Genomic DNA, 72,089 nt, shown 5'->3' with positions numbered 1-72,089 from the left:
TGAGTAGCAACGCCGACTACTTGGATCAGCCCCGATCATGCCGTCCTGGAGTCTAGTTTACTTTACTGTTCATCATCATTTTTAGGTCAGTACGACAAAACTATAAATATTTCGAATTTGGACAACCGCATTTACTGACATTCGCTCCCGATGAGAGTCAGTCGAAAAGCTTGGGGTGAAATAAATTTGGCAATATCAATATATTATTCATTGCAAAGGGAAATTACAAAACATTTATTGCACATAACATCTTAAAATTTGATGACGACTTAATTACCTTCTAGTAACCTGAAAAGCATATATTAATCTGCAAAAATTGGTGTCATCGAATCATTGCTATGCATCACTAAAGACGAGATGCTTCATGAAGATTGTAGCATTCAACCAAGGCACCATGGAGATGTTTCTTCATAACCAATGCACTTGTTCCGGATGCTTTTCGGCTAGCAGTAATGACAAACGTAATTTTGTCATTGTTAATTCTGTAGAACACCCCATATCCATCATCACGGAAGGGTAGAACTCCCCCAATCGCCTGAAACCGTGACGAGATAAAAATATGATGAACATGAAAATCTAATGTTGGCCCGACGCAGGAAAATAACATCATTCGGTGGATACAAAATACATATGTTGCAAGAGAATCCTACTACTAGAGTCAATATACTCGAGTATCATGTCTGATCACTAGGGCAACTTTTACAACTCCCGGCAGCTTCCTAAATACTCAGATGTTATGTAGTGTGGTGTTTTAAGCTGTTTGAAGGAATCTTCTATTGCAACTTTTCTTCATTTTTTTCATGCAACATTTTGCAACTTTTTCGATTTTTCATACAATTTTTTGCTACTCTTCGATTTTTCATGCAACTTTTTGCAAGTCTTTTCGATATTTTATGCAACTAACTTTTTACAGGAAATATTTGGCACTATGTAAAAATATCGATTGATTATTTAACTGTCGTTTAAATTTGAGGTAGTTCTGATTTGACGTACATTCACGCTAGACCGCTGAAAATTATATTTTCACTGGGTCAATTTTTCCAGGCTATTGATGTTGTTGAAGTCGCCAACATTGAGTTCTGCTACAGAGCCTTGGATACGGAATGATTCGAGTATCTCGTACCCTGATAATTTCAAGGAACTTGTCCGTAAATGCAACTTTTCACTGCATGTTTGTGAAAAAAAGTGGCACTTTTCAGGATTTCGCTACAACATAAACTTGCCCTACTGATCACATAACCCCGGTCATTGCATCTAGTTGAAGGCTTATTTCTATAACTTCAAGCATTGATTCGAATAGCTTTACATTCATTGCCATGGTAATGGACATGACGTAAACTAGAGAGGCTGCATCTGTAAGCAATATTTTTTTACCTCTAAAGGCAGATACCGTTGTTGATTTCAAAGTGTGATACCGACTTGAAATTTATGAAGAACCGACAACCTCATGTATACCCAAACGAAGAGTCAAACATACCGTTGCGTAGCCAAGGAAACTTGTCGAAAGTAGAAAGTTTCCCCCTCCACCGGATTTCACAAATGCGGGATCGGTAAAAATACCCGGGGTCTCCTCGCCATTTTTCTACAGAAAGAATAGCGAATGTCAAGCATAGAGACATCATTCCATTACTGAAAAAATTTTATAAACAATGAATCCCTCACCATTGCAACTACAGACAAACCCAACAGGTGTCTGTCACAACCTCTTGCAAGTCTGCATTCGTCCATTTGTGCCAAGTACTTTTGACAGGCTGCCGTGAATAATTCTTTCTTTCCGGGGTCATCTGCCAAGAAACAGAAGGGGATATGCTCGAAAAGTGTGAAACAATCAACATAGAGCAGTGCCCAGAGGCGGTCAAGTAGTCAGCGTTGCTACTCAATTACATGTGGTTGGAATTTCCAGGAAATATCAAAACTACTTCAAGCGGTAGTAGAAAATGAAAAGTACTCAACATGGTAGTTTCAAAACATAGATTTGGTCGTTTGGCATTTAGTCGAAGGTGGCTAAATTTGAAATCGAAAGACGAATCTTTGCGCCCAATGCAAAATGACTACCTGTAATGTCACTACAAATAGGCATTATCTTTTAGAAGATATTCAGTTACCATGATACAGGGGACACAGACGTTATGAAAATTTCAATCACCAAAGCGTTGCATATTTATCGCAAAACTACTTCCTACTTTTCCAAATACAAATTGTAAAAAGTCGGATGCAGAAGTACCGGACCGGTAGTCTAAAAACATTACTAAATGACTAACTGGCACAAGCAGGTAAAACCTTTATGCGTACTCCAAGAGCGTAGAGCTATTTCGTTACTGACCATCAGTGGGTATTCCTAGAATACTAACCGGCTATCATGGCATTGCAGAACTGAACAGATTCCACAGTGCAGGTTCTGTTTGTTTCTGTTCGACCTTTATAGAATCTAGAACAGAGTGTCATAGTCAGAAAAGCGAATTCTAGAAAATGTATATTGGTATGACAAGTAAAGGAGATGGCGCTAGATTCGGAACAAGCATACTGATCAAAAGAAATAAAGACTTACATTCTCGTAGTAGCAGTTTCATAGGTAGAGGCCGGCCTTCCGTGCATTTTCATATAAGCGTACTGCAGGCAGACTTGAACAAAGGCGCACGGATGAATCTATAGGAATTCCATTTTTTAAACTAGCAAGCAATTGTCACATTTAATTAGCAAAGCCAGAATAACGGATGTCCGTACTAATTGAAACAGATCAGCAAAGGTTCAGGCGAAGTCTACCAGACACTTTTCAACCCAGCAGTTTCAGATTATACTTTCAGGAAATACCAAGTTAGGTAGGATCGAAGAAAGACGTCTTCAAAGCAGTATTGTTATGCAGCGCGAGCACATACTAGAACGTACTTTTGTCAATTTCCTCAGACCTTTCTTCCCGAATTCCGTGAAGTGAAGATACTCTACTTCTGACGAGTCGTCTATTTCGTTCACAACTCGACCACCATCAGAAATCCACTTCCGAATTCCATCGTCAATTTCGAACGACAGCTCGGTCGCTTTTCCCTCAGGTGCCAGATCTACGCGAGATACACATAGTCACCGAGACACCATCAGAAGAAGCCATATACAAGTATGATCAGTTTTTGTCATCCCATTCAGTAATTTTTCCATAACCAATACATTGACTGTAAGGAGCTAAATGTACATTGACAAATATATGGATGGAATTTATGGCAATATATACCTACACAAGACACAAGTCTAGCTATGGATTTTGTAACGTGATCACATCGGCTTTGTTAACTGTGGCTATTCCATTCAAACCGAATAACCAAAAACTATTTTAAATTCGGGACAATCTGAGGCCTCATAATGAAGTTGGCTTCTCGCCAGAGGTGGTCAGCAACATAGTACTTCTACTATGAAGTACTCAAGTACATTTTGCCAACTTGCTCTACTTACTCAGGTGGTTATGTTTTAGATTACTTTCATCTCTACTTGAAGACTTTGTTAGGCAGAACGACACATTTTTACATTTTGGATTTAAAAAAGTAGATTTGGGTTAGGTTTGCATCACTTTTACCCATGAAATTGTCATACGACTTGTGTGATTAATGTGTGAAATATTCGAGTATTACAGTACCTGAATATATTCTCTAAGATTCTAAGTCATTTCCTGTTAGGCACGCAGATACATCATTCAAGTACTAAACTAACCACCTCTGAGTAACTGCTACTATGCGACCCCTTAACCAAATGTACTTTTTTCGATACTACTCAGTACTTACTAGAGTACTTTTCAACCATTTATTTTCTATTTCCACTTGAAGTATGTTTTGCCATGTCTTGGGAATAGCTACTTGTACTTGAGTAGTAATTTTGGCATTACTTCTACTTGAGCAGCAACCAGGGTTTTGGAGTAATACATATCACCGGAGCTGGAGCCGGAGCATTACGTGTATTTAATGTGGAGCAGGAGCTGGAGCCTGCTGGATTTCATAAGATGCTATTCTACTACTATTGACTGAACTCACATAATTCAACAGCTACCAGTTATAAAATTAATAATTTTTTGCTCGTTGGGTAATTCATTCTATCTAACCACATTGCTGGGGATTTGACAGAACAGTCACATGTTCATAGCTGCAACCGATAAAACTAACTACTGACTGCTTCATTTTCAAAATGCCTAAGCGTTCTTCCAAAATCTCAAATCAGTACATCAGTACATCGTTTAATTGTCAATTATCAGAGAGGATGAGATCTAGTTGGTATTATTAGTATTTTATTATTTAAATATACCAACTGCAACAGATAATGATGACATTAAAGGATAGGGCTCAGGTATTGAAATGACATGAATATATCTAGAAAGGGTTTGTGTTGAATCCAGTCCAACCCGGCGAAGTATTGGCTGCTGAATAGAGAAAATAATAATGATAGAACCTTTGCAGTTGGTGAGGATAGAGTCATAATTTCAGCACTTCCATCATGAGGACAAGACGCCAAGAAATAGCATTATTTTCGTCGGATAACAGCTATTTAATATCCATACGGATGATTTATATGGATATGGATACTTTCACCATCCTCGTTGTACGTCAAGACACGAAATCAGGTCCATGTTTAGCCCAGTCCCATAATAGAGCATATAGCAACAAAACAGATTTGGGTCGAGTTATCTTTATCGCCACCACGTGTCCAAAATGAAGTGGAACCCCCCTGGATTTCATAAGATGCTATTCTACTACTATTGACGGAATTCACATAATTTACCAGCTACCAGTTACAAAATTAATAATTTTTTGCTTGTTGGGTAATCTTTTCTATCTAACCACATTGCTGGGGATTTGACAGCAAAACAGTCACATGTTCATAGCTGCAACTGATAAAACTAACTACTGACTGCTTCATTTTCAAAATGCCTTACTAAGCGTTCTTCCAAAATCTCAAATCAGTTTGCGGGCCGCAAAATTTGACTTGCGGGCTGCGTGTTGGTGACCCCTGATATAAGCTATTCTAGATTGCAGTATGAAATATTTGATTGCTCACCGTCTCCCCAAATGCTTCCCAGTCCTGTGCTTTTTAGCATCTGCAAGTAAGCATCACAATACGACATCAAGGTCACGACGACCATACCGTCGAGAGGAGTGTGATCAGAATGGATAATGAAGTCGTTCTCTTTGTTGCAGATAATATTAAACTTATCCGCCCAGCGGAGGCCCGCAGTCTCGAACATCCCGTGCTGCATTTTATCACGATATCCCTGCACAGATATATGAAGAGTCAAAACGACAGCAAGGATAAATTATCTGAATCACTGACACGTTGCATATTATACTCTAATATCGTTCACATCAGCAGTTCTTAACCAGGGTTTACACGAGCCCCAGTGGTTTCGATGAGGTCAAGACACACACCCAACTCATAGAGCAGAAGTCACACTGATTTGCAGAGTATATTCATTATAATTTTTTTGTTTTGTGTGAAAATCATGCTTCAATGGCTTTGTTCTTCTAACACTGCTGTTGATGCACAGTTCATGTGCACCAGTATGCTATAGTGATGTACTAGATGTGCAATGTAGATTTTTGTTTTTTGTGACTCGGCAAAAATTTGGTATTTGCCAAAAGCAGATTAACGTCAGGGTTCGCCAAGTTAGCAATGGTTAAGGACCACTGCTTCACAATCACAACGATATTGGGTTGATTTGAAATTTCAGTAGCAAGGATAGCTTATTTAAGCAACAAAATTGATTGAAATCGCAAGATTTTTCATCCCACGCACGGTTTCGATATCACACCAATATTTGATTGGATCAGTCCGAGTTGAGTAAGACACAAACATAGGTTTACTACACCGGAGTACTCTTGTCCGTGATGCAGGCACAGAACGCAGCAGTTTCGATTTCTTTCAGTAACTCTCGGTTTCGAGGAGAGATATTTAACAAGTGTGCCCGTGCCGTAGCCCACTCGTCACGAGGCAGCTCCGTTAAGCAAGCAACTCCGGGTCCAGGGTTATTGTTTTTCGTAATCTCCAAAAGCAACTTGTGGAATTGGCCGGGAGACAGAATTTGACCTGAGAAACGAGTAAATGAGGAGACCAAGGCAAGTGCGCATAATCATTTCAGCAACTCATCGACCTGTGACCTACGTACGAATGAATTTTTGGATTTTAGGATTTAGAATACTGCTGAGTTAAAAGACAGAGGTGGCCACCGGTCTGTAACAATGTACTCGCTGCTGCTGCACTATTTACTAAATGGTTATGATTTTACACCGATCCCACTTGTACTTGGACGGTTTTTATCAGCTGAAGCTACTTACTTTATACACTGTGGGTTTTATAAAGTAGAAAGTAGCTTTGACATATGTTTATATCACTTTTGTGCGCGAAAAAATTCGGCGGAACAGTTCCGTGGATCACAACAACTGAATATTCGTTCGAAAACTGCACCAATTTGTGATGTCATTAGTCATTTTGTGTTAGTCGCAAAGATGCACCCAGCAACGTCAAAATTCTGCACCTCTATTCCATTGCCAAAGGCATGCGACTCCTCGACGAAATCTCTTTTTTAAACTACTTACTTGAGACTTTTCATAACTAATTTTCTACTTGAATTTCAGGAACTTTTAACATGTCTTGCAAATCGTTACTTGTACTTGCAATTGAGTAGAAATTTACGATATTACTTCTACTTGAGTATAAACTCTACTTAGACCACCTCCTAGGAAGCTGAAATATTTTCTCCGATAATGATGAGAATTACTTCATAATTGTAGACTCTTTTTAAGGTAAGTGCAACACTAATACGACATAAACCGAGTGAATACATTATGTATTAATACTTGAACAGTCAAGTATACAAATGAGCGAAACACAGAATTTTCAATTCACCTTAAACAATAGGCATACATCCAATTTATCATAGCAAGTGACATCTGCTTACAAGCATAAATCTTCACCTGTTTTCTGGGAGAGTCCAGGTATTTTGTACAAGTTCCTTTTATAGATTATTATGATGTGGCTGGGGCAATGACCTTCATATTTCGTTTTGAAGCCTGCAGACAGATTGTCTTTTTCCAGTAGTGGAATTCGACATGTATTGAAGAGGAATCTATTGAGATATAAATCTAAAATGAATTGCATAGCAAATTTAGCCATCGCTGGATCCCATATTGAGGTGTCTCATAAATATTTAATACCGCAATTTCACAAATGAGGGCAACGTTTATTCCATAATTTAGGTCAATTTACCATTTGACATGGGTTAATACCGCTACCATTGTATGTTTGTACTATGTTTGATTAGGCTGCCAAATCTTACTTGTATTGAAACATTGAAAATTTATTTCCTTTGGCATCCATCTGCTGGCGCAATCTCTCTTCTCTCAGAATCTGCCAAAACCTCATCATTAAGTGAAGTTGCAGAGCTGAGCTTTTTACCTGAAAAATAATCCACGTTAGCTCCTGTTCAAATATACCTCGGAGACTAATGGGTCACCTGGTCAATAGGGGGCCAATAAGCAAAGTCTGAGAATCCGGTGAAGTTCAGGGCAGCCGCTGGTCCGCGATAATATAAATAACCGTCCAACCACCAATCATCCAACCAGTTCTTGTGTTCTTAACGAATATTCACACATATGCATGAAAATTATGTCAGATTGTACGAATATAGATTGATGAGTATCACTTGACCTTTCATCAACAAGTCTGATCAGAGAGAGGTGGAGGGAACATAATGTATTAGGGATACTGCAGAAACGTATCGTACATTCTTTCACCCAATCCCATTCAGATAGTTAAACGGAGAAATGGGAAACATGTTATTATTACACACGCACTTGTCAACAAATTGGGAAAATCTGGTATTTACTGCTTCTGCAAGTCTATACCTTTACTCCTCTGCAGTAGCTGTTCATGAAGTCTATTTCCATCGTTCAAGAGGAAGCTTTGAACAATGCTGTCAGTTCTTTTATATTCCGCTTCATTGAGAACTGTATATGGAAAATATTGAATTTCATTGAAATGATACCATCATTTGTACTATCATTTCAAAGAAGATTATATTCAGATGTATAATCATTGAATCAAACTCCCACTTTTAAGGAATGCAACAATATGCATTTGAAATAGCAGTCTGCCCCTGGTTGGGTTTTCATGGCGATAAACATTATATTTAGTTTACCTGGTCTGCAGGAGTCAAGATATTTTGCCAAGGTATGTTCCAAGTAAGGTAGTGGTAATGCAGGAAGAAGTTCATCATGGTAGAATGTCCCTTGTTCCTGTATGCTTTCATCCTTGACAATGAACATTGAATCCATGACAGCGTCAGAAATGCTTGCACAATATGCTTTTTTTATCGATGATGACAAAAATCTGACAATCGCTGACATAATGAAATTTGTAATTATATCAACCCCACCAGCGATGTACCGTCAAACAAACTCTCTATTAAAACAGCTATTAAATTCTACAGAAATGCAGATATGAACAAGTACAACGAGATATCGCCACTGACGATGCACGGCAATGTTTGCGCATACCAGACCACTGGCCAGCATCTCGGAAGCGAGGACACATATTTTGCAGCATTCCATATCTGCAGTTCCAATTGACTGCACAGCAGAGATGAGCGGATTTGGAATTTCTATGTCCTAATCCAATCTAAATCCGAAACATCAAATCCAAATCCAAAACCTAATCCATAACTTTTTCATATTAAAGTTCATGTCCAATCCTAATCCGATTCCAACTTGAAATTCAGAAAAAATGCTAATTTATGCAAGGGAGGGACTGGAAAATTTACTCTCACAACCAACGATTCTCTTGATTTAAAATAACAATTGGCATAGGGCTGCACCTCTCATGTTCATTTGTACCGAGCGAACCATAGTGAAGTGTACAAAAGTACATCAATAACTGATCTGAATAAAGTTTATCGCCATTCGCCACACGACATATTAATCTCCCAGAAAATCGGTAAATCCAATCCAAAACCTAATCCGTTCAGAAAAAAACTCTTATCCTAATCCAATCCAAATCCGACAAAATTTCACAAATCCTGTTTTTTCAAAACCTAATCCTAATCCATGCTCACCTCTGCTCTGCTGCACAGCTCATTCGGGCCAAAGTCACTCAACATAGTTGAGTGACTTGGATTCGGGCATACCTACCAGCCACTGAGCTCTATAAATTGCTCCAGCGCAGCTCAGAGATGAGCGAATTTCTAGATTTCAGAAGCCGAATCCTACCCGCTCAGGTTTGCAATTTGAAATTCAGAGTCGGAAAAATTTCGGCTGTGGAATTTTCAGAGTCCTGGAAAATCCACTGCTATTTTCAATATTTATGGAAATTTTTCATATTGCCGTGGAAAATAGGGTTACCATAATTTGGAAATCTGAAAAGAGGACACTTTTTTAAATTTTCAGACTTGCAATACCGTAAAAAAATCCTGAAAAAATGGTAAATATAAAATAAAAAAGGTCAACCTATATTTAACCAAAATTCTCAAAAAAGAGAACATTAAAATGGGCGTACACCGAGGACACTTTCAAAAAAGTAAAAAAGAGGACAAATCCTCTTAAAAGGGAACGTATGGTAACTCTAGCGTAAAAACTCTTTCGACGTGGATTCACCGAGCGAGTGAGCGAGCGAGCGAGATAGTGTAATTATAGAGTACTCTCTAGTGCAGACCTGGGCAAAGTGCGGCCCCGCGAAGCGATTCTGTGCGGCCCGCGAAAGGTTGCTGGGAATTCAAGACATAAAACATGCTTTTTGAATAACTAAAACCATAGGCTGTACTGTATCAACTTAACAAGAAATTCGTTAACTTTGAAGCCAGTTCATTAATATGCCACGATTACGCTGCCTACGTACCTCGCATGCGTAATCCAAATTCCAAATAAAGGCAATATGGCAAAATACGAGTAGCAATTGAAGTTACAAAGTTACAATAAATCACTCTTTCCTTGTAGTTTGATCCAAACCTTCTTTGTAGCCATTGTCACATGACGTATTATACGGTATGTGTTTCAAATTGGTACGTGATATGTTTCCAAATCCCTAATTCGTAAAACAAGTCAATCAGTGCTCGCGATTACTATATGACTCATTATATCTATCGCCCATAATGGATTAACGAGCATACCAAAAAAGAAAGCCGCAAACTGAAATTCAAAGAAGGTTTAGACTTCAAAGCATTAAATATTTGTTTGTTGGAGTCAGGGGTAAGACCTTCCTTCTAGTGTTTACTGTTTGCAAAGCGTGTCACCGAGATTAAGGATTTTAATTAATGTCGGTCTTATGACAAAAAAAAAACACGAAACACTCGGTCAATGGAGGGCAGATTTCCGAAAAACTGCAAACTTCGCTCAACATCAAGGCTTCTTAAGCTGTATAGTGCACAGTGCACACTGCCAGGAAGGCAGCGACCAAGAAAATGAGCTTCGTACTCTATTGCATATACAATTCAGCGAAGGGGTTCTCGAACTAGGGGGCGTGAAAGCATCAGTATTGGGCGCGAAGCCGAAGTTTATTGAATTTTTTTTCGCGCGCGGCGCGATTTACACAGAGCTTACAGTTATATTGCTCTGTGTAATTGTCAGACTTTGATATTTCAGAATTAACTCATCAACAGCCATAAACTTCCATGTCATCAAACTATCCGTTGGGATTGCTAGCATTCTGATTGCACTTTTTAAAATTTTATGATATCATGATAAGGGACATGAAATTTTTCACTATCATAAAGGGAGGCGTTCCTAAAAAAAGTTTGAGAACCTCTGTTTTAGAATCTTAATAGGAGAACCTGGATAGGGGTTTAAAGAGAGTAAAAATGTATCATGTTTAACATTATTTCGAATAATGACGGCAAATGTATATTTTTTAATTAACCGTCCCTTTCTCGTTACCTGACCTGAACAGATTCCCTGAGCAGCATATATTAACAATGTAATTTAGAAATGAAATTAAAATACGCTGGTGAATATAGTTAAAATTTTTCACTCGGCCCGCCAACGTATTTTCTACTTCACATTTGGCCCGCGAAGGAAAATAATTGCCCACCCCTGCTATAGTGTAATGGTGAGGCGGCCGGCTTTTTGATCGGTAAGTCGTGGGGTCAATCTGGCCGGGTCAAGCCAAAGACTCGAAAACTGGTATATGCAGCTATCCTGCCAGGCGCTTAGCATCCACGTATAGCATGAAGGAGGAAAAAGGATATCAACTTTCTTAAAGCAAATGAAAATCCGGATCCTACTATAGCACCGGCTCCGGAACAGGATTATAACCAGTGGGCCCGCTCAGTGACGATTTTTTTTTATCTAAAAAGAAGTAAAAATTTTGACCTAAAAAAATCAAAATTTTGACATTTTTTTACCTTAAAAACTTAATTTTAACCAAATTTTGACCTCATGTATGTAAATTAGGTGTTTTCGTACATGTTAGAATTGTACTACTTATCTTAATTTCTGGTTAGAACTGTCTGTCCCTACGAAGTAGTTTGGCCTGAAAAAAACTCTTTTGACTTGAAAACTGACAAGTTTTTACATTAACAGAAAAATATTTAACGAAATCTAGAACTATGAAGAATTCCAGTAGGAGTTACATCACGCATTACAGTAGAAATAATTAAAATTTGTTCTAGTGCAACGAAAGATACTATCCTACATTCTCGGGTAGAAAGTGTCTGTCCTCACTAAGTAGCTTGCCAAGAATGGAGAAAGAACGTCCAACAGCAGCAGCTGTTGGCTTGCGACACTGGAGCTGTGCATGTTCTCTGCATCACAATTTTTCATCATGCGCTTCTTGATATAAAAACCAATACCCACGCTGTCTTGCTTCTGTTAGGATATTGCGGTACGTTGAGCATAACACCATGTCAACCTATTTGTTTCATTTGACCATGTATGATTCACTATGAGCAGACAATGGGTCGTCTACAACGGTAGGCTAATAAAGTAGAGGCTACAAGCTGTAAAATGTCGAATGATAAGTTCACTGACGGTGCAAACATTCATGACACAAACAAATGTAGGTTGCCAAAAAATGTTTGATTTTGTAAACAATTTTGACAATTTTTTGACCGAACGATACAATTTGGACAAGATTTTGACTTATTTTGACATATAAAAAAATCGCCCAAGTGATCAGTAACGAAGTACTTCTACTTTTCGAGGTACTTCAAGTAAATACTGCCTACTTGCACTACTTCTTCAACATTTATAACTATTTCTCCTTCTACGTGACAGTTTTCAGTTTTTATGCAAAACTAGCACTTAATACTTTTTTACTTACTTGTAAGTTGCTACTTCTACTTCTACTTGAGTACCAACGATGACTACTTTGACGACCTCTTTCCTCAGTCCTCAACTCACTCTTCAGCAGATATGATCAAATTGGGCATGGATTTGCATTTCTATTTAAAAAAAAAAGGGGATAAGGGGAATTGGACCTCTGATTGGGATAATCGTAGTCGCCTTTTTGTTGATTCCAGCCATCTTGGCACTTTGGAGAGTTTCTCATCATCGTCATCATTGGTTTATTAGCAATTTTTATCAGTTCAATACCAGGGTTGTAACTAAGTCACAAGGCTCCGAGTCACAAGTCAATCTCACTTTTATAGTTTTGACTCGAGTCAAGTCGAGTCATTTCAATTCACCACCGAGTCAAGTCCGAGTCCAAGTCAGCGAGCCGAGGTTCGAGTCCGAGTCATGGTATTATGGCTCGAGTCCGAGTTCAAGTCATTGTGTTGACTGCTCAGTTTCCAGTTAAAGTCTTGGTAAACCCACTTTTTATAACTCTGTTTGGTGATATCGAATGGTTCGCATTTATAATATAACAATTTCCCTAATTTTCAGCAGTTTCTGGTCGCATTTTCAAGTAACAGTACCAACAGACGAAATCCCAACGGTGTGTTAGCTTCGGAATTACAATGAAATGTCGGTCTTGGCCGTCAGAGTCTCGAGTCAATGACTTGGTTCGAGTCATGCGCAATGACTCGAGTCCAAGTCGAGTCAATACACAGATTGACTCGAGTCGAGTCGAGTCATTTTCGTATTTTGAAATCGTGACTCGAGTCGGACTCGAGTCGAGTCATGACTCGAATCATTACAACCCTGTTCAATACACCACACAAATGCGATACAGTGACAAGACAGGAAGATATCGAAGCGACTTGGAGTAGTCTATGGAATCGGACACCCATCTTGGCCTAGGCGATGTAAAGAGGAGGCATGCACACTGAATAAAAGTAAATAAGATAGTATAGAAAAAAGGAAGCGATAAGAAATTGGGCGGCATGTCATGGAAAGCGAGATCGATAGGTCAGTCGCGGTCCGGTAATCTTGAGGATGGACTGTATTTCGACTTGTATTTCGACTTGAATGTGAACATGCTCGTCGACTGTTGGATGACCGGCGGGACACTGTTCCGCACATCAGTTCCGGCATATTTGATAGAGCGATGATCTTTTCGGTGTTGTACTTGTGCGCTTTTGATTCCGAGGTAAAGAAGTCATTTAAATATTCGGGGCAACGACTGCAGTGGAACTGATGAATAAACTTGACGATTTCTAGTTTCCGCATATCTTCTATGTTTAGGACGCCGAATCTCGTCAGCAGCGATGCATGAATATCACCGGCAGTGTTTGAGGTGACAAAGAGCTGAGTAATAGTATCAGAAAATAGAGTTGTACGGCATAAAAAGGCTTTAATGACGTGGAAGAAGGTCGATCCAAGTACTGTGCCATGAGGTAAGCCCCTACTCCGCTTCTTATATATCTCTGGTTGCTGCCATCGATGTCTCCGGTTTGACAGATTGGTTAATTTCGATTTGAAGGGTAGCTCTCAACAGGGATATCTAGAAATCCCTGGCTCTCAAGTACATATGCTGTGTAATTCTCTTGATTTCATAGTACTCTAGCTTGCGTTTTAATATTCCATTATGATTGTGTCGAAAGCTTTGCAGATATCGATGAAAATTTTGCAGCCAGGTGTATGGCTGGGAATCTGGAATATTTTTGGAGGATAAGATTGGGTCCGGGGTCACAATTTCCGTTTGTTCCGGATCCCATGTCTTTTTGACTCACTTTATACTGCAATAACTTGACCTCATCGTGCTCTATTGACAGTGCGCCTGACTTCAGGGATAGCGAATTCCGGAGGTCAAACAACGGAATTGCTGCTGTTAACATCCGTTTTATGTCTAACGTTAATTTACTATTTCTGATCCGAATTAATGGTCGAAAAGATGACCAAATAATACCAAAAACTGATACATGTAACGATGGTTTGTACTCCATGTATATGATTCGGAAGATGTCGCTGTGGGGTAGTATACGAGAAATCGCTTTTGAGACTCAACCACAGGTTCGATCACGGGGAACGGAGTACGGTGTTTCACTATAGAGCAGTGGTTCCCAACGTGGGCGATTTGGCGGCCTAGTGGGTGAAAATGACGAAGGGGGCGATAGGGGGGCGAAAATGGACAAAGGGAGCGACAGGGGGCGAAAATAGCGAAGGGGGCGATTGGGGGTAGATGACGCGTTCAAACGGTAATATAGGAGTCAAGTCGGAGAAATGACCTTTTTTTAGTCAACGAACGGAAATTTAGTAGCAAAAGTGTAAAATTCGACATCGAGCCGAAATTTGACCTTTTTTTTAGTCAACCCGCCGATGATTACAGATTGTATACCGATTTTTCGGTTCACAAAATCTGGGGGGCGATGATCGGCGTTGAGCTTGAAAAGGGGGCGATGAGTCGAAAAAGATTGGGAACCACTGCTATAGAGATTGTAGGATGGAGTGACGACTGATTTAAATGGCCCATTGATATTCATCCACCACATATTTTGTTGGCGTGATTCTGCAGTAACTATCTTGTTAAAATGGATATTTATGGTATTATTACAGGTAATACTTTTAATATTTGATATTGTAATAGTACCAGACATGGGGTGATTACTTCATGATTGTAATCGATTGCGATTACGATTACTTCTGAATGACGCGATTACGATTACGATTACGATTACAGCAAAATCAGGAAGTAGTCGATTACGATTACGATTACATTGGAAAAGTAATCACGATTACTCACGATTACATTTATTTTGCATCTTAGAAGGTATGTTGGAAGACAATATATGGATTGCGTTGAAGAGGTCTAATGAGATAACAAACTCTATTTAAAAGAGATGCGTCATTTTCTTGTTACGTCATAATGTACCCGTTGCCCATTTTTTTAGAGGTCAATTTATCGCGCCCAATGATTTGCATTCTTGCCAGGGCCATAATTGCCGCACCCCAAAATTCCCAATAGGGTGGGGAACGAGCTCGAAGGGGACTCAAAAAGTATTTCGTAAACCAACATAAGTTACAGAGTATTTTCGAGAGATCCAATTAACTTGAAAATCCTCTCTAGATCAGTGATTCCCAACCGTGGCTCCGAGCTAGCCTACTTGCGGCTCCCATTGACGTTGGAAAATCCAACAAAAATATTATAAAATCAATTTAGAACAAACAAAAAAATTGATATTCAAAAATTACACTTGCTTGGCTTGGAATCTGGAGTTTATAATTAAGGGTGGAGACCAATTCCTTCGCTGTCGAGTAGCGATTCTCTACTCAGCAACGATTTCGTTGCTCAACTCACGTCAAAAAGTATGCTCACACTCAAATGCGTTTGGATCGTTACTCAAATTTAAGTCTGCTCATCATCAGACTTAATTAAGTGCAGGTGGTGTTGCAACACGTTTTACAACGCTATCTGACCATCAAACCAATGGATCATTTGACTTGATTGTCAAGTTCAACGGCCGCATTGACGGAATGAATGCTTTTTTTCCCATGATGAAAATGTTTTCAAGTCCTATTGTAGTTTATTTGGCCACTGACCCTGGTAATTTACAACTTGAGTTGCTAGACATGCAGTCAGATATAAAGACATGACAATTTGTTTGTGCGTCTCACGAAAGTTTTTCTTAGTCTGCTACGCTTGAGCCACTACAATATCGTTTGATTATATAACAAACCGGAGGTCACGAATTAACAACATACACTAAAGTAAATATAACAAGATACCAGAGGTTATAATTATGAATTACGTGCCCCCAGCTCTACATTTAGGTAATTGTGTGGCGAGATAGCGCAGTGGTATAATCCACGGCTGCAACGCCATTGGGTTGCGGGTTCGAGTCCGACCGAGGTCGACTTCTGAATTCCTTTCTAAGTGTTGAAGGTTTATCTAGGCTCCTCCTCGCCGCTCATCCGCGTAAGCGGTGTCTTAAAATAAGCCTAGAAGTGGGCCGTGCCACAAGTCGGGAGATACGGAATCAAAAATGCAGAAAATCGGCCTGTTGTAACTGACCGTTGTAGTCGACGAACACCAAGATTACCTCAAACAAACAAACTCTACAGGTAAATATGACCATCGGGGGATGAGAGAGGATTGAAAATCAGTAGTAATATAATGCAATTATTGACGGAATTCAGTCTTCAACTTGCGATTACCACCCTATGGGGGGCGAATTGCTTTTTTGGTCCTGATTCCAGCTACAACCCATGCTAACATGATATATAAGCCCATGACCATGGCGGCAGGTCCCAATGTTGAGTAAAGAATTGTGAAATACCGATTGGCGCCCGTTTCAAGTAGAGTCATATGAAAATAAGACGAAGCGAACATAAAATTCTGCCTTCAACTCAATACAGATATTGTACTGCAAGCTGCCGTTACCAGAAACGGCAAAAACGGCTCGGTTTTGATATATATATATCACCAACTGTTGATTTTTACTGCTTCGTTGTGGAAATCGCAATGTTTTATTTGACGAGTACAAAATTTCAAATTTTTGTCCGGTGTACGTACGTACTAGATAGGCCTACTGCTCGCCAAGCAGCTACGGTCAAATTGCGTTTAACTAAGCATAAGCATAACCAAACATCAACCATAAGTTACTATATTAAACTAGGCAGAGCGGAGATAAATTATACTGCTGCGAGTTAGTGGCGTGTGGAACGTGTTGATAACCTGATGTACAGCACGGCGGGTGTTCTTGCAATGACACTAATGTACGACGTACGTACATCGAGTATCTATTTAGTGTGGATACTTCTTACGCAATGACGCGCTAAGCTAATAGGCTGCTTCTGACGTAATAATGAGCTGTGGCGTTGGAAAATCAGACGTTTGTGCTGTCACAAGCCTGGTATAATATCTCTTCCTGTTCACGAATGTTCAGTTTATGTCAGTCTTTGAAAAAATAAAAAGTAATCGTTCTTTCACAGAGAAATCGATTAGATATAGGAAGTAGTCGATTACGATTACGATTACTTCGGAATTTTTTCGAATGTAATCGATTGCGATTACGATTACTTGAAAATGCTGTAATCGTCGTAATCGATTACGATTACTAATCGCGATTACCCCATGTCTGAATAGTACTAGTGCAAATTAATACAGAAATACTCATATTAATTAAACTTCACTATTTACACTGCGCGCAATAATTTTTAACTCCCTTTAGATCAGTGGTTCGTAACCTTTTTTCCTCCAGCGCCCCCTTTCAAAAATAATCATGCTACAGCGCCCCCCTCCCTCCATATTGTAAGGACTGTAATAAAGACAATGTGTAAGAGAACGGGCCGTAACAACACTTCATCAGCCCCTCTAAAAACGATTGTCTTGCTCAATGCGCACCCATAGCGTGATTGACCAAACTTCTAGGGGCTTCGCCCCCAGGAACCCCGTCGCGTGATTTCGGTGGTCAGCAAAGTTTGTGTGGCCTGGTCGCCCAGGCGCAAAATTGTTCTATAATGCATGAATGAATAGGTGATAATTGCATATATATGTCGCTACAAATTTGTAATCGTCTCAGCCCACATAATCGGATTTACCAGTGAGCTGTTGTCTTGGAAAATTAAGGCCACGTAATGAATAATTAAACTTATTCGAGCGTGCCCGTTGGTAAAATTATACTTCGTTACATGTTGTTATTTTGTTACCTCTTGTCCGCTATCTAGTTAACAGATTTTGAAACGCATAAACGCAATAAACTCAAGAAAGCACACGATTCAAAATTGGTATTTATTCACTGGCAAATCTTTCTCTGATGGATGTTATTTATTGTCCTGTGGGGTGCAGCTTGCGACGACATGATAATTCGAGCGATTCACGCACATATGGACAATGAATACATCGAAGTTGACGGTTAACATAAGGGCACTCCTCTTCGCCTAAGGTTTTCCCACTGACGATCTTCTGGCACACTTCTCGGAGTCCCATATTGGCCCGAGCTTCATATGTCTTCGTGCATCATGGCGTGGTAATGGCCGACGCCAAAATGCCTGTTTGTCATTCATGTTCATTGACCGAAATAATTTTGGGCACCCTTCAAGCTCCCCCCTCCCCCTTGATTGGGGGTTTGAGTTGCAGCAGTTTCGGTCCTGGTAAGAGGTCAAAGTCCAGTCGGTATTTTCGGGACTTTAGTATTGGAAATATTTCTCGAAGACCACTCGTCTATAATAAACCATATGATAATTGTATGTGGTATATTCATGGGCAAATCAAGGTTGTTATAACAACAATCGGGTACGTTCCCATACCCTGTGGTTCAAACCAACCCGAATTCACATCTGCTATTGGCGATTGGCAATACGGGGAAATTAATGGTAAGGGATTTTGTTTTAGTGCTTTGTATGACTAAGTAAGTCAACTGAGAATGGGATGCATTTAGTTTAGTGCTGTACCCAGTTTTTAACATGAATGTATTCCAAACAAATCAACTCATATTATATAACGTTCTTGTGAGGTTGTGGACCACAACACTAGAGAGTATCCTCCTTCATGACAGGATGAAGAATTACTCTGACAAATATTTTGTAGCTCTCAAATGCAATTATATTTAGTTATTCATTTCGTGCACAAAGCTTCAAAACCTATTTTATCTACAATGGGCTCACACTCTCAAAAGTGATAGGCTAGGCAGTGCCTTCTTCTTCGATTTCCACACGCTGTGTGCTGCAGGATATAATACCTAGTTCGAAACATTTTGTTGAAAATAACCCTAGTAAGCGTGACGGCATTGTTTTAACGGGGAATTGGCGATCTAAAAGTACGCGCAATTCATTTTACACGAATTCTAATAACCCACTACATTTATGAAAACGTAGCCTATGTAACAAACATCGTCGCGAAGCGCGACAAAGAATTTCGGGATTTGACATGTTTTGTGGAATGTTAATTTGCTCTGAATACTCATTAAGGATATGTGCTACTACTACATCATCTGCTGAGAAGCCATTTTTCTTCAGCGCCCCCTAACGCCCTACTGATGCCAGCGCCCCTGAGCGTTTCCGCCCCCTTCAAAATCGCCAGCGCCCCTTGGGGGCGCTGGAGGCAAGGTTAAGAACCACTGCTTTAGATCAATGGCTCCCAACCATTTTCAGTGGCAGGGCCAAATTTAGAAATTCAGAGTACGGTCGGGGTCGCACGAATACCAGGGCAATGAAAGGAACCCAAAATAGTCACCAAAATATGAAAATTTGCATTGTTGCGATCATTCGCTTGACGCCATTGGCCATTGTGTTGCCGCGCTCCCGTTGTTCAGAACAATCAACCTTTGCTGGCTATTTCGGAGTAGTTTAATTGCCCTGACGAGATTTCAATTCGTATTTTTGGAAGTAGTGCGACACCTGCTTTCGATAAACACCGACATATAAAAGTATTCTGACGCTTGGGTCGCGAGCTATAGGACTACCAATTATGCTGCTTTTTGCCGGCTAAACAGTAGGCCTACGCATCTCGGCGTATTCAATCGTGAGTGACTTGTTGCAGATCTATCCGTAAATTAGTTATCAATACCCATGGCCGCAACAGCACTTCGTCAGCCCCCCCAAACATTGCTCTTGGGCCCCCATAGGGTGATAAACCGAACTTCGAAGCCCCCCAGCCCCCCCTCAGGCTAGATGGCTGTTTACCGCTCTTTATCGTCAAAATCGGGTGTCCGTTTAAGGCAGCTCCTCTCGGCCAATCGCGCCAAGCGCGAAAAATTTCTATAATTCATGATTGAATCGGTCAATATTATCGGGAATTGCATATATTGGTATCAATTTTTATCGTCTCTCTGCTCACGTAATCAGATTGACCGGTTGAGCCGAGTGAGTTGTGATCGAAAAGATAGGACCACTTAATAATAATTAACACTTTGGCTCTCAAGGCCTATTATGGAAATTGCCAGTAAACGCCAGCAGACAATGAATTTTCTACTAGTTGGATATTTAGCTGGAATCGGGCGTGCTGACAAGTGTAAACCTTGTGCATCTTATGAAAAAAAATTTTTTTTCCAATATCACGGAATTATAAAAATATTGCAATTTTATGGCTGCTCATTTTATGAAAAGCCACCTAGTGGCCAAACCAAAAAAATGTTGACCTAATGTATACGGATGAGATTTTTAAAAATACTTCCGGTAACGAAAATGATTGTTTCTGACAACAAGCCTATTGAGTAACGTCAAATACACCCGAAATCCGGGGATAGAACCAATTCCAGACTTTACCGTACGCATTTAAAATATATCCTAAATATAGGATCGCTGGCACTTTCTGGGATTTAGTAAAATCCTAAATTTAGGATCGTTGGCAGTCAAAGTGTTAAACATCTTCGGGCGTATACAACACTTCGTCAGGCCCCTCGAAACACTTGGGTCTTGAGCTCCCATAGGGTGATAAACCGACCCCCCGACCCCCCGACCCCCCGTCCCGTTGTTCGCTTCTGCCACGAAATCAGGATCCCCGTATAGTGAGCCAGCGTAGAGCGCAAAAACTTTCGATAATTCACAATAAAATAGGTCAATAAGATCGGGAATTGCATAGATATTGTTATCAATTACTTGTCCTCTCTGCTCACGTAATCAGATTTACCGGTAGAGCTAAGTGAGGTGACTTGGAAACTGTTGGGCCCGTAAGTAATAATTAAACATATTCGGACGGGCGGATCCGTAGGTAGGACTTCGTTACATGATGTTATTTCGTGACCTCCAGTCTGCTATATCAAAAAATATAGAATCGCCCAAACGTACTAAACTAAAAGATGCACACGATTTCAAATTGGTAGTTCTTCACTGGCATATAATTCTTCCCTGCGGGATAGCCTATTTGTCTCGTGAGGTTCAGATTGCCAAGACAGGAATATTCGGTGCCAGTCATTTAGGCGCCTATGGTCAATTACACCTTTATATATTTTGTATATACATAACGAAGTTTCCGGTCAGCGTAAGGGCAGTCCTTTTCAGCCAAGGTTTTCTCGCTGTCGATCGTTCTGGTACACTTCTTGGAGTCGCATGTTGCATGGCCTAAAACTTTATATGTCTTCGTGCGTCGTGGCGCGGTAATGGCCGACGCCGATATGCCCACTGCTATAAATCTTGCGGATTTTATCTTGGTGGAAGAGTACCTAATAATTAAGGTACTTTTGAAATCGCGCCTATCGCGAAAAAATTTTGAAAAAGTTGCATAAAATTTTGTAAAATATTCTATAATTTAAGCTAATTCACTAAATAATTTTGGACCCCCTTCGAGCTCGTTCTCCCCAATTGGGGGACTTGGGGTGCGGCATTTACGGTCCTGTCAATACCTATATCTGTAGGTACTGCTCGTTCAACTGGAAAGTTAGGGCACATTGCTTTGAAACAGCAGTGACGTAATCTTAGCAGTCTACTCACAATTTTCCTGCAATCCTAATTGAAAACTCCAGACTCCAAGCCAAGCAAGAGTATTTTATAAATATAATTTTTTTATTCATAAATCGATTTCTCAATATTTTGTGGGGGCTGCAGAAAGGCTAGCTGGGGGCCGCGGTTGGGTATCACTGCTTTAGATCGTTCACGCCCCTCTTTGCGTAGTGAGCAACCCATTGTTACGAGCACGACTATCAATCCCTTGTGAAATTCAGATTGTGAAAGTTGGAGAAGTTGTTGATAATAACGCGTAGTTGTTACGGCATCAAAAGTAATATTACGGTAATTTTTGACCAGCTTGCCGAGCGTGAAAATTGATAAAATTGGTATCCATTGAATGCTACCGCGGTACTGATTGCGATAATATAAATTTTATTCTGCTCGTGGTCCTGGAACCCCCTAAAATCAGCCTCGATTATTTCATTATAATGTAGTTTGATATTGTGACGCAACAATGCCATATGGGAGCAGGTGAGGAGCATCGCAAACCGCAAACGTAATGGCCATCGTTGCGCAACCGATTGAGCATTCAAACTCTCACTCTCGTGCGCACTTGCTCCTGACCTGCACTGTATCGGTCCAGACATGCATTTTCGCGTCACAATACCAAACTTGGTTACAATGCAACATTTGAGGCTGGTTTTGGGGGGTCTCAGGATCACGAGGAGAATAAAATTCATATTTTCGCAATCAGTACCACGATAGCTTTAGATTGATACCAATTTTATCAATTTTTGCGTTCGATAAGCCGGTCAAAAATTACCGTAAAATTGCCATAGTGTTGTAACTCGTATCCGAGTCAAAGTCATTGTGTCATCGTTCAGTTTTGAGTTCAATCCGGTTCAATCCACATTTTCAACTCAGTTCTAGTGACATAGAATATGCCTCGTAGTCAACATAGTAATTATCTCAGTCTTAACAGTTTATGCCCTCATTTTCCAAGAACCAGGACAGATAGTTCAAATACCAATATTGATGGAAATTATCATTCTTCCAAGTTAAAATGAAATTCCCATCTTGGCCGTCTTGGTCTCGACTCGTGGTGGCGAGATAGCGTAGTGGTATAACCAACAGCCACCACACTAATGGGTCGCAGGTTCTAGTCCGACCGAGGTCGACTCCAGAATTCCTCATTAAGTGTTGGAGGTTTATCTAGGCTTCTCCTCGCCGGCTCATCCTCGTAAGCAGTGTCTTACAGTCCTCTTCACCTTATATGTCAACGACATTTTTGAAACCTCCTCATTGTTTGCTGATAATACTCACCTCCTCTCTTCCGCATCTTCGACGGCAGAGCTGGATGCCCTGACTAGTGACCAAATGCCCAAAGTGCATGAGTGGATAACATCGCTGGTCAACCCGTTTCCAACACAGATAATGCCATATCTCGGGGTTTTACTGGACTCGGACATGTCCTGGAAGAGTCATATTCAGTCCCTAGACACCAAATTATCACGAAGTGCAACCTGTTCTACAGCCTTAGATGCTTCATGACAGCCTAGGTTCTTCTGGCACTTTTCCTTAATCTAATCGAAGTTACAATATGGCACCATCTGGTGGGTGGCTGCCAGTAAAACTGCACTCGAGCCACTGCAAAAACTACAGCATAAGGTACTCCGTATTATATCTAGGGCCCCAACGGGGCCTGGTTGTCCTGGTTGCTGCTGAAGAGATTCGGTGTACTAAACGTAAAAGAAATGCGGAAACTAGAAATCGCCAAGTTTATGTATCAGTCCCACTGCGGTTGTGGCCCCCGAATATTTCAATGACTTTTTTTTTTATCTCGGAATCAAAAGCTCACAAGTACAACACCCGCGCGTCCACGTCGTCCAAATATCATATGGTCGACCGAAAATATCATCGCTCCATCAAATATGCCGGACCTGATGTGTGGAACAGTAACCCGCCGGCCATCCGACAGCCGATGAGCATGTCCACATTCAAGTCGAAATACTAGTAATTACTACTAAATGAATACTATAGTCCATCCTCAAGATTACGTACCGGATCACGACTGACCTATCGATCTCGCCTTCCATGATATGCCACCCCATTTCTTGTTGCTTGCATTTTTCTATACTATCTTCTTGACTTTTCATTCAGTGTGCAGGCCTCCTCTTTACATCGCCTAGGCCAGTGGTTCTTAACCTTTTTTCCGCCAGCGCCCCTTTCAAAAATTATAATGCTCCAGCGCTCCCCCAACCTCATATTGTAAGGAATGTAATAAAGACAATGAGTAAGAGGGAGGGCCGTAACAGCACTTCGTCAACCCACCTATAACGATTGCCTTGCGCACCCATAGCGTGATAACTCAAACTTCTGAGGGCTTCGCCCCCAACAACCCCGTAGCGTGATTTCGATGGTCAGCAAAGTTTGTGTGGCCTGGTCGCTCTAGGTGCCAAAATTTTATATAATGCATGAATGAATAGGTTAATTTCATGTATGAGTCGCTATAAACTTTTCATCCTCTCAGCCCACGTATAATCAGATTTACCAGTAGCGCTGAGTGAGCTGTTGTATTGGAAAATAAAGGGCACGTAATTATTAATTAAACTTTTTCGGGCGTGCTCGTAGGTACAATTAATCCGTTACCAGGGCCGTAACAGCACTTCGTCAGTCCCCCCCAAAAAATACGTTGGTCTCGGGCCCCCCATACGGTGATAAACCAAACTTTCGTGGGGATTCGTCCCCAGACCCTCATTCGGCTATATCCGCTGTTAGCTGATACTAGTCATCTACATTGTGTGTCCATTTACTGAGCCAGCTATTCTCGCCTAGACGCGCGAAGCGTGAAAAATTTCAATAATTAATGATTGAATTGGTCAATATGATCGGGAAATGCATGTATATTGATATCAAATTTTATCCTCTCTCTGCTCACGTAAACAGATTTACCGGTAGAGCTGAGTGATGTCTGATTGAAAGGCAGGCTCCCTCAATAATAATTATACATCCTCGGGCGTATACCCGTTGGCAGGAACGAAACGACACTTCGTCAGAGCCCCCGAAAAATACTTGGGTCTTGGGCTTCCATAGGGTGATAAACCGACCGCCCCCCATCACGTTGTTCGCTTTTGCCACGAAATCAACTGTTCTGTTTAGCGAGCCAGTGCAATGCGCGAAAATTTTCCATAATTCATGATAAAATTGGTCAATAAGATCGGGAATTGCCTATATATTACTATCAATTTCTTGTCCCCTCTGCTCACGTTACCAGATTTACCGGTAGAGCTGAGGGAGGTGCAATGTTCCCTCTAAGCTGCGCACGTGCGCTGTGATGACACGGTCTCTGCGCACAGAAAATCTACGTTGCGCACAACAAATCCGAAGTTATGACCCTTTTTTAGTGGTTACGCACTGTTGTCCAAGGGTCTGCACAGTGAGTTGTTGAGTGTGCTCAGACTTGTCAAAACGTAGAGGGAACATTGTGAGGTGTCTTGGAAACTGTAGGGCCCGTAACTAATATTTAGACATATTCGGGCGGGCGGACCCGTTGCATGATGTTATTTCGTGACCTCCTGTCTGCTATATCAAAATATATAGAATCGCCCAACAGGGATATCGCCAACAGGGATATCTAGTTCTATATATTCCTGTCGCCCAATCGTACTAAGCTAAAAGACGCACACGATTTCAAATTGGTATTTCTTCACTGGCATATAATTTTTCCCTGCCAGATGGAATTCTTCTTCTGAGGTTCAGATTGCCAAGACAGGAACATTCGGTGCCAGTCATTTAGAAACCTATGGAAAATTAAACCTATATGTATATTGTAGGCTATATATAACGAAGTTTTCGGTGTTAATTTGCTCTGAATACTCATTAAGGATATGTCCTACCACCACATCATCTACTGCGAAGCCATTTTTCTCCAGCGCCCCCCATATCGCCCCCCTGAGCCCAGCGCCCCCCATATCGCCCCTTCAGCGTTTCCACCCCCTTCAAAATCGCCAGCTCCCCTTGGGGGGCGCTGGAGGCAAGGTTAAGAACCACTGGCCTAGGTCAAGGTGAGTGTCTGATTCCATAGACTATACTCCAAGTCGCTTCGACACCTCCCTATCTTTTCATTGTATATCATTTTGTGGTGTAATTGAACTGATAAAAATTGCTAATAAACCAATGATGATGATTACAAAAAGCCTAGAAGTGGGACGTGCTACAAGTCGGAAGATACGGAATCAATAGGGAATATCGGCCTGGTGTACCACAAACAACAACAGCAACATGTATGGTTACTCGAGTACAAATCGAGTCAAGTCATTTTACGCATTTGAAAAAATTACTCGAGTCAAGTCGAGTCGCCCAAAATCGCGATTCGAGTCATGACTCGAGTCCTTACAACCCTGCTTCATACCCTTCTTACCTCCACGGGAATTACATCATGCACTATACCCTTCATCCGAGTCACAAACGGCGGTATTACGCAGAGGTGGTCAAAGTAGTCAAGAAAGCTACTCAAGTAGATGTAGAAGTAGCGACACAAAAATCTACTCAAGAACGAGTAGAAGTAGTTCTTTTAAAAGCATCCTAAAACTACTTCAAGTAGAAGTAGAATTGACTAACTTTAAGTCTACTCAAGTAAGTAAGTAGTTGTAAAAACAATCGTAATCCGTTCGCATAGACTGTCAAAAGCTGCAAATTGAGTCATGCGAAAGGTGCAGCTGCAGAGATTGATTCATGTTGATGCGTCCCAAGAGGTGTAAATTTTCGACAGCACAAGCATTCGTCCACATCATGGGATGAAAATGATAGCATTGTTGGGAATGCCTCAAGTGTATAATAACTAATAGATAATGCTGAAGTAACCAAGTATTCCGGCAGGGTCATATGTCGTATTCCGTTGAAAGGGGTATGCAATGAACTCGCAATGAAGTGCAATTGATGTACTGATTTACTGGGTGTCCGGACAATACCGAGAAAACCATTACCGAGAATGCCATTACAGAGAATGGACACCACCGAGAATGGACATTACCGAGAATGGACACCACAGAGAATGGACATTACCGAGAATGGACACCACCGAGAATGGACATTACCGAGAATGCAATATATGCAATACAGGCATGTTATGCATATGCACAGGTCGTGTGAGTGCATCACGGCGTTGCCACATTCGGTATCGATGCTCAGGTATAAATTTCTCGACAACATCAGTCCCACTAATCTATATTCTTGACATTGGCCATTCTCGGTAATGTCCATTCTCGGCGGTGTCCATTCTCGGTAATGACAATTCTCGGTAATGTCCGTTCTCGGTAATGTCCATTCTCGGTAATGGTTTTCTCGGTATTGGTATAGAACCGATTTACTGTATTTCGGCAGGCCGTATTATTGCAAGCTAAACATAGCCATAATTGCAAATTATTAGCAACTTCTGGCGGAGGTATAGCCTACTGCACCACCGCAACAACGAATCTTAATGGATTTAGGATTTATCGGAGCGCATTAATCTTTGAAGTCAGTTTAAAATATCCGGCCTGGAAATCATGTGCATACTGAAAGAGTCATAGGAATTGATTGTATCATTGGATTGAAAATTCTGACATCGCAACTTCAGTTGTTTTGGTACCAGACACGCAAAGTACATAATGCATATTGAAAAATAATTCTCCACTTTTCCTTAGTACCCCACTCACCAATGAATTGTTCGATGCTGGCCCAGAATGAATATAGTATTCCTCACAATAGTATCCCTAAATCCCAATCACACAGTGCGGGGATCTGATCATTGTGCTTCGCGACGCGAATGGAGCAGCGGACGAAAATAATCTACTTAGGAGTTGTAGCTTGTGATCTACCAGGGCCGTAACTGCCGCACCCACATCCCCAATTGGGGGAGCTCGAAGGGGCCCAAGATTATTTCGTTGGTCGTTTGTTGAACGATATTTATTCGACTTGAATTTTTTTCGCGCTTCGCGCGATTTCATATCTTGGGAGATCTAGATTTAAATATCATCAGTTGGAGAAAAAAGCGCATATTTTAGAGAAATAGGCATATCGGCGCTGTCCGTGACCACAAATTAGACAGGATTATGACTTCGAGATATCAGGTGGGCCACAGCACATTTTTAAATCAGAAAATGGGCCACGGCCAAGAAAGGGCTGAGAACCCCTGGTCTATACCGTTGAAAAGATATATATCAGATCGGGGGGAGTACCGGCCACAGCGAGCTGCCCTGTGGCCGGCCACAGAATGTTATGTGGATTTCACAGCTTTTCTGGAATTTAAAGAGTATATTTCACACATTCTTGGTTCTTTGATTCCCTGATTGTTTCGTTTGGTTACTATGATTACGGGATTTAGTACTGTGAACGAGAAAACAGGTAAAATGGCCGAATATTGACCGATCAAGTATCTCGATCACACATACATATGCATTCAAAGAGGTATAGTCGAGTCTACTTAAGCGTAAATCGAACAAATTTGCACTGAATTAAGACAAATTTCCAGTACAGTATTGTATTATTTATAAATTAATCAGGGAAATTCACGAAAGATTATAAACTGCCTCCACATCCTTAAACTGCATGATCAAATATATATGTAGCCTATAACCTCGCATCGCAGACTTATCATAAACGACAAACATGGTTGAAAATGAAGGATATTAGCAGCCTCATATTATTTAAATCGCATGTATGCATATTTACAAAATATAACCAACAATACAATAATTTGCAATTGCACAATGCACATCTTACCGTGGAAAATTAATATCAGAACGGTGGAAGCACCGGCCACAGCGAGCTCCGAGCTGCTTCTAGCTTTTTATACCAGTATTTTCTGTTTCATTTAGTGGGTATATCCGCTTTTAATGTATTCTTTACATCATTTTCTGTGTTTTTAATTGATATTATAGAGACTCTGCCAGATCGTTTCGACTTCTTCCTATCGTTTCATTGTATCGCTCTTCTGGTATTTCGGGTGAAAATGCTAATAAACTGAGCTAAACTCTTGCTCTCAACTAGTTCTATTGACTGTACGCCCATAGTAGAACATAATTGATCATACATCTGACAACGATTGGGTCATGGACAGTACTGATATTCGATATTAAGTTGGTATATTACGGCCGGCCAAGAAATTTCGTTGTGGCCGGCCATGAAATTCATTCATGGCCGGCCATGAAAACGAGTTTTCCGTGGCCGGCCAAGGAAGTTTCGTGCAAGGCCACAGCGAAACTTCATGGCCGGCCATGAAATTCACTGTGGCCGGCCATGGAATAGCACTTTTCATGGCCGGCCACAAAAAATTCCGTGGCCAGTGAGTGGCCACGGGAATGCTGAAAGTCCGTCTCAAAGTTTGCAAACCATAAACATTATATTGTTCGTATATTATGTAGAAGAGAATTGTTCAGAGGCACAGGACTCAATGTGTCCCTTTTAGCTTGTTTTGAAACATTAAGACACAAGATGTCTGCTTATCCAAAGAAAAAAGTGCTTATCACGATAACTTGAAATACTTCATCATCATTAATCTCCGCCTGTACTTATGCTAGTTTTTCTCCAGTTTCCATATACTATGACATTTCATCGGAATCGAGGAAAGCTGTTTTTGAGCTGTTTTTCTTTTGGTTTATTGCCATGGTATAAAGGGCTTCTTTTGCATTGTCAATTATAGACAACCAGATGAATAGAGACTATATGCTTGCTAACAGCTCAACACGAAACCCGAAGTGCGTGTGCGTGGTACTTTACAATACACAAACATACGCATCGTTTCCAGGACAGCCGATCCGTCTCGACATAGGAGATACTGTGGCCTACACCAAATAAAATGCTTTATATACTGGAAAACACCCAGAGATGAGCATTGGTTAATTTCTAGTGATGTTCTTGAATGGTTTCGAGGCTTTGTGTTTCTGTTTTGCATGAATAAACCTCAGTTCTAAATATAAGAAGAATATACATTTTGGCGGTTTCTGATTTGCCGTAATATTTTTCTATGAACCAGAGTACTTTATCGGCGTTGCTACTCAAGTATAACAAGTAACACGTTACATTACAAGAAGAAGTACTAATTTCAAAGACCCGTCAAAAGTACTTCAAGTGGAAGACGAAACGAAAGGTCTCCGAAGTACTAAAAGTCAGCAAGTCTAAGTGTATTTGGTAGGGGGAGTATGGTCGCATACTTTCAGCAGTTAGTCGGAGGTGGCTACATACGAATTCGCAAGATGTATCTTTTCGTCTAACGCAAAGTGTCTATAATGACACTACACATTGGTAAAATATCCGGAGATATGTTCAGTTATCATGCTTCAGGGGCTATGTCACGCAGCTCGAATGATAATGAAACTCATTTGAGTGGTGCAATCTTTTCCTTCAACTACTTTCTACTTCTCAAACTCCCGATTGCAAAAGTAAATAGTTTATCCAAAATACTGTTCAGGCAGGAATGGAAGTAGTCTGAAAATATATATGGAAAGGAAAAGACGTAATTTATTTTTGTCCTTGATGTTTTTGCGGCATATACACCGACTCGTGATAGACATACACACGATCTGTGCATATGCATACTATACCATGAGTGCATGATGTGCATATGCCGCTGGACAAGGAAGGTACAGATATAGCTTTGTACGGCTTTCTAAGTCTTAACTTCACCACCCCTCCATGCTACCCCAGTAATGCATGATCGCCAAGCGGGGAAGTCATGGATACCAGTGTTACTATTCAGGTCTTTGGTCTGACCCGACCGGTATCAACTTCAGTAAGTATTGCAACTGCAAGTAGGTTTATTCTACTTGAGTACCCCGAAAAAGTAGTAAAAATCGAAATATATAGTATCTACAGAACGTGACGTGATAGAACAAAAATAACGCCAGATTCGGATTCAGCGCCCTCAAATTAGGTACAGATGACACGAAGGAATCCTGGCACAGAAATCGTGTGGATGGAGAGGAAAATTTCGCCAATAATGTGAACTTCTGACCAAATTATGATGACGCACTGTTCGTAACTGCCGGAAGCCATTCTTCCACGACTACATCTATACCCCCGTTGCGTAATCTCTGCAATCGTTTGCTGGTGACATCGGTGGACTTCAAAGGATATTTCCTCATTTACTCTCGCTAGCATTCACAAAAATCAGTCCTGTATCAACATCTAACAATCCTACCGCAGGTTTAGATCGGTCGCCCTGCTAGCGAATAGCCGTGAATTTACTAGGATCACCTAATACGTAATACCTACATGAATACGATGCGTTTCAATTTGACATCAATGTAATAGTTAAATATCCGCCACTCCGACGGACTTGCAATACATTCTATACATAACGAAACAGCAATCGTAAGCCAATCATGAGCATATATACCGCGTTCAAGGAAACAATAATATTGGATGGTGGATTCGTAATAGCAATTATAAATAGTCAATATAAATGTTACGCGGAAACGAATGATATAAAAGAACGGTTGTCACATACTTTATGCATAGTCCTTGGCCAAATAAGAGGTTATTAATTAAGATTTGGAGGGACTATATATCTGGTGTGTGTGTGTGTGTGTGTGTGTGAGCTGTGAGGTGGATCTCGAAGAATTTCGCTGGCATTCTTCGTTCCGAGCTTAATTCAGCCCAGGTAGATCTTGACGGTATAGCGGATTTTGTCAAGAGTAAAACATAGATTATTATAAAGTCGTTGCTAGAAGACTATTATTAGAGTACGACCGAACAGGCACGGTGAGTTCCGATAAATTACTTTTTGAGTCTTCGTAAATTCGTGTTGCAGTCTCATTTCCTGCCGTTGGATGTCGCTGCGTTGCGCGATCTGGCGATGAAGAATTTGATAGTGAAGATGACGGAGAAAATCCGGATGGCGATTGTCGCTGACACTTCTTCGGTGGAGTGTCGAAGCTGGCGTAGGCATCCGATTTGTCGGGTTTCCTGCTGCTCGCGGTTCCCGAGTCTTGCTTCTCGGATGCGATAGTTTTCTTGTCGCAATTGACATTGTCATTAGCACAAAACTCATCCGGCGCAATCTTCACCGGTTGGAGCTGAGTGGCGTTGGCTTTCAATATTTTTTCCGCTTCTTTGTCGCGCTTCTTTTGCTTCATTCTGCGATTTTGAAACCATATTTTCACCTGAAAATGTAGGGCGTTGCCAATTATGAGCATTATATATTGTAGCCACCATAAATTTTTGCATTCACGTAGCTACCAGTAACATTTACGAACCAAAGCAGACATATTGTTTATTTCTACATGCTGCCGTCAAATATGCTTGTAAAATATCACTTTACACTTATACGCACTTGCGTTTCATTCAGGGAAAGTGAATCCGCAATTTCATGCCTCCTGGCTCTTGTGAGATATTTGTTGTAGTGAAATTCCTTCTCCAGTTCAGTCAATTGCTTCGTACTGAAATTTGTTCGTCCGTTTCCGACCTGGTTGACGTACCCGTACGGGTCCATTTTTCCATGATTGTAAAATGCTGAAAGATTAGTAACGTCCAGTTAGATAGGGATGGTGGATGGTGCGAACCCCTCTGGTTCGCGTGAGCACTAAATTGAATACGAAAATATGACGTCACGAAACGTCACAATGCTAATTCTAAATCAGGTATTGCTTTCTTGTCTGTACCCACTGCTCATATCTGTATGAGGTATTGCCGGAGTAGTAGTCTTTGCTCACAGTACGCTTAGCCACACAGCATGATATTTCGAGAAAAATTAACGAGAATCAATAAAATTTTCGACTATACAAAATTTATATTAGTATTGCGTTCATGTTACTTTGTTGCGTTCACCTATACCTTCATGCAGATTTGAGTGATAGGAAGTTGCAATTCTATGAATTTTGATGAAAATGGGGAGATTTGTCACAAAAATGTTCACAGGAAGAACCTACTCCGGCTCGTATTCGAACACAAACTTCTGAAAGATTGAGGTTAGGTTTGCATACCCAACGCGAACATGGACAGAACTTATTAAATACCACTACGCCCGACGCCGTCGATTATGATCAGAAAATTGGAATGCGGGCGAATACCTTTCGGCACTTGATTAAAACGTTTTAAGGCAGGGGTGGGCAAACTACGGCCCGCAACACCGTTTCGCGCGGCCCACGAAAGCGTCAATAAATGCTGTAGAAATATTGATAGATTGTGTAAAAAAATAAATTTACTGTGGGTACTTGATTAAACTTTTTCTTAATATATTGCAACATGATAATGATGAGTTATATTCTTACCACAGTATTTTTTTTAAATTTTATTGATTGCGCGATGGCCCGACTTCACGGCCCATATATTTTGAAAGCTTTCCGCTGCTAAACATCACAGAACGCGAATTGTAAATGACTTAATCCGGACCACATATGTGATTTAAGATTGCAGGAAACACGAGCAAGTTTAATACATTTTGTGCTGTACTTGGATAAACCGATGCGCGAGTGTGTTAGATCGATTCGTTCTTTTTATGAGAAGTATTTATATATATATTTATATATTGTAGAAGCGTATTTAAAGGTAACAAACATGGTTATGATGATGTCCGCATTTTGTGTCCTGGAGTCAGGACCGTAACTGCCGCGCCCCAAACCCCCCAAAAGGGGGGAGCTCGAAGCGGGCCCAAATTTATTTCGTGAATGAACATTAATTTTGGAGTAGTTTTTTGAAAATTTATCCAACTGCATTCAATTTTTTTTTCGCGTTGCGCACGATTTATTGTTGCCAAATAAAATTGAATATTGGGTACACTTTCCATAAGAAAAAATACGCATGATTTATAGAAATGGGCATTTCGTCGTGGGCCATTACCGGGCGGTAACGCACAAACAAATGAAGTTTTAGGCCCTGTGATATACTCTGAGGATTGTGCCAGAACGATCGGCAGCAAGAAAACCTTGGCCGAAAAGGACTCACATATGTATAATTGACCAATTGACCATAGACGCCTAAATGGTTGGCGCCGAATGTTCGTGTCTTGGCAATCTGAACCATGCAAGACAAATTTCATCCCGCAGAGAAAACTATTTTCCAGTGAAGAAAGACTGAGATGAAATCATGTGCGACTTTTATGGTTTAGTAGGTTACGTTTGGGTGATTTCAATATCGTATGACATAGCAGACAGGAGGTCACGAAATAACATGATGCAACAGAGTCATTATAACAACGGGCCCACCCGAATGTGTTTAATTAGTATTTACGGGCCATACATTTTCCAAGACAACACCTCACTCAGCTCTAACGGAAAATCTGATTACGTGAGCTAAGAGAGGTTAAAAAAGTTGATAGCAATACGCACTTCCCGATATTATTGACCGATTCAATCACGAATTATAAAAATTCGGCAGGACCGAAACAGCACTTCGTGAGCCCCCCAGAAGTTTCATTTATCACCTAATAGGCGGGGGGGGGGTCACGAAATGCTGTTTCGGTCTTGCCTGAAACTAAACCAAAAGTATAGGCAGAAAATCTATGAACAGATCGCTGCTCACATACTCAAATTTACAACCAGTTCTAAGAATCGGAACAGGGATGTATAGAGATCTAAATATCCCTGAATCGGTACAAAAGACTTTCATCTCTAATTTTGACAATGAGGACGACCAGCATCTAAAGTCTCGTCGATGTTTCTGAAGCGTGTACGATTTCATCAAATGCATGTTATTTTTAAATATAGAAATACATATATATTATTTCCATGTTATCACTAACTATATAATCAAATACCAATTTTATGTAGTGCGGCCCGCGAATGGATTCAAATGTTGAATGCGGCCCGCTAGCTAAAAAGTTTGCTCAACCCTGTTTTAAGGGGTATTAATGAGGCATGCCTGGAATATCTGCACATTAAGTCTAAAATCACATACCAATAATCAAAAATAAATAAGAAGAGGTTCGATGGTTATAAATTACGACTCGTCTCGATGCATGAGAACTATCATTCAACGTATCCAAAATATTTCTGCTAAGCGCTATATCGCAGAACGACTCCTGTTATCATCGTATCAGAGATGTAATGTCTTATGCTAATAATTGGAGCACTAAATATTTACTCTATAGGATATCCGATTTATCCTCGGTACATCCAGTTTAGACGGTGTTGTTTTTGTTGCTGACGAACTTCTCGTTGGCAATTTCGGCTCAGCTAACATATAGCCCCGTATTTATCCCAATTATTTTGTTACGCTGATTTTCTACGTTCGGAAATATTATCGACCGTGTTTACGGTATAATCTAATCACCAAGGGGCATTATTCGTTATAATGAGTTGTCGACATATCGTCGGATTTTAGGGGTTTCGAACACATTGCCCTTTCCCAAGTCGATATGATACGATACCGGATCAACAGTATCCGTGACACTTAATCAATAAATATCGACGTATGCGATGTCTCCTGGTGGCATAATTTTTTAAAAGTATCGGCATGAGTCGGGTGGTAGCTTAAATATATCGAGTGTATTGAAACCGCAATATTATTATACCCTATGTGAAACATATGCATGCGCATCGTCTGGATTATTGTACTGTGGAACGTTTCTCGTGCTGTCAGCAAAAGTTATCGGCGTTGGATATGCCGCAGATATTGCCAACCAGCTATGTAATTCTATGGTTTGTGGCATCATGTAATTATCGGATTTATCAATCTTAATCCTCCTTATTTAGTGTTTTGATATAGAAACAATGAATTCGGCGCCGCACAAGACTTTTCAACAACAGCATATTCATGTTAGGGACATTCATATTGAAGAATTGTGAATATTGATACATACTATTTAAGTCTTGCATCTGTTGGTCGAGGGCATCACGAAGATGGATGTTACCTCCGTTTGAACCGGACGCACCAGCGCGGCTTCGACGCCAGCGCAAGTTTCTTTGCGGTTAGGCAAATACGTTTCGAGTCTTAGCCTAAATTTCAATGGCGCCAGATTCTCGGCACGTCTGCAGTCCCGCGCAATCCGGCAAAGCGAATCGAAGAAATTGATGAATGAACAAGTTGATTATCCAACGTTAATTTTCGAAACAAAGAGACTGCCAGTCTGACTGACCCCATACGGAGGTAAATATTTGCGTAGCGAAGGGGCCGAGATTTCAAAATACGCTACAATCGATGTGCAAATAGGAGAATAGATTTGAAATGTTTGCTGGCATTTTAATAGACATGCTAATTTTCCACTCATCATCTGTACTGTAAATCCTATTAGAAATCGCAGAGATAATGAGCGATGACTGACTCGCCGCTGGAGCACCAGTATGACCTAACAAGGATTGCCAGTTCATGAGAATAGCAAAGATTTCACTAAATGGCAGTCGCGCTGGTAAAAATGAGCAACATGGAAACTGAAATGACCTAGCTTTGACTACTGGGTCGCGAATTATGATTGAGAGAAATATAAAGCTGTCACTGTATTCACTTACAAAGTAGAGAGCAAGATTATAATCGAAATCGGAACTCAACGTGACATGTTTTCATTAAGCGCTCCGTTGATCGCAACAACTATTTGGACGATAACCGACGGCGAATTTGTAAATAGCACCTGACCTTATATCGCGAATATGTAAGCTATTGACGCGCTTCATTTCACTACGAAAGGCACCCAAGGTGTTGAGTGAATACCGTGATCCTTCACGCCTGCTTCGGGAAATAAGTTATCTAACAAATGCTACGAGTAAGGGCACTGAAAGGGATGATGGAAATATGAATCCCCACCGATTGCAATAGACGACGATGCATGTGGAAATGTTGATTGCCAGAAGCCATCGAATAACAGCTTCTCTCGATAGACTTTACACTCAACGCAATCCCGTCGAGTCTCGCCAAGATAAACTGTCCACAGTTCACGACCCTATTTACATTGTCATCTCGAGGGCTTCAATGAAAAGAGAAGACCGTGACACGCCGGTCTGGGGCGTAATCGACAGCAGAGGGCTGAAAATGTGTGGGAAAAACAACTCTCCATCGGTACGAACGTCCCCTAAAATGTCTACATGTGTATACGTCACAACGGCTCGGAATCATGGGGAAGCTGCGGTCTGGCATGTTTGAACAATTCACCCCTTTCCTCAATTACGCATACGGCCAGGTGTTGTCAAACTCAATGTAGCATGTGCCACACTGAAACGAAGCGATAATAAATTGCAGATTGCGACCGCACAGTTTAACAGCGCCAATCCTGTGACGCGTCACAAACGCGCAAATACAACTGTAAAAGCTACCCGGCGTGAAGTAATTATCTTGTATATTGGAGAAGGGCAACGGAGTAATGATTAGCGGACGTGTACGGGGAGCGTGAAATCTGTTCCCAGCAGTAAGCGTTTCGCAAACGGCCCTTGAGGGTGAACGCAGTCGCCCGCTGGTTACGGAACAAATCAAGATTGCGTTTGCACAAAAGGCTTGACTTTCTGACCCCGCGCCCTATTGTGGTCGACGGTTTTCCAGCTACGCTTTCTCAGCGCCGTGTTCCGACTGGTTATCGGCGACCTAATTGCTCTCAGGTGATACGCTTTATGCCGTCCTTCGCTTATCGCTACTGTTTCTTTATCACAGCCGACAGTCGGATGACAATGTCGGCCATTTTATTTGCTATAATTTTGCGACATATCATTTGACTGTTGTTACAATTTCCATGCATTTGCAGCTGGAGCTGAAAGGTTAGGGTGAAAATAATTTCCATCATATTCGGCGGAGGAAAATTCCGCCATTTATATTCACAGTGTAGTACAGTGGTTCTCAACCTCCACTACCCTAGCGCACTCTTACGATAATCTGCCAATTTGCAAACCTTCAGCGCACCCCAAATATTCGAGTAACAAAACAGAAAATTACCACGTTACGCATCTAATAGGCTACATTTTATATGGAATCCCGGTGCACAAAACTTGGCATCACCTGTTGGAAGAACAGAACAATGAATATATATGATATTCACACAAAACAAAAATATTATAGGTCTTGTAAATCAGTGTGACTTTTGCAATATGAGCCAGATGTGTGTCTTAACATTCAGCAAACCCCTATGGCTCCTTTGAACCACCGGTGTGCAAGTTCGATGTGTGAATATAAGCTGGCGTGCATTAGGCAACGTCGTTTGTATGTCGGCCTAGTGAGATAAAACCTGTGAAAATGTGGAGTTTTGTGTACAGATTCTCGTGTATCTTATAGTTATCCTAGCAGATATCAAGCTCAGTCAATATTTAATTGGGAGATAATCGAGAATAGTAATGCTGTACAAAACGCGGTGTAGTTTACACTAATTATCGCCGTGGATTAAAGCGGATTCGTGAGTCCGTCATATCGCCAGTCCCGACATTCATCATTCTCCCGCGTGCTCGCAATTTTGTCGCCGCCCGGCTTCGAAGTCTGACTGGAAATTGGTTAAATCTTTCCGAATTCTATTTTCTCTTGCTCGCCCGTTGTTTTAGGGCTTAACGAGTTGTTTTTGAAGCTCCCAAACGCAACAACGCCGATCTATCATTCGCGCTGAAACGTCATCGCGCGCTACCGGGCGTCTTTCGGGCGAAATTATCAAAGGTTATTGTGACGCGGCCCGAACCGAGAAAAACATTATCGTTGTCGAAGAGACGGATGGAACATACCAAATATAACGTCCCCATGACAACTGGAACCCCAGATAAACCCCGCGGGTGTATCGTTCATCATAAAACTGCTCGTCGAATCGGAGACACTGCCGACGAAATGGTAGAGTCGGCTTTTTTCGGTCGTAAAATCGGAAAAGTTACAACTCGGGGCTGTTTTAAATGCGGAGTTGAGAAGAATGTAAATCCTCCGACGCCAGTCCGACTGGGGTAGATCTCCGTGATAACGACACTGCGGCCTGTTTTCTAATTTTCCCTTCCGAAAGGAGATTTATGTAAAAAACAGTTTTCGAATTCTCGAATTAAATTGTCTGCTCTATACAAGGTCAACAACACTGCGGCCACTGCGTACGATTCGTGTATAGAAACCATTTCTCAGTTATATAGCTTGCGTCATTAATTTCCGGAAACCAGTATCTCGGGTCTAATTATGTACCACGATCTATCGGTCATGATCGAGAAAATTCTTCCGTCAAATATTGTGACGACTGTCCGCCAACGACACAGTTATGAGCCCATATGGCAGCACCATTTTTTCATTTGTCACACTCCTGTGTTCGGTGTAAAACTAATTACTATGTCGATACTTTCGACGATTGCTTTTCCACATGACTATTCATTGTTGCACAAATATTGGTAATATGCTCTAGTAATTTACGCAAAGTTAGCACATTCGCTTTCCTATTGTAATCAAATGATGTGCACATGTCCAATAACAATAGATTATGACTATGGCAAGTTTTTGCAACTTTTTTTTGCAGCTAAATACTCAGAAGTTATGTAGTATAGTGTTTTAAGCTGTTTGAAGGAATCGTGTCCATAAACGCAACTTTTGTAAAAACTAAATGCAACTTTTGTGAAAAATAAGTGCAACTTTTCACGGATTTGTCCGCAACAAAATCTTGCCCTAGTTATGACTGATGTTGGGACACGTCGAGTCTTGACGCCGCGTGGCTGTAATAATTTCGGCAATCTGCTACGAGACCCTGTAGTGCACAGCACAGTGGTGTCACAAATCCAACGTTGGGATCGTGTTCGCAGTGATATAATTGCTAATTTGGAGGTTCACGTTCAGAAACGACCCTTGCTACGTTAGTCAACACGAATCTTCTTGACAAACAACAAAATATTTATAAGTGTCACCATCTTGGGTATAACTTATTTGCATTATAATTTCGCGTTGCTTGCTGTACCATTTCAGCGTATACTTTCAGTTTTGTCTGATATTTCGTGAGAGGTATATAATTGAAAATGCAGGCTTATGCAGGTAGACAATGACGATGTGTTTATTTCACACACAGTACGGTAAATTACTTGGCGGAATCAGAACTTTGAGTTATAAGGTAGTGTGCGACTGTGCGCATGTACATTGTACAATAATGGTAATAGTAAGCCGGAATCGCTGTCACCCGTTGCCTGAATCTATGGTGTTAACGGATCTATTTAATATGTACTTAGCTAACACAGACGGCGATAGCATTGTGAGATTTTGATTAGTAACCTACGGAGGTGGAAGCGAGTGGCGCAGTGCGCTTAGCTACACCGTCACGACGTCAATAGTTGTTGGTTTGAGTCTCGGCTCTGCCACGTTTCTATGTGTCAGAGAGAGTCCTTACCGACCCACATAACTGGGTTTTGATTAAGCATATCGCGACGTCTCCGCAATTTTGACATCAAATTAAAACCTTGACACAATATATTAGTAATTTGGATTGCATTCAAAACAAACGGTGTTTAAAACATTTTGTTTAAAAACATGCATTAACCAAATGCCTTTGAAAAGATGTTTGTTTTTTTGAAACGATGTATAATTATTCCACAATTGTGCAAAAACTTTCGAAAAACATGTATTATGGACGATTTGAACCCAATATAGTCGACGTTTATATGATGTGGAGTGACTGGAACCCTCGAAATCGTCGTTGGTTCGACAGTAATAGCTAGTAGATATAAATAATTGGTAATTGGAAATATTGATAAATTGGTGTTCTGATGACCGTAAAAATGCTGTAGTCCTGGTTAAAGACATTTTTGGTCTCATTATGACAGTGGTCGGATGCCCTTTTCGTCGAGGGATCCATATTTACCCTATATTTTCAATTTTCAATGCCAATCCCCTGTGACCCCACCATCAAAGATTTGTGGCATCATGACTAAAAAACAAACATTAAAAACGAGGGCCATGTTTTAAACACGTTTGTTTAAAATTGATTTTTGATTTAAATGTAGCCCTGCCCGTAATACACGTGCACAACTACACACGTATACATATCTGAAAGTGAATATGTTTCCATTTTGTTTGGATGTAATTTGACCCTTCATGATGGGATGATCAAATTTAAGATATTGACCACCCATACCCAGAAACCAACCAGCTCCCAAACGGAATTTACTCAAGAGGAGAACCATTTCACATGCACCCTTTCTCATTAAGATCGGATGACTTTCGTCCAGAAATATGGCCTTAATCGTTCACGCTTCGCGGCGATCGGACAAGTGCGATATAGCGAAGTTGGGTAATGTCGTGTAAATATGTTCACAGACCGGCGCGAGGAAATTTAGTTTCCTCGGGGTTCTGGAGCTATTTGACCGGAGGCCTCGACACGCGGAAAATGTTCAGCTGGGCAAACAACATTGACGCATGGTCGGTACACACATTAAAATATAGGACGACGTTTTACATGCATTGACCCCGCGTATCCGATAGATCAGTGTCGCGCTTCGACCTCACATTGGTACTTCAATAGGATTTGTGTACGCGTGCCGATGTATATACTATATATGCTTGAACTATTCACCTATCCGCAGTTTGCAACGGTGCCGGGTGGGAAAATGTAGACGTTCGTTCGCATTATGATCACATCATAAGCAAGCGGTCTATTTCAACGGCTCCGCTGGGGACAGGAAAGGTACTAACCCATGACCCAGGAGTTCAAAATATTGAAAAGCTTTAGTCGTGTAATGACATGAAAATCCATAACTCTGGGTCACAGCAGGCGTACATTATATGGGTTAAAAGTACTGTATATACATTTTTCTCTCAGGCGAATTAGCAGAAAGGTTTACCAGTGAATTAGGGTTATGGGTTGTGTTAGGGTTGGGGTTAAGTGTTAGGGTAGGGGTAGGTGAGGTTTAGGATTTGGGTACGCCCGGTGCCGAATTCATCAAGTTCCGAAGTGTGTTAACCGTCCGTATATATAAGAATACTTCTAATTAAGCATTATTATTTCTCTGAAATTGATATTTTCCGGTGTATTGAGCGAAATAACTCAGGGTTAAAGTTTCCACTTTATAATTCTGCAAATAATAAACTCATTCACTGTAAGGCAGGGGTGGGCAATTATTTTCCTGCACGCGCCAAATGAGAAGTAGAAACTACGTTGGCGGGCCGAATGAAATTTTTAGCTATATTCTCCTGCGTATTTTAATTTTATTTCTAAATTACATTGTTAATAAATGCTGCTCGGTGAATGTGTTGACGTTAGTAATGAGAAAGTGACGGTTAATTACAAAAATATATATTTGCCGTCATGATTCGAAACAATATTAAACACGATACATTTAAACTCTGTTGACGAGTGAATTCTGAAATATCAAAGTCTAACAAAACGCAGAGCAACACCTATAAGCTAGGGGTAAATCACGCGGAGCGCGAAAAAAATCACCCCCTTCTGAAGCTTTCACGGCCCCAATTCGAGAACCACTGCACATAAATGTATATGCAATGGTACAAAGTAGGGATGGTGTGAACGTGAGGTTCACGTTCGCGTTCTGTGTGTGAACCTCGGAAATTTAGAGGTTCGTGTTCACAACAGAACCTTGGTAGGTTCTGCACTGTGAACCTTTGGGTAAATTGTAATTTTCACTCCAGTTTAAGATCTTTGGCTCAAATTTATTGCATTTCAACTGCGGGCCACTCAATGCATGGTGCTGGCAGCATAACAAAATCAACGCTTGACGAGCATGCACCATGCACCTCGACAACCTTAAAAGTTTTAGTTGCTTTGTTGCAAAAATTTTCTCGGAATAACCAGCTTTCCGTTTGTGAATATTTAGTGACTCTCTGCTGTGAGCTTGACCCGCAATCACACAACATCACGAGCGATATACGTAGTCGGCGAATGATGCTTATTCAACCAATCAATGACATTGATATCATCTTCTGATGTAAAAAATCGAACGGGCGTACGGGTTCAATCTTGACTTCATATCTTTACTGTATCATTAAAACCAGATCCATTCGATTAAGGTGCTTGCTACTGCTGCATAACTTGTTGTTGTTTGTGGTATCGGTAGCGAGTATTGAAACCCGTTGTACACTCTGCTCAATATCAATGTAGCAATACTCAGACTCCGAACACATTGTCCGGTCTGGCTAAGACCGTTAAGGCGTAAGCTTATATTCCTTGGTAAGTCCCCGTCGAAATTGTTGGCAAAGCGACGGAATGTATTGATTTTACACAATTATTATATCCTTTGATTACCGCTGTTGATACATTTAGCGACGTTTAAAACGCCGATATGTACTTCAGCATTGTGGCATTATGTGGACCGAGTCTTCGCTAGGTATCGTGTACATTAATATAGGCTATCACTTTATTGGAAGATAGGGTTGGAATTAGCAATATGACGTCACGTGACGTCACGAGGTTCACGTTCGTGTTCACACAGAACCTTTCAAAAAAGTTCGCGTTCACACGAACCTGAACCTTTCAGAGGTTCACACCATCCCTAGTACAAAGCACATTTTCTTGGTCGCTGCCTTCCGAGCAGTATGCAGCTTAAATAACATTGACGTTGAGCGACGTTTGTAGTATTTCTGAACTTCGCCCTCCCTTGACCGAGTGTTTCGTTTCTTTTTCTTCATAGGAACAACTTTAATCGAAATCCCACGAAAAATGCGACTACGACGCAGCGAACGTCAGAGTTTCGTAAAAAATCGGGAGCCGAGCCAAAATGACGTCCTTTTTTAGTCAATACCATAATATCGAAAAATTTCCAAAACCATTAGTTTTCTTGGCGATTTCAGAATTTACAAAAAGTGTCCTCTTTTTATGATCTCAAAATAGTGTAACCCTGTTTTAAAGCGCATACAGGAGTTTTGGGTAGTGGGGAATGAAGACTCGGAATAAATCTAAATGTATGAATGTATGTATGAATGTAGACAAAAAGGTTGGGAGCCACTGGTATAAACGTTTTTTGAATTCAGTTTTCGGCTTTCTTTTTCTGGCATGCCGTTGTTCCTTTATGGGTGATAGATTTGGTGAGTCATATAGTAATCGCGAGCACTGATTGACTTAGAATTTTGGATTTTGAAACGTATCACGTACTAATTTGAAACACATGCCGTATAATGCATGATGTGACAATGGCAACAAAGAAGGTTTGAACTAAACTATATGGAAAAATTGATTTATTGTGACTCTAATTGCTACTTATACTTTGTCACATTACCTGTATTTTGAATCTGGATTACGCATGCGAGGTACGTAAGCAAAGCATGCAGCGTAATCGTTGCATATTAATGAACATTGAACGATGAACATGCTTCAAAGTAAACGAAATTCCTGTGTAGCTGCTACAGCCTATGGTTTTAGTCATTCAACAAGCAAGTATTATGTTTTGAATTCCAAGCAGCCTTTCGCGGGCCGCACAGAATAGCTTCGCGGGTCGCATTTGGCCAGCGGGCCGCACTTTGCCCAGGTCTGCTGTAGGGGGTCTAGGGTGTTTCAGGGCTATACAGTGTCCAATGATTTATTAGCTGGCTTCACTTCTACTCCCGAGAACCTAAACAATCTTAACGTCCGAATAGCTTCTTCAAACCCACACATGGGAGTAACAAGGCAAGGTTACATTATTTGCCCAGTAGCATTGGGGGGGGGGGGGGGGGTGGCCAGGGAAATCACTCTTCGCCGGATATATTCGCATTGAATTAATGTGATATCATGACGAAACCCAGAAGTATATTATACAATTATCGTTAAGTAGTTTTGAACGTAAAGATATACCAGGGTAGGAGCCTACTGAATACCGGTCCTTCTTGAAATTCATTCAATTTCATATGATGTGCATTCTCAACTTCATATTTCGAATCTTCGTTTTCGCGAATTCATTACTTGCGTCATTATCTATCTAATCAAATGGTTGCAAATTGACATCTCGCGGTCTCCTTCCCAGCTTGATTACAGTAAAACTTACGCTCAAAAGTTTAATATTTCAAACCAATGACCCCAAACACTTGATAGAATTGGTTACTGTCCTAGAATTGCATCCAAGAAACATCTATATAAGGTACTAACGCAATAGCCTACATGCAGACATTATAAATTCATAAATGAGCGTCGGACAAATAATAATACGTATTTAAGTTATTGGAGGATGGAGGTTAGGTACATAAGTTGAATTAACCTTCAATAAACTAAACAGTCGCATCCGATTCAATGTGAACACAAAGCGAATTCAACTCTCATCCATAAACCCAAAACAATTTACTATGTTCCAGGTTTGACGCGGCCCGCAACATGTAATCTGAATTGGCTTATCTGATTAGTCGTGTTTAATCAATAGGCACCGGATTGATCGCGACGATTACCCGCGAAGCTTAAGTGCCTTGAACACTTATTTAAAGATCAAAATATAATATTTGCCGAGACGACACAATTCATCGCCACCCTCAAATGAAATGTAGCCGAACGCGAACAAAATGGCGGCTGTCATCGGTTAGCCGTTTTTGATCGGGCGCGTTTGCTATTCTGTATCGAGTATCAACGAAGTACAGAATGATGACAAGGAGCGAACAACATCACATACAGGAGCGGCAGATATAATTTGTAAATGAAAAGAAAGTGCAGTGCGATTGATCTACGAACTAACTATATTTACTTGGAAAATTTGTTCATCAATAGGAAGATAGGCTATGCAAAGTATAGCAGATATTATAAGGAGAATAAAATAAAAGAAATCAGCATGGGGTGATGGAAGGAACCGGGAATGGGAAGAATAAAAAAAACAGGACACACACAGAGGGAGAATAAAGATATCACACACCTGAGGAAACTGATGGAATTAAGATTGAGTTATGTACCAGTGTGGGGTTCCACTTTCATTAAACGCTATGAAAAATGTAATGTTCTCTTACTTGTCTTCGGTGGATTTCGTTTGATCTTCATCCAGTCGTACGTGTTGGCCAAGTCCGAGTTCGTGCTGGCAGCATTATCTAGTTTGTCCCTCTCACCGTAATCGTGCGGCGACCGTCGTTGCGTATTCCCGCTATGAAAATACCCAACGATCGACGTGTCAAGTCCTGAGTGATGTCCGTTGATCGGCATTGGACATGGAGGATATTGGGCGTGCATAGGGTATGAGGTTGCGTGGAGATTACCTGAATACACAATCGGGTTGCAGGAAGAATACGAATTCTGCGGAGGGCCCGGTTGGTTTGGGGAGGTCGGATAGGGTGAAGTGGGGTTAAGGGAGTATAGCGATGACGACGCGGGGTCGGTTTTAAGCGGGGGGTTGTAGGCGTAGCTGTTCGCGTAGGTACCCATAAGGTTTGTGGAATAGGTTGTCGTGTTGGTTATTTGCGGGTAGGTGGGTGGCGATAAAGGTGTCTGCTGAGGAGACGGGTGGCTGTAACTTTCGCTTACGGGCGGCGACGACGAATTGGGCGATGGGGTTGCGGTCTGCGGACCAGGCGCGTCCCGGGCCTGGTAATGCTGTTGCTGAAGTTCGTAAATACTCAATTGGTGGCTGAGACTGGTGTATGTCTGTTCTCCGTTTGTCTCGAGCTGCGTCATATTTTCGTCTGTGGCTTTTCTCAGGGCCGAGGAGTCGTGCATGACGCAGGAGTACATGGGAGAGGTAGTGTCGATGCTATCCTCGCTGGAAATGGTTCTTTTTATGTTGAACGATGAAATGCCATCCACCGGATTGTACATCATGTTGGCTGGAGGCCGGACTGCGTACGGATCTCCGGAACAAACCGGATACTCCATGAACGAACTCATTGCGATTGCTCTTCGAATCTGGGTAAAACATCGATTTACAAGCAAGCATTTGAAACCGTAATCATCACACATAATAGGTGATACGGCCGTACATAGATTGTACACATAAAAAAAACTATATTTTGTGTATATAATTTGAGCGTGCGGTGCGACAGGTATTTTGACTTTCCCGCGCGGTATCATTAAGTTGGTGCGTAGTTTTTGATTTCAGGTGGACGTTAGAATCCCCTGTCAATCTGGAATAGTGTAGCACAGTTGTATCATTATTTTACTATCATCGGAAACACGGTGGGTGGGAGTATATGGATCATTCTAATTTTTACCATACTTTGCCGCGATGTGAACCGTAATATCGTCGATTGGAAATTTGAACACAAAAACTTGCGATTCGTGCGTACTTGAAACAAAGAAGTGGCATCCTTATTGGCGATTGGGGCGAAAGCAAGCTGCAATTTAGCGACGAATTGGAACGCGGCAAATTCCGAATACGCCAAACAGAAGCAATACTCTCGTGTTTATAATGGAGATATTTAATGAGAGTTAAATAGTCACCCGGGGCGAGATCTATTAACTCTTTAATCATCATCATGAGGCGTCTCTGCGGTGACATCACGATCGGGAGCAAATCGGAAATCAAAAAGACTCGGGGATGCCATCGTTTCAGCATCAGAAATACATTTGAGCGTAGGAAATGTGTACGAAAAATATAAGGATGTAAACTAGCAATACACTGCTTTGCTCCAACTACCAAATTTACAAAGCGATGAAATGCTTAACAACACCCATTCACGCGTAATAAAATCCTCGTTGTAAAGCCCCAGTGCGTGGTAAGCAATAAAAAGCATAATTATTAGAGGAATAATCACATACAGGGAGCAAATTCACAGGGCGCTAAAAACAAATTTCGCAAAGTCAGATTCTTTATAACTCGTAAAACGTGGCAACAAGCACAGCCGTAATTATTTAGGTTTCTTTCGTATATGCGTCTGACGCAAATGACCCTATAGCAATCAAGTCGCAATAAAAATGTCAAAATACGCATGTAAACACACACAGCGTTAAATGCACCGGTTACAGTGGTATTTCAGGAGGTACTACGAATTTCTCACCAGAATTATATCTCAATTGTCCTCGGTTCTTCGATGAAAACTTTAAAATACGGTTCACTGATAGCATATAATGAACATTGGCTAACTAGCAGTGGGAAGTCACTTTAGCTAAAGCCTGGAAATCATACAATGAAGATCGTTTGGAAGACTGCGGCTTTCGTCGTTCACGTTAAAGCGGGTCGTCTTGCGAATAACTCGGGTGCAATTTCAAAACTGTTAGAAGGACGCTAAACTTTCTCCTGATCCTGACAAAGATATCGTTCTCCGATCACAAATATTGACGAATCACCGGGCTGGTGTAGATTAAGTTGTTTTTGAATGAACCTGTCTACTATTCCAGCATTGCAGTTTGGCACCTTTTTCCCTTCCTCAATTATCCCGTTCCTTGTACACAAACTCTTCTTCTCTCGCAATCCCCACTCCCACGCTCCTTGACTATAAATGTAAGAGGCGGTCTCACTTATTTTCTTCGCTTTTCTCTCTGAAGTGTTATCAAGCGTTACGCTCTGGGCAGCGGCACTTATGGGCATTTCTATCCGTTCGATTGAGATCCTCCGGGCAGGGTCAAAAGTTGAACAAGGCCTCGCGACGTTCAAGAGAAATGTGAAATGTTTTATTCCGATCCCCAAAAGAACGCGCTGCCCTAATAATCGGAATCCAACAGTCGGTAAACAGTAGTCCATTGTGCTGAGCAAATAAAAAAGATCCAGCCCTCCGTTTTGCGGAAAATAATATTCCACCTGAAATATCCCGCTGCATATCTCCTATGGTATCGCGCTATTTATGGTATGAAACCACTAATACATTAGGATATGACACACTCGACACGAACGCTTCATTTACAACAAACGAATGCGTCACACGAGGGACGGTGGGTCAACGTCCCGTAAACTTCATACTCACGCTGAACATTTTTATTTATACATATACATTCCAGACACGTGGTCTTTCCGTAACTGATCTTTCATTTTGGCGTACGAGAGTGCATTGAAACTGACTATTACACACGAGGATTTTCCTCAGCGGTGCATGGTGATCTAATTGATTCGATAAACACGAGCGTATACTGTGCCCATTCAAGAGATGAATATGTACTGCATGATGTATTTATTTTTGGTATAGTGGGTTGATTGTGAAGGCGGGTGCATGGGTATCAACAACGTTACTTATTATTCCTTCGGCTGCGGCGAAACCGAGAATGGATAGTGAATGCTGGGTTGACACGACAATATAGAATACATCACATAATGGTTTTCTAAGGCGAGAGAAAGATCTCTCCTATTACAATTAAAAGTAGTTTGAATTTCTACATCATTGTCTCGGAGCAACACTAATAGCTTGCGCTACAATCTACCAAAATATTACACCGATTCAGGGATTTAGTAATTTATATTCACACTTCAGTGAGTAAACTGCAAAAAAAACACTACAACACACACAAACTTGAGATAAATGTTCGTTGAAGATATGCTTATATTTTATCAATTATATGGCGACTTCAAGTTATTTTTGTCGGCAGCAAATAAAACGGCTGTAATATGTATAAATAAATGAGATATTACCAATGCTCCCGCGAATGACTCCTAGTGATTTGGAGTCGTAAGAATACCCCATGATGTGTCAACTAATACAGTTGATTGTGCGATACATAACTACATATAGTATAGGCCTGCATATTCAATATTTGCTGAATTTCACTTCACAGCAGTGTGGTGAGGTTCATGGTAGGTGTGACGCTGACCCCAGTAGAGTCACAAATATATATACGCAGAAGGGGCAGTTCATTCTATTAGCTTCTTGTTATGCCATATCATATCAACACTCTTCACGTGCAGGCTACGGGTTTGACGTGAATCGTGATACCGGTGTTCTGTTGCATGATGTTCTTGCGTCCATTGCTAACTCAGGGTCGCGTTTAACCAGGTTGGTTTTTGGCGGTCGAAATCCCTTCAATTTCAAACACCAAACCAAACCCCGTCCTGCACTGATGTTCATGTGTAAAGCCGATCAAATTCCGATAAAACAATTCATTCGTGTGTTTTAGTTATAGTTGCAGATTTTTAAAGGTCGTTCCAGTTCTAGTTACGAGTAAGTAAATAAATAGTTTTAGTTCTTTGAAACAATGAGTAATAGTTGTAATACTATTTGCGCATTTTGAATATCCAAGTCTGGTTAGCACGCATTGTTTCACTATACGCTGCGGTTATCCGATTTTTAGGCCAACAATCGACAAGGCACATTAATTCGTGCCTTGCCTTGATTTGTTTACCTGCGTTGTGATTGCACGTAACAAAACCGAATCTACATTCCTCGATGATTACGAGGGGGTTCTGGCGCTCTAATTTTATTATTATTTCGATTTTTGGAACAGGTGCGACAATTGCATTCCATTAATGCCAGTTTATAAAATCTGTTGTTCATCAAGACTCGCGCTATCACAGGTGAGGCCTGGCTTGTCTATGTGCCTCACATCTCATTTCGTCCTATATTCATCTATTTTTATCAAAATTGCATAATTATTTGGATACAAATGTTAAAAATCAGTGATTCATGAATATCGGTAGAAAAACACCAATGTAGTCTTTGAAGGTTTTCTTAATTTCATATACTTATTCTGACAGCAGGGGAGGCACTGTCTTCCCTGACCGTACGTCACGTCACTGACTCAAAAGATATATCGGTACTGTGCAATATTGTAATAGTTGGTAAAAATAGTATGTTTTAACAGTATAACGCAATAAAACTTGATAGCGAATCAGTCACGGCAGTCAAGAATAATATGAAATCGTCAGCTTCAAAAGTATGTGGTAGGCTATAGATATATGACTGATAAATCAAAGTATCGTTCGTTGGGTTACATTATATTAATACAGTTTAATTTCTATAAACATGTGTGCTTATTCCTTGCAGGAAATTTCATTGCCCTACAGGCCTACACTGTATAACTTCGGCATATTTCGACATGTGAAGATACGATACGACCCAGGGATATCCCTGGATACGGCCGCACAACTGTACTGTGTACAACTGCACAGTCACATTGTAATTATATTAATTGAACAATCGATATATTTAACATAAATTGCATCTGTACTACAAGGACAAAATACGCAATTTATAGTGTGGAGAGTAGGTACGATGACAATTCGCAAAGTCTAATATATTTTTAAGGTACAGTGAGAAGATTGTGGGGTGCAATGGGGGAGTTGTAGGGATGGTGTCAACGTGACGTGCACGTTCGCGTTATGCGTACGAACCTCAGAAATTTGGAGGTTCGCGTTCGCAATAGGACCTTTGAAGGTTCCGCACTATGAACCCTTTTCACGTGTTACATTTATTCGCGTCATTACGACATGCTTGGTATAGATTCTTTGCAATTCAAATTCGGACAACTCTCTGCATCGCGCTGGCAGCATGACAAGAAATTCAAAACTAAACGAGCATGCTTCTTGCGCTTCACCTTATTTGTTTTGTTAGAAAAGTTTTCTCGAAATATTCAGCTTTTCTGTTTGTGAATATTTAGGGAATCTCTATTCGTGTTACCATAAACCTCATTTTTCAGGAAATTGAAAATGTTCTCCGGGGACGCCTACATGCCTCCTTTTTGGAAATTCGTCCTCCTTTACAGCGTTTACAGCAAGGCTAATGGCCAGGGTCAAGAGAAAATAGGTACAAACGACGCGAAATAGGCAATGCGGACGATCGAACGGGTCATTCGGGAATCGTGTCAGAGCGATAACCGTTTTTTTAGTCAACACCAAAAGAATTCCAGTAATTATCTCAAAATCAGCCGTTTTCAATTTCGGTAAACGAACTTTTAGATTTTGAAAAAGTTTCCTTCTTTCCGGATTACAAAATATGGTAACCCTACTATCTACGAGCTTGTCCTACAGTCACACAACATCAATAACGAAATACACTACATGAAAGCAGTCATCGAATTGTTCTTATTCAACCAATCAATTATTGACATCAATGAAATTGATATAAAGAATGCACTGTTGTCAAATGTAAAAAATCTCGCAGGCATACGGGATCTATCTTCGTTTGATATGTTTCTTGTATCATAAAAACTAAATCCATTCGATTAGAGCAGGGGTGTCAAACATACGGCCCGCGGCCCGCATCCGGCCCGCGAAGCAATTCTGAGTATATATAGAAAAATTCCTATATACAGTTGTAACAAATGGTGAGATTTTTTGCACGAAAGACTTTCATGTCTATACGCCCCATTACAACCACCCGAACAAGGCGCTGTGGTTTCACTCTAGTTACCACTAGAGCAGTGGTTCTCAACCTGGGAGGCACGCCCCCCTTGGGGGGCGTGAAAGCATCTGAAGGGGGCGCGAAGAAGCGGTCAACTGAAAAAAATCGCGCTATGCGCCATTTACCTCCAATTCACGCGAGTTTCTCTATATATAGTCCTAATTTCATATTTTTTAATTCTCTCATCAACAGTCATAACTAGGGCAGTTTTTTTTGACATGTCAGAATTTGTCAAAATTTTGTCAAAATTGTAGCGTTAGGTCAAAATTTGTCAAAATTTTTCATAAAGTCAAAATTTTTTTGACGTTTGCATTTCGTTTGTATAGTAGATTTTTCACTGTCGGTGAACTTATCATTTGATATTTTACAGCTAGTAGCCTACTTTATAGGCCCACCGTTGTAAACGGCTAATTGTCTGCTCATTGTGAAGCATAAACGGCCAAATAAAGCAAATGGGTAGACATGGTGTTATGGTCAACGTACCACAATATCCTAACTGAAGAAAGACTTATTGGGCATTGCATCATTCTTATCTTAAGAAGCGCATGATGAAAAATTGTGATGTAGACAACATTGTCAGATTGAAGCAACACGGTGTGTCACCAGCAGTGTACGCACAACTTGAGTGCTGTCAGCGAACTACTGCTGCTGTTGAACGTCCTTGGCAAGCTTCTTAGTAAGGACATGCCCTTTCTACCCAAGAATGTAGGAAAGTATCTCTCGTTGTACTACAAAATTTCTACCGTAATACGTATTGTAACCACTGGAATTTTTCATAGGGCCAGATTTCGGTTAAAAAAAAATTTTCATGTAAAAAGTTGCCTGTTTCTAAGCCAAAAACGTTTTTTCAGGCCAAACTACTTCGTTACGACAGCCAGTTCCAACCGGAAATGAAGATAAGTGGTAGAATTTTAGCATTATGCTGGAAAACACCTAATTTGCATACGTTAGGTCAAAATTTGGTCAAAATTCAGTTTGTTTAGGTAAAAAAAAGTCGAAATTTTGATTTTTTAGGTAAAAATTTTCCTTTTTTTAGGTAAAAAAAACCGCCGTAGTCATAACCTTCCATGCTATCAAACAATCTGTTGGGGTTGCTAGCATCCCGGTTGGATTTTGTGATATCACGATAAGGGGGGCGCGAAATTTTTCACTATCATAAAGGAAGGCGTGTCTAAAAAAAGTTTGAGAACCACTGCACTAGAGTGAAATTGACAAACCAATGTCAAGAAGGCAATAAAGTGATACAGAAAAATGGCTCAAAAAGTAGTTATTCACAGAAGCGAAAACGCCAATGCGGAACCGTTATATGCAGTTTACATGGAATATATATTAGTTGCACAAATATATAATTGAAATATCCATGGTCGCACTGCTGCGTCACTTTCAACGCAAAGCCGACCCGCGGTTCAATAATAATAAACCAGATTCAAACGTCCGCGTTTTCAATAAAATATCTTGTATTCCTCACATCGCATGTGTAGGGCTAACGCCAGATTACGACTAAATCAAAGGGAGCATAGAAACATTCCAATTTATATCGTCATTACTGCCACTGTCTTAGCAGCGGTTCATAACTGCATTCAATCGACCAATCATCCTCATCAATTCCATTGTTCGCGAATAAAGGTGTTGCTACTTGCCACAATACAACTCCTATGATCCGTGATACAATTGTCACAAACTACGGTATATTATCTGTATATGCTTGATGATGAAGTATTCAAGTAAAATGCCAAGGATGCGGCCCGCGAGCAATTTCAAGGTTTGAATCCGGTCCGCGACGTAATTTGAGTTTGACACCCCTGGATTAGGGTGTTGGCTATGCATAACTCAGAGATTCCCAAAGTGTGTGCCGCCACAGATTCTCAGATGTGCCGCGAGTCTTTATGGGATTTATGAAGAACACTGTATAATATTGAAGATAGGGCATGCAGACTAGTATAATGTGTCCGTAAAGCTCTTCAACAGGCCGATGAATAAGAACATATTGTGACCATGTCAATGAAACCAATCATGGCCTTGCCGATGAATGAGAATGCACACATCATAATTGGGCTGCTATGTCTGTCCAAAACGCTTTGAATCGTTTCAAATCAACTCGTAAACAAGGAATCGTGCCTCAAATCGTTATCACATTGTCTGGAGCTGAAGTTATACACTTCAACAATCTCAGGATTTGCTGTAAACAAATAGGTGGGTAGTCAATCCATTTGAAAGCCATAAATCAAGCAATCGTTTGTAGAAGAAGAACAGCTCATTGATTAACGAAACGCCCCTTTTTGTGAAACGCTGTATTCACGAAAAGTTTTCGATGCCTCTTTCCAATTCCTATTCCGTGATAAGTACAATCAATATGTTACTGTCATTTGCACCTTAGTGGGTGTGTGAGCATGCTTTTTTTCGTATTTACCGAAATCAAAAGACGTAACCGAAAGACACTGCTTGGAAATCGACGAAATGCGGGTATGTGTTTGTCAACAATTAAACATCGTTAGAGTCGAATGTATGTTTGTATAAATAAACATAACCATTACATAAACTCGTGGATAGATTTTTACGCAACTTTCTTGTAGGTGTGCCACGAGCATTTTATAATTTTTCTAGAGTGCGACGAGCCGAAAAAGTTTGGAAACCACTGTATAACTCAGGGGTGTCAAGCATACGGCCCGCCAGACGATTTTATCCGGCCCGCGAAGCAATTTTGAATAAATTTAAACATGCTTATATCATCCAGCACTATTGTAACAATTGTAGAGATTTTTTGTAGGAAATACTTTCAAGTACCTGGCGATGTCTATATCCAAGCTCTACCATAGGCCCGTGTCAACATGTAAACGGGTGAAAAATGCATCCCTGTGCCTTCAGGAATGCCTTGAACACGATTTATGGTAATGTCGGAGTGACGAAATTTACCACCGTAAATACTGTTAGTTAAAAAATTGCCGAAATTTTATTTTGGAAGAAATCGGCATCTGCTGGTTGGAATTGAGTCAAATTTGGTGTGCATCGTCTTTTTAGGCAACCTGATTGTTTAATCCCGTAGCAAGAAAGATTTGGAATTTTTTGGAAAGCGCTTTGTTCATGGGTCACATTATCACCACCCGACTGCGGTGATGTGGTTTAACCGTAGTTACCATTAGGAGGAAACCCGTGACATTGACACCCGATTCCGAGAGTTTTATGGAAAAATGAACTAAAACGTATTATTCACAGAAGCTAAAACGCCGCTATATATGGTTACCTTGGAGAATATATTAGCCATACAAAATATACGATTCAAATATCTGTGGTCGCACTGCAGTGTCACTTCCGACTCAAAAGGTCCCGGGACTAGTTGAATCTCTTGATCAGACTAGTTGAACTCAGGTCGTAGATCATTCCTATCTGATACGAAATACTGCCGTGCATGCGTACTGTCGGTACCACCATCATTCCTGTTTGTTTGTTATGATTTTCGGTTGGATGAAAATAAACACTCTCTCTCATACAGAGGGCTAACGCTAGATTACGACTGAAGCAAAGGGATCATAGAAATATTCCAACTTATATCGTCGTTTGCGTCACTGTTTTAATGGTTCTTATCGGTAATCAACCGGCCAATCGTCGTATTTCTGTCAATTCTATTGTTCGCTAATAAAGGTGTTACTATACTTGCTAGAATAAATCCCTATGATCCTCGGTACTATGTAGATATACTTGATAATAAAGTATTCAAGTGAAAAGATAGGGCATGATTTTGGAATCAGTTGACTGGGGCGGCCCGCGAGTGATTTGAAGGTTTGAATCCGGCCCGCGACGCAATTTGAGTTTGACACCCCTGGATAACTAGTTGATGAGGAAATATTTGTAGCAAGTATAGAGACCGGCTTTTCACTCTAATCAATATCAATGTATAGCATAAGCCTGACGCCTTGAGACTACATTGTCCGATCTAGCTGCCCTAGACCGTTAAGGTGTAAGCTTATATTCCCTTGCAAGTCCTCGTCGAAATTGTTGGCAAAGCGACGGGGGATGAATATTTATGAAATTATTATAGCATATTATTGTTGCAATTGATATATCTCGTGATGTTTAAAAAGTCAGCAAGTGCTTCAGCATTGTGGCATAATGTGGCCTGCGTCGTGGCTAGGTATCGTGTACAACTTTGGGTTGGAATTAACAATATGACGTCACGTGACGTCATATGTTCGTGTTCGCGTTCACACAGAAGCTTTCAAAAAGGTTCGCGTTCACACAAACTAGAATATTTTGGGGGTTCGAACCATCCCAAGACAATTAGGCGTTTCATCGCAGGCTATACTTCATCGCTTCGATCTTAATCCGATTAACTGCACGACTACTTCAGAGAAATCTGACAGATGAATTGAATAAATAAAATTGTGAAGTTTTTTTAGTCTTTTTTAAGTCTTTAAAAATATACAATTCGCAACGTTATAATCTAACCGGTTGGCTTCAACAGGTATCTGTATAGGCGCAGATAAAGTTATCATAGGCTTATAGATACAGCTATTTAATGATTTGAATTTTAAAATATTCAACAAGCTTGTCCGCATGTGGGGTCTGATGATTTTATCTGTGAACTGCGATCGACGTGTGGGTACAAGGTACTTATTAGACGATTCGTATTTTATGACTGCATCCGATTCAAGGCCTGCCCACAAATGCTGACTTTAATCCTATTTGCATTTTAATTGACCGCAACCGACGGCATAATCATGTAATTGAGAGAAAATTTGTAAGTCTGTATTGTCGGCTTTCGCGGGCATCCGAGAGAGCAAAGTGACACCGTATACGAAGGAAAATTTTGAATATCGTGTAAACGTCAGCGACCTTGGTGTTCTGGCGGTATAAAGTAATTTCCAGTGCAGAACAATCTACCATCAGAAAATTATGATGGATGATGCTACCGCACGGCGACGGAACGTTTTAAGAAAGGTTTTTGGGATAACTATGGTATCTGCTCGATCGACTCGTGCGAGTGCACCAGATTATTTCGATGCGAGCCAACAGCGTAATTTCATCAATAACGATACATCATTGGGAAGACTATAGTGTCCGTTGAAAACGACTGCACCAGTTGCATTATGCATAACTGACTAAATAAGGCATGAGCAATGAGGATAAACGTGATTGCGGATGACAAATCATGTTTCATCGACAAGGCACCGCCACCCCACATCTGTGCCGGCCTTCTCATCCACATTACCGGAATATGGATGAGTGTACTTACGCTACAACGAGGTGAGTCAACATCAGTCCATTCGCTGACTACCCTTCCTGTGTATGACCCTCCTGTGACCGAAAGATTGACAGACTTAGTAACATTCGTGACGGGGGTGACTTTTATGAACCCCATTGTTTTCGTTACGGTAACTGATTATCAACCGCGGGGCGCTACACGGTCTATAAAAGTCCCGGTGAAATTAGAGCAATAACAATCAGAGGCACCGACTGTGTGAATGACAGAAATTATAATATTCTTAGTCGCAACGACGAGACAAAATGCTCGGAAAGAAATCATGCAATGCAAGATATATATTGCGCGTTTAGCCGTAGAAGTCAAACTGCTTGCCGAGAAACATACCCGTCTTATCAGAGATTTCGACGCTTGGTTAATTCGGCATGTTGAATTTAGAATTAAAAATGTAATAACTACTAAAGAGATGCATCAATATAATGTATTAATAGATTTGAAAAGGAAGATTTCACTGAATTTATCAACGTGAAATGTGATATACGGCACTTGGTCATTTCGGCACTTGGTATGTATGCACCAATAATGTATTGGAGTTTTGTTTTATGGTTAGGTTAGGGGTTGGGGTTACGTCGTAGGGAAGGAATGGGCTAGGATTAGGATTAGGGGTCACCAAGTTCCGAAATCACTGGTAACCAATAAAAGGCAGGACGCAATGCAACACAGCACACGGACTCCACGACAAAGTTTCTCTAATCTTGCTCTGGACATAGCAAATCAGGAAACAAAGTGTTTCATTGTTCGCAGGTATAAGCATATAAACATAATTCACAAAACTCTGAAATTGGTAAAGTACAGCGCCGTTGTGCATCGAGTAATGGAGCGTGACGAGTCATTTTGTTATCAGTACGGCTCAACAGACTTAGCCAACAACATGGTGCTTATGTACTGAATCCGCTACAAAAAGACATACTTTCAAACGTTGGGGTTGATTTCAATACCATATGGATTTATTGTCACCAGGTGTGAACCATTAATATATTTCTCGAGTGCAAGCGTTGATACAGGTTCACCGCAAGGCCGCCGTCGACTCATTAAAATCAACAACGGCCCAGAAAGTTTATGTGTACAGTAAACAATAACGATTTAAACTTTTCTCGCCATATATTACCATCCGGATGAGTGCTGGAAATAATTACCCGTGCATATTTGTTGACATTTTCCAGCGTCCAGCATTCGCCCCGACTTCGATCACTATATGTCCCATTAATCTACTTATCTACTGGAATATTAAGATATTCCACACCTTCATTTTCTGTGTATGCTTCGATTTGTCCTTGAAGCAATGCTAATTGCATGTGCTTTTTCGTTATGTGCAGTACAGCTGTACATTGAAAACAATAGTACGGAATTTCCTATGCTGAAACGAATGGTTTTTTACATTGCCACATACCCTGGATTATGTCAAGTATCTGACATCTGTATGGTTTCGTGAGTGTACAAACCATGAAATAATCATTCATCCCTACAAGACCAATTAATAAACGATATCGTAAAGTGGTATCAGGAGACCCATAAAAGTGGGGGTTTGTTTGTGTACCCGCAGATATATAAGTGATACGCAATTGTCATCATCAGCATCGTCATCACGTGTGTTCAAAAATTTCCCATGATGCCTGGGCAATGAGCAGAGTACATTAATTATGCGTAGGTAACCGTTTTCAAGTTTTAGACAATCACTATTTCCTCACGAAACATCTTTAACACGTCTTCGAAGAAGTGCTCCTCTGCAGGTATTCATTGGTGGGTGATGTGTCTGTGTTTAGCGACGGTTAGCGCATTGACAACCGAGCGAGATAGTGTAATGGTTATGCGTCCGGCTTCTCGAGCGGTAGGTCGTGGGTTCGATCCCCGGCCGGGTCATACCAAAGACTCGAAAATTGGTATCCGCAGCTATCCTGCTAGGCGCTCACGGATGGCAGGGAGGAGAAAAAAAACGGGGGCGCAGACTAGATGACCTCTTGGGGCCGTATCGCAACTCCGTCGTCAAAGCATCTCGATGGTGCAGCAGGCGAAAAAGAATATCATATCTCTCTCTCTCTTTATAGGCATGCATGTGTTATAATTCAGAGTTACCGCTTTTTCTTTAATCCGATAACTGTATATCTATATCTAAAATCCTGGAGTCCCCCGCTCAATCGCCAAGACGCCCTATCGGCAGCAACGAGCGCATGCAATCGAGGCTTGACCTTGTTCCTGCTAAAATAATGGCTTTATTGGAAGTTGGGGTTTGAGGTTTTCTCGGGACATACCCTTCGTTTTGTCTATGGAGCCATATATGAAATATATAGTATCACTTACTCGCCGGCTGATTTTACTCCGCAAACTATAGGGCTTGAACAAAACAAGATTTCAAGATAATCGGAAGAAAGTTACGCTTTCTGAATTAAATGTAGATATTTGATGTAAAATTTACATAGATTTTAATGTAGATTAGTTGATAAGCTAGCATACTCATATAATTGAAATTAATCCGTATAGACTCAGCCGGTTAAGAACCACGGCAACAGATCCCAGCTTTGCCAGAGGCATTATCTATTACGATCGATCACAGTGAATATAGTATGTATGTTACTCAACATTAGCAATTTTACTCCAGCCGTTCGCTTGCAATACAAGTGGAGAACAAAAAACAGTCATAGAGAGTGCGCAACTGCGCATTGAATCGATCTCTGATAGACGTAATGCTGTTACATATTAGTGCCCCAAATTATTTTAATATTGGACACAATGCCAGATTGTGTTGGACGGTATTAGTTTCTGACTACCAAAACAAAAACAATCGTGCACGCAGCTTTGATAAGGGAAGTACTTACGCCATGTACTCAGATTTACTTCAACGGCGATAAATAGCTACAATGTTACTCTTCGCCCGCCACGTTGTCTGTCGGAATGCTGGAAGCAAACAAACAGTGAAGTGCTGGAGTGCGCAATGCAATCGTAATTTTCCCGAGAATGTTAAAGTCAACCTATTTGGTAAAATATTATATTTTATATGTTCGATGGCGTATAGCATATACATTAGAATTATTATAAATGGAAATTTTATAGTTGCGGCTCAACTTTAGGATCGACCACAAATCTCCTGCCCCGAAAGTGTCGACGATAACCGCTTCTCCGTTATTTGAATACCTTTGGGCATTATGAAATAAGGTGTGAAATGTTAATATGACCCTGGCACATCATATCTTTCCTCAAATACTACAGAACCACTAATTTGTGACACCAATGTGACAGTGCACACCCAACATCAAATATACGGGTTCATGATTCATGTAGCAGTGGCCCGCATATCGCTGAAAAGCAACCTCCAGTGCCTAACAAATCAATAAGCACTAGGTAAAGAAAGGAAATTTATCATTCTGTCAAGTAACAATGGCTACGATAAGCCAGAAAAGGTAGGGAAATCGACTCAAATGCGAAAGTGGTTGGCCCGTACGCCGTACATATATTATACTCCGGCCGAAACTATATCCGACAACGGCGACGAGTGGAAACCATTGAATCACACGCGAGATAAGATCGCTCGTCCCAAGCAATCAACGACAAGATATCACAAGTCGTGAATATTCCGGTGTCGAGTGAGCGGCCATTTTGTCTCGGCGGCAAGATACATCAACAAATGGCCTGACGATATCGTCAGTTGACAGCCGCAGATATGTCACGCCAGACGGACGTCGCATTCAGATTGAAACGCAGCCATTATAAGCGACCATGTAATTATATGCGATGCGGATTGCTGCAACATGATACTCGACCAGATAAGTATGTCTGTACGAAATTCAGTTTGCTTTTTTATCTTCAACAAGTTTCATAAAAAATAGTTATGTTCGAATTAATTATTTCAAACAATTAATTTTGGATGTCCGAAGTCCGTATATTTCAAGTTCCGAATACACGTGTTGGGCATATATCGGCAATATGCCGATATCATAGCCTTTAGTACCAAGGTCACATTCACATTTTTGGCAAATAATCCTTATAATTTAGAACATTTAATTGCAATATATGAATAATGTATCATTAGTACATAACAGCTTGCAGAGACATATAAATATCTTCCGTGTCTTCTTTGTTTGGCATGTAACGTGTAGCAATGTCCACTATATATTTTACTATATCCTATAAAATATGACTTTCATGCGAGATAACAAATAACTTAAGGAGTTAAATACCAATAAACTTTGCCTCCATGTGGAACCGCGCATCATCATCCCTAGCAGGTCGTGCAACACTCGCCTAGTGACGGAATGATGTGCGGTCCGTAATCAGTTTTGTCTTCCATTTGGACATAACTTCATTATTGAAAGATTTTGACCCCAGTGACCTGTCCAATACTTTATTTATACACGACCGGTCAGCGGAGGGGAGAAGTTGCCCACCCCTAACCTATAGCCTATCCTGTATGCATTCAGACCGCTACAGTCATTCACTGAATTTACGGCATATGGAAGATGCAACGAAAGTTATCAGTGCCAAACAGAATTATGAATAATAGCGTAGTATAATCGCCTTGATTAATATGCTAATTACGCCGCATACACGAATCTCGTAAATACATCCAGCATACGAACAGAAGGCCCTCTATACGCGACATCGATATATACAAGGGATGATGAATGGTGCCAAATGAATACAGACTTCTGTCTAATCACGATCCCCATATTACATATTGACATCTGTAATATTTGAAAAAAAATCACAAAGGCACGCATTCCAGTTAATACTAATCTCACGGCCCAAGATTATGAAGTTAACTGAATGAGGAGACACACAATCGAAATGAAAGTAGTATTTTACAAGCGATTCTCCGTATATAATTCTTTTACTCCAGAGTATAGGCCTGTTATATGTAACAAACTACCAATGTAAAAGGAGATAAAATTTATTTCAAACATCTAGGATTCTATCAATAGCCATAAATGCCAGTAGTCGATTTGCTCTACGCGCTTAGCATACAGGACAGTGCAAATTAATATAGTACCACACAGTTATCACCTAAAGTTTGCTTTAGAAGTTTCGAAGTATAATGGGCATTTATTCAGCATGCGGTGGGTCCCAATGCACACATCGCAATATTGAAAAAGGCCCTTTCTTCTACCCGATTGTGGTCGGACGCATCGTGCAATGATCAATGGGAATAATTACAGTTAGCAGAATGATAAATGACTTTTGGTTTTGCCGGGTTTGCGAAGACGCCTGACGGGCCTGCGAAGCTAACATAATTGTTTGCACATGATAACATTATAAGTCCAGCGATTTTTACACGGCTTAAAGGCAAATACTATAGACACAATGGGTAATGAAAGAGGTCAGTCATATATTGTTGCTGTCTATTTGAATTTCACTCCCAATTCTTTTCATGCATTCTATCCGCACACCATGCAGTCAGTATTATACAACACTCACAGATATTTGACAGGTACAAGTTAAAATTGGCGAAAGGCGAGTAGACATTATTGGAATATATTTAGAGCAATAAATACATACTCGAAATGTGTATATGTGAAAGGGTATTATCAAGGAAACAGCATTTGTTATCATGAGGTTAATTTTGGAGTCGGGACAGGGTGAAGAGGCAACATTTTAGTAAGATTTATTCCCGGAGATTAATCGCATACTGATTATATTATTTGTAGGCACTTTTCCTCGGAGTTGGATAAGACCTCATAGCTGAAGGAGTATCTTAAGTGACATGACAAGAGCACAATTAAAGTATATTTTGTAAATATAATCGTATTGGGTATTAAACTACTTACTCTGAATTTCTTCACTCCATATTATATCTTGAGAACCACAGACATGCGAGATTAGAGCATGATATATAATGAGAGTAGATGGTGACTTGTTGTAACATATATAGCCTTTCAATTAAGCGAATTTCTTGGTGAAGCCCCATTTCAACTATCGTGTATTAATGACTCCATTGCTTTTGTCTCGATGTCAAGAGATGCATCGCCACGTGCTACTGTATAGCAATATATTCTCCCATGGGATGTTGAACGTCCGCAAATGTGATTGCAAGAAATGTCCAAATCGACGCATATAGGCTACCACATTTACTGATGTTTCATCGCCAACTGTACCCGGGATATCATGATCTTAATAAGCAAGAGTATAAAACTGATTCAGAATTGCGTGGAGAGTATATGGAATGGCTTGCGAATCGATTTTCGATGCCACGTTTGCAAATTACGATAGTCTTGAAATGCCATTCTCATGCGATGTGATGAATTATAGCGCAACGGTTACGTTAATTATAGGGCGTCAACGAAATTCGATGTAAGAATGAAATCCTCGGGCGTCATTATAGCAAATGCGACAAAGTGACATTGACACTGACACTGACACTGACCGGTTGGAAACTAGAAACGAGCAGAATGAAGTTGACATGAAAATATATGCTTGTGACCGACGCTTTGACATTCACTGCGACGATACAGCAAGAATTCCTACCAAGTGTTGGCGGTTTATCTATTCTATAGGCTCCTCATCGACATCAAATTTGATATTTTTCAAAAAGTGTAGAACTAACATGGTCCGTACTACAAGTCAACCTGTCAGGATCCAGTGATCTTTCGAGGGAAGTGTATACACCAGTGGTTTTCCACCGGGGTGTCGATTGGACTGCTCAAGGCTGCCGCGAGAAAAAGAGGTCAAGATGGCTGCGAGTGCCATTAAACAAAAATTACACAAAACACACTGCTGCGATGTAATGAACAGACATGATGCCGAATCGGTCACGAATATAGGCTACGTGTTGCAATATGGCATTCACCTCATCCTAATTCCCGATATAACAGGGTTCGATCTTAATCTATACTTTTTAGGCTTCCTCACTCTTTTCATCCTCGTCCTTGGTCGGTGATTTCCCTGAGCATTTATGTGAAGACGATGTGAGAGCGACGTTGGGGAAGAGGAGCCCAGAAACCCCTTACGCTTCGGAACGTGTTATTGACGAGAATAGAACAGGAGATCTAGCGTCAATGGCGGTGGAAAGCCAATTCGCCCACATAGATACAGCATTTGAAAATGAAAAAAGTCATAACCAGGCAATTGAGCTGTGATATTGAGGTTTGCTGAAGAGGTGACATTTTTATTCTAGTCACCACAGTCGCAGAATCTGCGGCCAAATAATGACATGACGCTGTAGGTCAGGGGTCGGCAAACCCCGGCACGCGTGCCATATGTGGCACGCGAGATGATTTTTCATGGCACACCAAATGATTTCACGCAAATTATTAACGTTGTTTTTGCAAAAAGATGAAACAGAAGTTTTCAATATGTACAAATTTCGTAGGCGATGAAAAATTATTTCGTAAATCAACTTAAAATAGAGTCTTTTAGGGCAGATTTTACTTATCTTGAAACTATTTTCCGCGCTTCGCGCGAGTTATTGGACCTGATGTCTTGGTTATAATGAATGAACCCCCAGTAGAAAATGTTTTTAAAAGTTATGCATAATGTACAGAAATGAGTCAACCGTATTATTATCAGTTAGAACGTCAACCCAATATCGTATGAAACCATTTGGATGCTTTAGTCTAGGAGTGTTCACTGCAGTGCAGCCTAAGAGAGCTCAACTTATGAACCGGCATTCCGACGCTGGGCATTTTCATAGAAGACACGACCTAGACATAAAGTGGCGATAAAACCTTGAAACAAAATAACTGCCCAATGCTGGCCTAAAGGTTCGACATTGATGTGTCCACTGTCCATAGGCGCCGGATAGTCCAGTGCCCGCAGCTTGAGCCGCATGTATCAAATGCGACCTGCCGAGGTAAATAATGAGCCCCGTGTTGAAATGTGAATTTGGAATCATGTTCGTCTCTCAGAAGGAGATATTCTTTTAGTTTCGACTGGTGGCAAGCGATTCCAATATATCTGGAGCAACGACAATTTTTACTTAGGGTTACCAGATATAGGGATTCTGAAAAGCGGACACTTTCAAAAATTTCCAGACTTACAATACCCGAGTGAAATCCAGAAAAATTGGTAAATTTGCTGCGACTTTGGAATGGGTTGACTAAAAATAAAATAAAAAAACTCAACTTTCTGGCTCAACTCCCGAAAATCCCGCCGGACCGTCACTTTCAAAAAGAGGACAAATTCTCAAAAAAGAGGACATTTGGGCGTCCTTTAAGGACACAGAAGATCTATCATTGCGCGACTAAAAATAAATTATGTAAATATTACGTACATGTAAGCGATAGGTCGGGTGCGGTAGCGACCAAAATTTATTCCCTTCGCGACCAATAATTCACGAATCACTGGCGTATAACGGATGCCGTTGCCAGCTGCAGAAAAACAGTTGGTGGTATTCCTTGCTTGAAACCATGAATATGAATAAATTGAATGTTTGGCACGCAAGCTGGTAAAAATTTGGCATTTTTGACATTTTGGCACGCAGCATGCAAAAGGTTGCCGGCCCCTGCTGTAGGTTGATGAGTTGATGACCCTTTTTCTTCTTTTAGCATTCGCTTTACCAAATATTGCACTCAGAGCACTCGGAGAACTGCGATGCTGCAAAATATTTGTCCTTTTCAGATAATATTGCGAGGTCAAAATGGTTAAGACCAACTGCCGGCATAGACGAATCTTCTTGATTGCGTTATAGCTACAATTTGGCTACAATCGATTCCGAGGAAACAAAGATACGCACTTTCAAGCACAGACATAAGGAACTGAGGAACGAACAGAATCCACAGAGCGCAGTATATAATAATATATTTCTGGTGTAAAATGACCAAGATGTCGAATCACCATCAATATGAACCAACCCTCATGTATAGTATACTTGTAATGGAAACTTGGGCTCTCGGCGCAACAGCAAGGATGACCCGCAATATTAGTATGTATTGCAACAGCATACTCTAGGCCTAGGCTACTTATATGAGTTACCATGTGCCTTCCTTTAGGAGGATTTTTCCTCCATTTTCAGGAAATCGAAAAGGACCTCCGAGGACACCTATTTTTGGCAATTCGTCCTCCTTTATAGCTCTGACAGCCAGGCCACTAGACAGACACAGCTGAAAACGTAGTCAATGACACGAAATGTGTAATGTTGACGTTATAGAGCGGGTCATTCGGGAGTCGAGTTGGAAAAATAACCATTTTTAAAGTCAACACAATAGGATTTCCGGTAAAAAATTTCAAATCACCCGTTTTCAAGTCCGGTAGCCTAGCTTTAGTGATTTGTAAAAATAGTTCTCTTTGTCTGTTCCCAAAATATGACAACCCTAACCTACAGACAACGACACCATAAGATCATGCCTTCCCAAGCGGTTCTATTCATATGTGAATTTGCGACTTCTTGTCAACACTTGTATAACGCACAAAAATGCAATAGCAACAAACAAATTCTTTTGCTGTTAACGAATATACTAGCATCTTTCCGATTCGGGTACAGCAAGGCCATACAATTACACATACAGGGCTAGGCAAAGCGATTCAAGTGCTCTGATCGGATCCGAGCATCAAATGTAATCAAATCACATTCAAGTCGAATTGTGACAGACGACGTTATCGAGTATACGCCTTTAGTCCCTAAACGATATTTTATCGACGAGAATTATCGTTTCAACATCTATTTCCTGCCGTGGGAGCCAAGAAACCTCGATTGGTCGCACCACCGCATCAGAAACTTGTGCCACAAAGTCGCCCATGCTCTTGGAGAAGATATTTCTGATAGATAGTGATCCACTCGCGGCATTCTCACAAATAACTACGAGGTAGGCATGGTCAGTTGGTCACTGATGTAACTTTGGAATTATTATATTTACGACTGTATCAAAGGTCTTTCCTCCTGTTATAACGGCATAATGAATAGTAGTCGCTAGTCGGATACTCGACTCGACACGAAGCCTAGTAGGCTACTCGACGCGGAATCGTGTCACTCGGTTACTGGATTTAGCCCAGACCTGTAGTTCTAGGCATAGCATGACCTGGTCACGTATGATCCTTCTGATCCGGCCAGAACATATATTAAAAGCAAATTCCTCTAACTTTTGAATCGGACCTCGCAAATTGCCAAGTGCACCTAATGATATACTCCAGGGGTCGGGAACCTTTTTCGTGCGAAGAGCCATATTGGCCCTATTTTTCCCCATTTTAACTCCCAAAGAGCCATACATGCCAATCAACTGCTACGTCACAATTGAAAATTCGTGACGTCATGATAGCAATAATGCACTAATTCGAACGCACTACATGGGATCAGACATGGGGTAATCGCGATTAGTAATCGTAATCGATTACTACGATTACAGCATTTTCAAGTTATCGTAATCGCAATCGATTACATTCGAAAAAAATCCAAAGTAATCGTAATCGTAATCGACTACTTCACATATCTAATCGATTTCGTTGTGAATGAACGATTCCTTCTTATTTGTGCAATGAATATGACATAACCGAACATTCGTGAACAAGGAGGAGATATTATACCAGGTTATTGATGCCGGTAACGGTTGATTTTCCAACGCCACTGCTCATTATTACGTCAGAAGTATTAGCTTTGCTCGTCCTTGCGTAAGAAGTATCCACACGTAGTAAATATATATTCGATGTACATTGCTGTGTGATTGTTGGAACAGCGTAAGCCATGTTGTATATCAGGTTATCAATACACTCCAGACGCCACTACCTCGCAGCAAGATAATAATCACCAGTCTGCCTAGTTTCAAATAGTAACTTATGCATTGATGTTTGGTTATGCTTAGACGCAGTTTGACCGTTGCTGCTTGGCGAGCAGTAGGCTTATGTATGTAGCATACGTATGTATTTGTACGTACACCGGACAAAGATTTGAAATTTTGTACTCGTCAAATAAAATACATTACGATGATTTAAATCAACAGCTGCTGATATATATCGTAACCGAGCCGTTATTTGCCGTTTCTCGTAACGGCAGCTTGCAGTAGGCTATCTGTATTAAGTGGAAGGTAGAATTTTAAGTTCACTTTATCTTATTCTCATAGGACTCTACTTGAAACGGGCAACAACCGTTATTTCACAATTATTCACTCTACATTTATACATGTCGCCATATGGCCATCCGCTTGTACACAATGTTAGTGTGGGTTGTAGGTACAATCAGGACCAAAACAGTAATTCGTCCTCCACTCCAAACGTTGGTATTGGTAGGGTTGTAACCACATCACAATGTTCCGAGTCACAAGTCAATCTCACTTTGATAGTTTTGACTCGAGTCAAGTCGAGTCATTTTCAATTAACCCCCGAGTCACGTCCGAGTCCAAATCAGTTAGTATAGGGTCGAGTCTGAGTCATAGTGTTTGACTCGAGTACGAGTCCAAGTCGTTATATTCACAGATCAGTTTTCAGATCAATCCGGTTCAACCCGCTTGTTTCATCTCTGCTCTAGTGATATATAATGGCTCGTATTCATAATATAGTAATTTTCATCATTTTTCACAGTTTATGGCCCTATTTCCAAGTATCAGGACTGATAGACGAAATACAAATAATGTGGTCACTTTACTATTCTTCGAAGTTACATCGAATGTCTGTCTTGGCTGTTCTAGTCTCGAGTAATGTGACTTGGTTCGAGTCATGCAAAATGACTCGAGTACAAGTCGAGACAATACAAAAATTGACTCGAGTTGAGTCAATTTACGTATTTGAAAAAATGACTCAAGTCAAGTCTAGTCACCAAAAAATCACGACTCGAGTCATTACAACCCTAGGTATTGGGGCTCCATAGGATGGTCAGTTTTCATGTTGATGACTGAATTTCGTCAATAATATTGGTAATTGAATTATATTGCTATTCATTCAGATTTACCGGTAGAGCTGGGGGCACGTAATTCCTAATTATAGCACTTGGTACGTTGTTATAATTACTTTATTGTATGTTGTTATTTCGTGACCTCACGTCTTTTATCAAAAGATACTGTAGTCGCCCAAACGTAGCACACTAAAATAAAAACTTTCGTGTGACGCACACACAAATTGTCATGCCTTCATGCCTCTGAGTGCCCCGGTTGGCATTTGCATTAATCGGGCTCAGATTGGAAGGACCGGACTATTCGTCACGCCCACAGAGCGCGGCCACTGACAATTGACACATACCCAAAGTTTTGGCCAAGGTCATTCTTTGGTAGCACACTTTGTGGAGTTGCATGTTGTCTGGAATTGCATACGTCTTTTGGTGTGTCGGGGCGGGGTAAAGACCGCCACCGAAATGCCTATTCCTATAAATTATGCATGCTTTTTTTTCTTGAGGGGGATAGGTATGCATTTCAAAATCAAGCTATTTAGATACATTAAATCCCGAAGCTCGAAGAAAATTTTCAAGTTAATTAACTCTCTTGAAAATACTCGATGATAATTTATGTTGATTTACGAAATACTTTTGAGTCCCCTTAGCGCTCGCTCCCGGTCCTATTGGGGAGTTTGGCGTGTGGCAGTTACGAGCCTGGCAAGTATGCAGATCGTTGGGTGCGACGAATAGTCCTGCATAGAGTTGGGCAATTGGTACATTATGACGTAGCAAGCAAATGACGTAGGATATATAAAGAAAGTGTTATCTCATTAGACCTTTTCATCGCAAGCCTTATATTGTCTTCCAATATATCTTCTGAAATTAGTTCTAAGAAGCAAAACCAAATGTAATCGTGAGTAATCGTGATTACTTTTGAAATGTAATCGTAATCGTAATCGACTGCTTCCTGATTTTGCTGTAATCGTAATCGTAATCGTAATCGCGGGATTCACAAGTAATCGTAATCGCAATCGATTACATTCGTGAAGTAATCACCCCATGTCTGCATGGGATCCGTCAGGTACACCACATTTTCTCTGTAAAAACTGGTATTTATATTGCTTGAAAATAAATCTCGAAACGAAAGGTAAGGCACAGACAGGCCAAGCCTCACCATTGATAACGCACTTATCGTAAATAGCTTAAAATTTATTATAACTATTAATTATCAAATGCAACTGCCTCACTGATTCCAAAACTCCAAATACTGATCGACTGCTCAATTCTCAAGTATTCGGCGGTAATATGTCTTTGCGCTACACGCGCACATTTTATCGGGGAGATACTTACCAATAAAGGCGTTGTTTGTAATTCGAGTTTGTAATTGTGACTGTTACGTCCACGACCGTTCATTTCGCGCTGTGAATCAAGAAGACAATGTGTATTTGAAAACTGCGTTGTGATATTGGCGTCGCCATGTCTGCTATGATCTTTGATTAATCAACGTATCGCACAATCCAAGATTTCGAGTCGGGTACCTCGAATTCGCGAGTGATATTGGTCACCGGCGCGACAGTAACTTAAATTTGAGTATTTTGAAAAGATGTGGTCGGAGCCCCTACAGTTGAAGACGGCATTGTCTTTACCTCTCAAAAACATGTTTATACTGCCACGAGAATAATTATTCTCCCCATGAGGAAAATCTACTAACAAGTCGCTGCAATATTGATCAATTCCGTATAAAAAATAATATTTGGCAAAGAGTCATATCTTATACCCAAAAGAGCCATATATGGCTCGCGAGCCATTGGTTCCCGACCACTGACTACTCAGTGTTCAAGTTCATTCATTCAGTATAGCGTCAGTGCGTAGCATTTTCGACTCAATACATAATTACGGTGCTAACAGACGAGGCGAAAGGTTGTAATCGGACCACCAAATCCGCCTGTGGTTGAATACAACATAATGCAATGCATTGAACATGATTGCCTGTTCGGGGGAGTCAAAGTTGGTGTGTTTTGCTTTGCCGATGGTTACGTATATATATATATATCGACTTTTCAATCAGATAAAATAAAAAAGGGCAAAAGAAAACAGGAGACAAAAAGAACATCGAGATAGTCAGTTTTGGGCTCGTGTTAAGCGTCTCCAACGTGGGCGGTCGTGGGCGTCTTCAAGCGACAGCCCGCGTTGCGCTAGATCAGTCTCCATTGTCGAGCGCCATGTTCTCCGATTCCAGCCACCTCTGCGCCATGGCTCCGTGGGAATGTGATTGATGATGGCGGCGGCTGGTTGCTCGTCTTGATGCCGCACTAGATGGCCGATTGGGCGGAAGCGTCGTTCAGCTGCCAGTAGACGGCATGGGACCGTTCCTATGAGTTCTCGCAATGCGTTCGTGGATATATGCTCCGGATGGTGAATGCCTAGTGCATAGCGGAGGAGTGCGTCGTAGTTAGCGTTGAGCATCTTAGCCAGCTTCTCTGTCAGCGTGAGTGCCTCTATTCCGTAAAGAACCTGCTCGACAGTGGCACGGAAGATGCGGGTCTTGAGCTGGGTTGAGGCACTTGAATGGAAGAGGCTATGTAGCCGTCTTGCCGCGCCCCAGGCCTTTGCTCGCCTCGCCTTGAGCGCTTTTCCAGAGTCAGCGACGTCAATACCGAGGTATACAAAACTCGTTACATACTTGAGATCGATATCTCCCAGTTGAATTGGTGTCGCGTTCTCCGGTAGTGCTGGTATGGCCAGAACCTCAGTCTTCTTAGCGTTGATCTGGAGGCCAACAAGAGCGGCGGCGGCCTCTAGCTGGTTAACGAGGCGCTGCGCCGATGCGGTGTTCGGGGCAAGCAGGGCTAGGTCGTCTGCGTAGGCATGAATACCTACGTGGATTGCCTCGCGAGTCGTACGCGTGCGCGTTCCTTGCCGCGGCCGCCATTCAAAGAAGTTTGTAGGGAAGGCCGTTCGTAGCACAAAGTCAAGGATAACCACGAACAAGAATGGTGCCAGGGTGTCACCCTGAAGCACACCTGTGCTCCTCGACGTCATGAATGGTTACGTGCGAAGATCCTAATGCTGAGACCAAAGGTTTAACACGAAGCTATACTGTGCTGTGTAGAAATGTAGGCCTGCACCCTGCACTCGGGAGGCTGAAGCATGCTTTATGCGCGGTTGAGGTAAACAGTTACGAGTATAACGTATAACGAATGATCTCTCAAGTGCGATACATCCTATTTCTCTGATTGTTGTATAGGCAATTGCGATAAGTTTGGTTAGTCCTTGTCCGTTTACTTCGAATCAAAAATAAATGGGCAATTGAAATAATGTTATTAGGCTAGGTATTACGTCATTTGTGAGACATTAATATAACGGAGTGGTTCTTAACTAGGGTTTGACGAAGCTGTTTCAGGGGTTCACCATGAGCGTCCTCTGAAACACTAACAAACGGCACACTGAATGGTATGTCAGCGAATAGAAT

General features: G+C 40.9%; 2 protein-coding genes across 2 annotated transcripts; both read right to left on the bottom strand.

Moving 5' to 3' along the window:
• Positions 1-176: 176 nt before the first annotated feature.
• On the bottom strand, positions 177-8,586 carry LOC145433701 (peroxisomal carnitine O-octanoyltransferase-like). The gene is made up of 13 exons (XM_080310875.1): positions 8,168-8,586; positions 7,875-7,976; positions 7,484-7,602; positions 7,307-7,425; positions 6,945-7,096; positions 5,840-6,057; positions 5,032-5,245; positions 2,887-3,056; positions 2,549-2,646; positions 2,352-2,428; positions 1,663-1,784; positions 1,478-1,582; positions 177-535 (listed from the first exon to the last, which is right to left on the bottom strand). Exons 1-13 carry the CDS (start codon positions 8,373-8,375, stop codon positions 347-349), a joined length of 1,893 nt encoding a protein of 630 aa, XP_080167001.1. The 5' UTR covers positions 8,376-8,586; the 3' UTR covers positions 177-346.
• Positions 8,587-30,925: 22,339 nt separating this feature from the next.
• LOC145433700 (uncharacterized) lies at positions 30,926-47,779 on the bottom strand. Its single transcript, XM_080310874.1, has 4 exons — positions 47,376-47,779; positions 45,399-46,284; positions 31,972-32,150; positions 30,926-31,801 (listed from the first exon to the last, which is right to left on the bottom strand). The coding sequence occupies exons 2-4, from the start codon at positions 46,264-46,266 to the stop codon at positions 31,349-31,351; spliced, it is 1,500 nt and encodes a 499-aa protein (XP_080167000.1). The 5' UTR covers positions 46,267-46,284; positions 47,376-47,779; the 3' UTR covers positions 30,926-31,348.
• Between the last annotated feature and the right edge of the window lie 24,310 nt (positions 47,780-72,089).

Source organism: Botryllus schlosseri, chromosome 2, assembly GCF_051294905.1.
Source record: "Botryllus schlosseri isolate E-star chromosome 2, Bs_hap1, whole genome shotgun sequence".
Classification (NCBI taxonomy): Eukaryota; Metazoa; Chordata; class Ascidiacea; order Stolidobranchia; family Styelidae; genus Botryllus; species Botryllus schlosseri.
Note: the sequence above shows the minus strand (reverse complement) of the source record. Positions and strands in the feature narration are given on the sequence as shown.

What these genes read in the sequence shown, in the direction of transcription:
- LOC145433701 (XM_080310875.1), bottom strand. Translation starts at nt 8,375, where the DNA reads ATGTCAGCGATTGTCAGATTTTTGTCATCATCGATAAAAAAAGCATAT. An exon ending in ATTGGCCCCCTATTGACCAG is followed by an intron (nt 7,426 to 7,483) that starts GTGACCCATTAG and finishes ATTATTTTTCAG; the next exon opens with GTAAAAAGCTCAGCTCTGCA. An exon ending in CTGCAATGCCATGATAGCCG is followed by an intron (nt 1,785 to 2,351) that starts GTTAGTATTCTA and finishes GTTTCTTGGCAG; the next exon opens with ATGACCCCGGAAAGAAAGAA.
- LOC145433700 (XM_080310874.1), bottom strand. Translation starts at nt 46,266, where the DNA reads ATGAGTTCGTTCATGGAGTATCCGGTTTGTTCCGGAGATCCGTACGCA. An exon ending in ACGAAATCCACCGAAGACAA is followed by an intron (nt 32,151 to 45,398) that starts GTAAGAGAACAT and finishes CTAATCTTTCAG; the next exon opens with CATTTTACAATCATGGAAAA. An exon ending in TTTCCCTGAATGAAACGCAA is followed by an intron (nt 31,802 to 31,971) that starts GTGCGTATAAGT and finishes CTACATTTTCAG; the next exon opens with GTGAAAATATGGTTTCAAAA.